We start from the raw sequence: 60948 nt of genomic DNA on the forward strand, positions 1-60948 counted from the left end.
TATATTTGAAGTGGTAATATACCCCAGCCAAAAAAATATGTCATTTTAAAAAAATAGCACTTTATTGAGTTTAATAATTTAAATATCTATCACATCATCTAATATTTTAACATTTCACTTCTGAAGCGCGCCACAAACCCACATTGTTTTAATTCTGTATCAACTGGTTCCTGGTACCAGTATCGTGGTGCAGCAATAAGAAGGAAACATACACTACCTCAGATAGCGCAGGAACCACCCATACACATAAGATTGTTTGACTGCCCACTCCCGCCTGCAGCAGAGGTAAAACCACCCGCTCCAGCAAGACTTACATTGGGTCCCGTGGGAGCCCAAACCCAATGCAGCCCTCTACCATGCACAGCTGCACCAGAATTTGCACTCTCTAGTATTAGTAAATCAACCCCAAACTTTGCATTGCTTTATGTGACCGAGCTGACGTACACTTTCTTTATCCTGAACTGATAACTGCAAAATGTTTTTGTTTTGTTTTTTTCCCCCCCTTTACAGACATGGGTATTTCTATACCAGTTATTGCCAAGTCTTTTACATAAAGTAAACTCTACTTGGCTATATCAAATCTTTAGGCAAACCAGTCCCTTAATGGTTACAATCACAGCAAACTGTATAAAAAAAAATAAACACACAACTGAAGTAATCAACTAATTTTATTGTGCCATGCTCTACTTCCACATTAAGCAGGTCAGAAGTATTCTCGTCTGAACAAGTAATTATGTACCAAAAGTGGACATTTAGAGACTGCATTTCTGACAGGACAAATTGAGATTGCTTTGTTTTTATCATGTGCATTGCGGCCCATTAGCCTGGAGGCCAGCCCAGCTGACGTCCGCCAAGAACATGCAGGTGAACGTGGTACACAGACTGGCCACCATCTGGTCCCTCATTGATGACCAGCCGAAAGCCTTTTTCCAAGCCCAGATCGGCAGCGCATTTCTTGCCAACAATCATCAGATGTCCTAGTAGCTGTGGAATGAGAGCAAAAGGATAAAAGGTTAACAATGTCTGCACTGTAATGTTTACACTGTAAAAATGATGCAAAAGTGACAACAGCCAACGTTATACAGAGGGCTTCTAATTCTATGATTATACACAATGAGTTTTCCCTTACAAATATAAGAATCAGAAGTGTGGACAAAGCAGTTGCTGTTCATAATTGTATCACTTTAGTCCCAGGGAACAATAAGTAGAATTAAAAGGCAAGTTTATATTAAAGACCACGATCAGTACACAGCACTAGCAGCCTGTAAGCATCACAACGTTTGCAATGGTGAACAGTCACGGGTCATCTTGATCATGTGGCAGTGAAAAACGTTTCTTTCTTCCGGCATGCCGTTCTGAAGGGAGGCAGCTCAGAAGAGATTTTCATTGGTCAGCAATGCGAGGCCATTGCAAGTATTAGGTTACTTCTTCACTAAAAACTAAACTTACTCTTTAAAGTCATAATCCACCTTTAGCAAAAATCGAAAAAGCACCCACACAAGCAAATATTAAAATGTGCATTTATTACATTTTTGCATTGAAGCCTGTAGAGCATTGGAACCACAACCAGTGTATGGTAGGTGTGATGCAAAGGCTCCTGAAAACTTTCTCCCAGGTCCATACAGAAGTAATCAATGAACTACAAGTGTGGTGACATCATTGTGTTCCACTGGGATTTATAGGTCTCTGTGCCACGGTGGCAGATAGGAGTCTTTCCAGCACCTCGAAACTCAAACCAAGGATGGGTTGAGGGTGGGGCTCACGACCGTATTTCATGTTGCATCCTAAAAAGAGGGTGTGCCATGAAACATGGACAAATTGGGCTACACTTTTTATGGTGCAGTGGGGAGGCGGCAAGGTTAATGGGAAAGCAGTGGATTAATTAGAGCAGGGCTGTCAAACTCCACTTCATCGAGGGCCACATCAGCATTATGATTGCCCCCAAAAGGCCAGTTTTATCTGTAATACTAGATGTCCAGAGTATCCCAACCCCCTTACATCAGATATAACAATAAATGTAAATGTGCATTACAAGGGGTGGCAGGCTAAATGCACAATATAGGGGCTGTGCCACATCCTCATGAGAAATGTCTGGAAGTGTATAGGGAAAAACATGGACTTTATAGGCAAATGCATAGAAAAAATACCAAAATGTATTAATACAGAAAGGACAATTTTGTAAAAAAAAAAAAAATAAATAAATCATGAATAATACATGAACACAATATAAAATCACGAGCCTTGATAACCACGGTCATAAAACCAATTCCCCTAAGAGGATAATGATAAATACCAGAAGCCCCTCAGGGGATATTGGCATGCCCGTGGCACTAGGTGGTGGTAGATCAGATGTCAAGAGTCTAGGGTCGGAGCTGGGAAGCAGAAAGTGCAGAGTCTGGAGGAGGCCCAAAGAAGGGCTGCAGCTCTAGCAAAGATGTGAGGGCCACATGAAATGGCGTGGAGGACCGGATTCGGCCCGCAGGCCTTGTGTTTGACACATTTGAATTAGAGGATATCTATACTAAAACTACAGTTCTTCTTTAAAGAAGGCCTTTAAACTGGGACAGAAGAGGTATTATCTCTAAACACTCAAAGGAGGTGGTCTTCTTTAAAGAATGTGTTACCTCCACATTTCATAATCCTGATTTGTGCCTGCTGTACCATGTATTTGTATGAGAAAGTATCCTGTTCACTTTGTATCAGGGTGGATTTGATTTAAAAACTAGTAAACAAGCGTGATTTAAATAAACTCGATTTAAATCATAACTTTTAAAGAGCAACTGTCCTCTCTGACCCGCTGTTTGTTTACTCACCGACAATTCCATTCACTGGGACAGCTGGCGATGCGACAGTGACACAAGGTGAGGGATGTGGTGGCAGCAGGAGAGTGGATGCCCGCTAACAGGTGCTGCCATGATGGATCTGAAATGACAGGTGCTCTTTAAGAGCCAGTTTACACTACTTGGTCACCTAACAAGTAGCGATCCATGCTGTGCAATGGAACCGTTCTAATCAGAGCAACTCAAGTCGCTCCGACTTAGAAAAAGGTTCCTGCACTACTTTTGGGTGAAGTCGGAGTGACTTGCATTGACTTCTATTATGAGAAGTAGTTTGCAAGCCGCGATGAAGTCGTGCTGCATGGGCGACTTTGAGTCACCGCGATGTGAACCGACTCTAAATGTAAGGACTCATTTTTGCAGGTAGTGTGAAATTGTGTAAATACATCAATGCAGTGCATGTTCGCTCAGCTTGTTTACCAAAAATGTAAATATTGCAGAATATACAGCCTCATGATACATAACTAAGCTCCATTTCATGCTGAATAAACTAAACATTACTAATGTATCTTAGATTTTTACTCCAAAAGCAAATAAAAAAAAAAAAAAAAAAAAAAACAAGATTTTTTAAAAATCATTGATTTTTATCCACCCTGCTTTGTATTGCTTCCTTTGTGTGGAAGTCTTGGTGTTCCAGCCAGTCCCTCTGCTTTCCTATTAAAAATGGACAACACTAGGCGTGAGTGCAGAGTGGTCAGTTTTCTGGTTGAGCTGGGAACTCAGCCTGCTTTCCTCCAATGATCAGATTTGTGCTCACACTCTACCCCCCCCCCCCCCCCCCGCACAAATTAATTCATGCCCAGGAGAGTTTAGAAAAAGTCCCAAGTGCATGAGACCTATATCAGACCTTTGAACCATAAAAGATTCCTGCAAATAAAAATTCCTAAAAACCCTTGATAGCACTATGTTTTTAAGATCTGCTTACAGGTGAAAGTCTATCTAAAAAAAATCGTAAAATCCACAATGCAACAAACGCTGTGCATAGTTTAAAATAATGCATTCCCAGCACTGAGGTCAAACTTCCAGTTCAATAAATCCCGTGTAATGCTAACTGACTGCTCTCTTCCTCGGTCATAAGACGGGTTAAGAGCGATCCTCCAGAGAAACCTTGCTGGGCGGATGATAAAATTAACTAGGGGTCATGAGCGGGAAGGACCTATAGAATGATGAATGTGCAATTTAATTTATTATGGCATGTTGAAAGATTGTCGCCATACTCTATGCTGTGTAAAATGTACCAGCTCAGCATGGAAAATCATGACGTATCTTTATTTCAGTTTTAAAAAGTCCCATGTGAAATTGCCCTAATGCATTAGGCATAAAATGGAACCTTTAGCCACTTCTATTAAAGATAAATGAGAAACACACCTGAATTAAATCTCATTTACATGACAGCAAATTACAGTTTTGCACGACTGATTTTTTTTTTTTCTCCTTGCCGTCATAAAACAGATGAGTGGTCAGGAACTCAATCTGTGAAAACATCATAAACCAGCATTTTCTAATTAAATCACAGAGCCTGTGTGAGTAATGGTAATTAGCCAAGTTGGCACTTTGGAAATGACTGTTCAGATAGATCTATCAAATAAAGTATGGAGGACAGAGAACATCTAATGGGCAACTGGCTGGTTTTAAAAAACCTGAAAAGACGACATGCTACATATGAAAGAAGACCACATGACCCAATTCTGGGCTAAAGAAATTATCCTAAATCTGAAAATGTTTAAATCGTTTTAAAACTGCAAAACGGTTTTCCTTACTAGTTATAAAAAACAGGATACAGCAGCCTTTAAATTCATTTTTCTGTTCCAGGCTCATTTTCCAGAGAATGGAAAGCAGAAAAAAAAAAGAAGGAAAGAGCTATTGCAATGTGCTTTGTTCTTTAGGCTACAGGAAGCAATGCAACGCCGCCACCTACTGCCAGAAACAAGGTAATAACGCCTTTGAATAAAATACATGCAGTAAGGGTAACTTGGGATGCACCAATTGAGTTAATTGGCATTTTGCCAATAGAAAAAAAAAAAAAAAAGGTGCCGATAATGGTGGCCAAACATTATCGGCAAAAAGTAGAAAACAAAAAATGCCAGTAATGGCTAAAAATAAATTCAAATTTATTTAAAATCGATGATATGGTAACCATACTAGATTACTCTTGCTCAGCCTGCGGCATGGATGGAGAAATCTCCACTGCCGCTATTGTGGTAAGACACCACCAAAAGCTGCCTGAATAAAGTGCCTCCCAATTCGAGAGTAGAATGAGAGCCTGGCCACAAACGCACACTGTCTTGTGTTTTGGGGCCATGCACACACCTCAAATTGGGAGCAGCTTCTGTGTTCCAACTGACAAGAATAGCACCACCTGCACCGGAATGCGCAGAACACCTGTGCAACCCCATCCCGGCAAACACGGGTGTAAACTGTATGCCCAAGGCCTAAATTTGGCTGATCCCTGTCGCCTATGGCCATCTTAAAGGCTAAAGTTAACTTTTCAAGAAAAAACATAATACATGCACATATTTTTGCAGAAAACCACATTTTTGTTTTTTTATTCTTTTCCCACAGGAGCCTGCAAAGCATTGCATCCGTAATCAGTGGATCAATGGTGCAACGTCAGTCCCTTGCAGACAAGTCCCACAGCATTCAGCCCACACATCTATACGGGCAGTCAGTTTGAAAGCTGCATGGATTGTAAATAAACTGCGAGGGCACTCATTGGCGAGCCTCTTTTAACACGCAATAACGTATCTACCAAGCACATTGAAAAGGCGTTCAAGTTACTCCTAAAACGCCTTGTGAGATTTTTTTTTCCCCCCCACTTTTGATGTTTCATAACAGTGTACTTAACATGCCAATAGTGTTTGAAGCACATTTACAGAGTGTTTGATAATACAAATAAGTTTGAAGACGGAATGACGAAACACGTCCGCGGCGTAATCACGTGGCCTCTGTAACTAAGTGACGAGTTGAGTGTGACAGCAGACTCGGAGGAACCAGGGAATCACAAGACTTGCAGGACATCAGCAAGGAGCGGAGAGATACTTCGTTCATGCCGATCACTGAGACTAGTTCATTGCTTGTACCTTGTGTTTACCATGCAAGTGCATTTTAATGGGTAAATGGGGGCATTAAAAGGTTTAAATATTATGCCATGTACCTCATCTCTTCATTGCATGCACTGTGGTTATGGATGAATTGATGGATGAGCTACCTATGTGGATGCAAGGTGGACTTATAATGCTGGGTAATAAATCCAATACAAAATGTTATCAAGGCGCATCTATGGCCATGATACGGTGAGTTCTCAATTTAAAGGGGAGAGGATCACATGATGTGTGGTGAAGGTACTGACAGGACTTAACCCAGTATTAAGCCAGTGATTTCCATCTCTGCCCATCCAGTTTGGCCATACTCTCACTACATCTATGGACTATGCATGAACTTTATCATTTTAATGAATTTTGTTCATTTTTCAGCGCCGCCTGAGCAGTTTGGCGATTTTATTATTCCAGCATTTTGTTTCCATATGTTTATTTAATGGCAGCAGCTAAACATTTATAGTTTTACTATAGGTGTAATTATTTAATCATTTTGGTGCTGGGGTAGTTTTTACTCTTTTGGATCACCTTTTTGTAGTTGCAAGTGTCAGTGACTGCCGAACTCCGAGGGTCAATTCACACTCTATGTGGCAACAGACATTTGACAGCATTGTAAAACGTCTGTCACCGCAGGGACACAAGGAAAACAATGGTTGCCTATGTCTCCCATTCACACTGCAACGTAGCCTAGCGCTGCAGCGTGCGGAGATAAAATGCACTGCAATAGTGGGCGGGGTGACACGCTGCCCGACAATGCGGTGCATTTTATCTCTGCACGCTGCAGAGCTAGGCTGCGTTGCAGTGTGAATGGGACACATAGGCAACCATTGTTTTCCTTGTGTCCCTGCGGTGACAGATGTTTTACAATGCTGTCAAATGTCTGTTACCACATCCATTGCAGTGAATGAAGTGCATGTTTTGTACGCTTCAAAAAATGCTGGCACAAGACAAAAAAGGAGCAGTGCAATGCAATTAATTGTGCATCACAATAGCCACTAGCGCAGCTTCTGTGCGATTTCAAGGAGGGTATATAGTGTGAACTAGCCTTGAGGCAGCATTTTTTCTGCCTCACCATGACAGGGAGCAATGCTATTGCTGCCATGTGTACACCTCCATCCTCGATCTTTAACCAATTTTGAGTTGCGTTGATAGGCATTCGGGCAGAGGTAGAAACATGACCCATGTTTTTACCGTCTGTGAACGAGGTCTAAAAAATAAACATATAATCTTTTCAGTTCTTCCTCCCCTCTCTGAATTTTGCATACCAGAATTTAAAGTCTGGGAAGATCTTCCCAGTCATGCATGCATGTTCCAAAATTAAATCAACATCAATAGAAAATTAATCTTCACTAAGTCTTCCCATTTAGAAAATTGGGTGCAGGACATTATGAAGGACAGGAATATAGAAGACAGGCTAAATGGCTCTGGGCAGGCCAAACAGATAAGATCTGCATTTCAGGTAAATATATGTCGTTACAGAACTTTTGGAGGAGGTTGGCCACAAAAGCATAAGCGCAGTAATCCTATAAGACCATTTTTCCAATTTGTATCCACCAGACTACCAGCATGATTTATATCTGTGTCTATTTCAAGGAGAAGCCAAACTGTTTTCCTAGCTGTTGGTTTCTGTTATGCCTGTGGATTGAACAGAATACATCAAAGTAAATCAGTCCCTCTGCTGTCTGCAAGGCCTAAAGCAATGTATTCTCAATGGACTGAAAGAGACTGGTTATTCATCAATATAAAAATGAGCTTTCACTTACAGCTTCATCAGCAGGATCCGCTTCAGATAAACGGCTAATAGCCTTCTTAGGCACCACTAGGAAATGTACTGGAGCTTGCGGAGAGATATCATGGAAGGCGATACACTGGAGAAGAACAAAAATAAAAAGATTAAATAGGAAAACTCACCCAGGGCACTTGGTGATATGTCTAGCTAAACCACAAACAGTAAACTTTAGACAGTACAGGAGGAAAGAAGGAATGGACAGGCCAAGAAAGTTCAAACGTGTTATCGTGCGCTATTGCAAACCATTTAACTCCTTCATGCCGAAGCCTTTTTCTGGCATTTGTTGCTGACAAGTTAAAATTTGTATTTTTTTCTAGAAAATTACTTAGATGCCCAAACGTTATATATACAGTGCCTTGCAAAAGTATTCACCACTCTTGGCTTTTTTTCATGTTTTGTTGCCTCACAACCTGGAATTAACATGGATTGTTTGAGGATTTGCATCAATTAATTTACAGAACGTGCCCACAACTTAAGATTTTTTTTTTTTTTTATTGTGAAACAACAAATAGGACAAAATAACAGAAAAAGTCAATGTGCATAACTTTTCACCCCCCTAAAGTCAATACTTTGTAGAGCCACCTTTTGCGGCAATAAAAGCTCCAAGTCGCTTTGGATAAGTCCCTATGAGCTTGCCACATCTTACCACTGGGATTTTTGCCCATTCCTCCTTGCAAAACTGCTCCAGCTCCTTCAAGTTGGATGGTTTGTGCTTGTGAACAGCAATCTAAGTCTGACCACAGATTTTCTATTGGATTGAGATCTGGGTTTTGACTAGGCCATTCCAACACATTTACATGTTGCCCCTTAAACCACTCAAGTGTTGCTTTAGCAGTGTGTTTGGGGTCATTGTCCTGCTGAAAGGTGAACCTCCGTCCTAGCCTCAAATCACGCACAGAGTGGTACAGGTTTTGCTCAAGAATATCCCTGTATTTAGCACCATCTTTCCCTCAACTCTGACCAGTTTCCCAGGCCCAGCTGCTGAAAAACATCCCCACAGCATGATGCTGCCACCACCATGTTTCACTGTGGGGATGGTGTTCTTTGGGTGATGTAATGTGTTGGGTTTGCATCAGACATAGCGTTTTCTTTGATGGCCAAAAAGTTCAATTTTAGTCTCATCAGACATTTTGGGAGTCTCCCACATCCCCTTTTGCAAAATCAAAACGTGCCTTTTTTTTTTTTTGCTGAAAGTAATGGCTTTCTTCTGGCCACTCTGCCATAAAGCCCAACTCTATGGAGCGTACGGCTTATTGTCATCCTATGTACAGATACTCCAGTCTCTGCTGTGGAACTCTGCAGCTCCTCCAGGGTTACCTTAGGTCTCTGTGCTGCCTCTCTGATTAATGCCCTCCTTGCCCGGTCTGTGAGTTTTGGTGGAGCGGCCGTCTCTTGGTAGGTTTGCTGTTGTGCCATGTTATTTCCATTTGATTATGATAGATTTGATGGTGCTCCAGGGGATCATCAAAAATTTGGATTTTTTTTTTTTTTTTTTTTTTTTTAAACCTAACCCTGACTTGTACTTCTCAACAACATTGTCCTTACTTGTCTGGAGAGTTACTTGGTCTTCATGGCAGTGTTTGGTTAGTGGTGCCTCTTGCTTAGGTGTTGCAGCTTCTAGAGCCTTTCAAAAAAGGTGTATATGTAATGACAGATCATGTGACACTTAGATTTGCACACAGATGGACATCATTTCACTAATTATGTGACTTCTGAAGGTAATTGGTTGCACCTGAGCTTTTTATGGGCTTCATAACAAAGGGGGTGAATACATATGCACAGGTTAATTTTCTGGTTTCTAAAAAATTGTTTTATGTATATATTTTTCTAATTTCACTTCAACTAAGGCCCCATTCACACTAGTGCGACTTGTCCCGCGATTTTGGACCGCAAAATCGCATGACAAGTCGTTTTCCATTATTTTCAATGAGCCCCATTCATATCAGTGCGTTTTGAAGTCGCACCGATTTCAAAGTAGTTCCTGCACTACTTTGCCACGATTTTAATGCGTTTTGAGGCATATAGCCTTGCCATTGCTTTCAAAATCGCGGCAAAAATCGCGCCGCGAAATGGCGGCAAAATTGCGTCGCAATAGTGTGAAAGGGGCCTTAATTGTGTTCTGATCCATCACATAAAATTCAGATTAACAAAACATTGAACTTAAGGCTGTAATGTTATTTTGCATATTGTAAAAGATGTTACGCCGAGGAAAAAAAGATACCCAACATGTCACACTTTAAAATTGCGCACACTCGTGGAATGGTGACAAACTACGGTACTTAAAAATCTCCATAGATGTCAATTTAAAATATTTTAACAGTTACAGAAGAGGTCTTGTGCTAGAATTATTACTCTCAGTTTAACAAAAATCGGGGCGATACCTCACAGGTGTGGTTTGAACACCGTTTACATATGCAGGCACCACAAGTTTGGCTTCTGGGTTTCTACATTGGCGATCTGATCAAAGCCGAATCCAGCTTTGTTCGGGTCTTCGCCCAGCTGGCGGAACACGTCCAATCCTGCTGCTTGTAAAAACAGCCAAAAAACAGCCAAGCGGCTGATTAGCCGCATCAGTTATTACAAGAAAGCCGACCCTCTGCTCTGCTCTAAAAAAAGAAACGGTACCGGGTGATGCCTCTAGCTGCAGGCATCACCCCAGTACAACCCCTTAAAGCCAATGCCACATATTTGCATTAAGTCAGTGGGAAGGGGTTAAGGTTTTAAAAAAAAAAAAAAACACTCAAGTTCTTAGTAAAACACCCCTTCCATGGGAATGAACAGTAAAGCATTAAACACACTGCAAAACTTGTACAATATATGTATAAAATGTACTGCACAAAATACAGATGTGTGAAAGTAGTCTTAACTTGCTGTCGATTATGTAACATATGTGCAGGGGCAAAGAGGGTGGGTTTCAATACACACACGTTGTACACATGCGCCCATGGGCAGAAGAGGTTTCTGTGCTGTAAGTGTGCTCAGGTGCTGGAGCTGTCAAAGATGGCAGTCACAGTGATCACAGGAATGGGTAGACCTTGCTGTCCCACAGAGCTGGACAGGAAGGGGTTAAACTATGTAAACCCTACCAATTTACCTCTTATTTACTCAGTCTGCTAAATAGGTTTCTGAAAGGGATTTATCAGATCTGTTTGGGCAAAAAAATAAAAAAAAAAATAGGTTGAGCCTGACAGAAGTTTTGTCAGCTAATACATTTCTGTGCTCTGCCTGTGTGCAAGGAGGAGTTGGCCCCATCCACACCTGTACAACTCCAAAGTTGCACTGACTTTGGGGTGCAACTTTGGATGGGTGCAACTCGGATACGACTTTGGCTTTGACCAGTGATAATGGGCAACTGTTAACATTCAGGTAGACTTTAATGCAACTTCTGAGGGTTAACATTGAAGTCTATGACCCTCAAGTCGCATGAAAATCAGGTTAAAGTGGCGCATGAACTACTTTGAAGTTGCTGCAACTAAGTGGCGCATATATAAATGGTTATCATTGTTAAACATGGGGAACAACTTGCCAGGCAACTTTGATGTCCAAAGTTGCCTGATGGGTCACACAAGTGTGAATGCAGCCTTATGGAATGCTTGTGATCCTTTAGCTCTTGTTAACACTAGTTGTGCTGTCTGAGGAGCAATTTGGGTTTGGGTCACTCTTCTGAGTGTATTTACAGGCTCCTGCTTTATCCCAGCACTAACGGTCTTGCATTGCATGCGTTTGCATGGTGCTCAAACTTAGCAGAATGCATAGCATTCAGTGGGCAGTGCTGCTCAATAAACGCAATGGCAGGAGTTATTTAGGGCTTTGGCACGCAAACACTGCTGGCTGATGCCTTTGCAGCATAGGAGGGAGCAGTTGAGGGGCAGTAAAACTGCAGCCTAATCATGGTTATACCCCACCCCAAAAACACTTGTGTAAATGATAAATTAAAGTGGTTTTAAAGGCAGAAGGTTTTTTTTTTTTTTTATCTTAAAAGGAACTTCCACTTTAAAAGAGGAAGTAAACCCTCCTCTGCAAGTTGTACCTATAGGTGATCCTATGATAAAGCTTACCTATAGGTACTGTAAATATCTCCTAAACATGTACCGTTTAGGAAATATTTACCTTACATGCAGCCAGTGACATCACTGGCGCATGCGCTCTGAAAAAACAGCCGCTGGTGCCGTTCCTTCAGAGTCCCGTGCCGTGACCGTCGGCTCCCGCGCCCGCGTGCACGGGAGTGACGTCACCGCGGCTCTAGCCAATCAGATGGCCGGATGCCGCGATCCCGGAAGACGGGAGACTGGACATGTCGCCCCTCATACAGGTAAGCGGGCGGCACGGCGGGGGCTCGTTCTAAGGTAAGTATTTCATAATGAGCTAGTATGCGATGCATACTAGCTCATTATGTGTTTCTCTTTCAGGTTACAAAAAAAAAAAAAAATATATATATATATATATATATATATATATATATATATATATATATATATATATGGGTTTACAACCTCTTTAAGGCCTCCTGACCCCCTGACATGCCACATATGCATGTCATTTTTTTGAGAAGGGGGGGTGCAGCAGGTACCTAGATTTGACAGGTATCTGCTCCCACTTCCACTCCCCCTCCCTCCCTGTATTCTTCTAGAACACATCATAGGTCCCAGAAGATTGCCCGCCCACTCAGGAAGCGCAGCGAGACTCGCGCATGCGCAATGTGCACCCGGTTGTGAACCTGCAAACTGTCACAGCGGGGTGCCCACACTAGATTTGCCGGCGCCGCAGGGAGAAGAGGGAGAGAACTGAGGCTCCCGCCAGCCGCATTGCTGGATAGTAAGATAGGCGAGCGTGTGTTTATTAAAAAAGTCAACAGCTTCACTTTTTGTAGCTGCTGACTTTTAATAAACGCAAACAGGTGGAACTCCGCTTTAATGCATTCTATGCATGAAGATCAAAAAAAACATCTATGTGCAATAGCAGCCCCCTAATATTTACCTGAGCACTATCTAGATCCAGCAATGTTACAGCAGTGTCTAGGTTGCCCGGGACTCCCCTCTCGATTGGCTGAGACAGCAGCACGGTGCTATTGGCTCCTGCTGCTGTCAGTCAGCCAAACATACGAGAAAGGGGGTGGGGCCGGGACATGGCTCTGTGCCTGAATGGGAACTCTGCTGCTTGCTATGGGGCCACCCAATAGGAGGGATCCCGAAGAGGGACTCAAGAGGAGGATCTGGGCTGCTCTGTGCAAAACCACTGCACAGAGTAGGTTAGGACTTTACAATCACTTTAAGCACTTTTAGAGCTCAAAAGAGAATGACAATTACTCCCCCAACTCCTCAAGAAAGCTTCTTCTTCCTGTAAAACTCACCAGTTTGTAGGAGGTGCTTGCTACAAATTCATATACACGGTATGTACACATGCATGCATCTTTCACCAAAGTTCCACCATTTGGCGCACTACTTACTTCCAGTTTTCTTAACTCTGACATGAAGTATTTTAAACCTGTCGCAGCCATAGCGACTTGTTAAGAAAGTGTCACCAGTTGATGTGAATGTGTTGCATGCGTGTGTTAGCCGATGCTCTCTGCGGTCCTATGAACACAGTAGCAGCGGCCTTGTATGCAAGCTGGGAGTGCACAACACTTATAGGCAAGTCTACCACCCCTAGTAGGGATCCATCTGGCCATTTCTTCACACTACCCGGATATAAGGCGTTAAAGATCTCAGCCATTATTTAAAGGCTCCATTTTGCCTCAAAACACGTATTTTCATTAAAAGTAACATTTGGCAGAAAGTCACCTATTTCTTTGGCAGAAATGTGAAATCATTGTTACTAGAACATTTATTTACAATTTTTAAGCGCTAATCATCTTTGCAGCAAAACCGCTGTGTATATCCTGTAATAGATTTCATGATAGAAGTGTAACCTTCACCCACAAACACTTCATCTGATGAACATGCAGGCTTCTCATGCTGTTTGGCGTCTTCGTTGCCAGCAGTATCTAGATGCCAGATGCTATCCTTCCTGTGCAGGTCAGAAAACGATAGCTAGAATTTAACAGGTTGCAATGGGCAACACATCCCTCATTTTATTTATTTCAGAAGCAACCATCTGGTTTTCCATGAACTAAATATAGGTCTCCCAGAGGAGCCTCCGACTTCAACTCAGCAGAACAGACCTCTACTGAGGATTCTCACATAACAGAATGTTATGCCATGATGAAAGATTATATAGAGCAAAGAAAAAAAAAAAAAAAAAAGAGTTCAAAGCAGCCAATCATAGGTGCTCAGGCACGAGAGGCATCTGGTATATTGCAACCACGATTGCCATCAAAATTAAAAAAAAGTTTTTAGGGGGTACAGTTTTTAAGTCTGCCAAAAAATCTCCTCCTTCCTCACATCAATTAAGTTTAATTTTGCAAACTACCTGCAAAGCATGCACAGTGCAGCTCATACTCTCAATGCCCAACGTGAACCTGGAAAGATATAAAGCCATCTACCCCGTGCAGGAACTACACCATCACTAACTGTCCAATGGCTGAAAACAAGAGGCATCAGGAAGAACTAGGAAAAATGGTGGAGAGCATGGCCTTGTCATCCCCAGCAGATGAGGGAAATCCGCCATAATGGAGGCCCCTCGAAATCCTTAGGGGGGAGGAGGCTTTACTAATGGAAGCATATAATGGAAAACTATACAGTGGGTGTTGACCTAACGCAGGGAGGTTAGGTGGTTCCATCAGGATTGGCTAAAAGGTCGTGAGGCAAAGGGGCAGAGCTTGAACTCCAGAAAAAGGTTTGGCTGAGACGTCCCACTGAACTGAGGAAATTCAGTCTTCAAAAGAGAAGTCCACCCTCCCGCTCTGCGATAATTTGTCACAGCTTTTTTGGTGGTTGGACCTTGCCAACAATTAACATTACTTTAATCGGTTGTGTCCTCATTTTGAATTTTGGATGAATCTAATGCCCATCTGGCACTGATAAGGACAGGCCTCTTAGACTATGCCAGGTTATGGTTTAAATGTGCTCACAGTGTAAGTGTGACTAACACTGGCTAGTTAAAGCATTTGTTACACCAACACTTCATATTCCCGATATGTGCCTGCTGTACCACGTATTTGTATGAGAAAGTATCCGGTTCACTTTGTATTGCTTCCTTTATGTGAAATCCCTGGTGTTCCTGCCAGTCCCTCTGCTTTCCTATTAAAAAATGTCCACACTAAGCAGGAGAACACAGAGTGGTCAGTTCTCTAGCTGTGCTGGGAACTCAGCCTGCTCGCCTTCAATGATCAGACTTGTCCTGACAGGCCCTTGCTGCACAGCCACTCACTTGCAAGCGCTCAGTATGCTGCCGATTCTCTCACCCCCCCCCCAGATTTCATGCAGCTGAGAACAAAGGGAATGAGATCGCAAAAAAAAAAAGGGGGATTTATAATGTGTACATTTTTTTTTTTTTTTTTTTATATCTATACAACAAATGTTTTCCCTTTCATTTCTATTTTATACTGAATGGGTTGTTTTATGAGGTGATCGGTTAAAATCACTTGGTATGAAATGTCAAAAAAGCCGCGAACCTCCCCCCCTTCTCAGTCTCGGTGTCACTCTTGGGCATAGAATGGTTTTTCGTGGGTCGTGACTCAAATATCCTGTTGCACATTATGGCAGAAACTCCTGCAGCCAATCCCAACATATTTTGGCTTTAAACACCAATTCCACCTTTTCCAAAAAAAAAAAAAAAAATTAGTAAATGCACCTTGAATAAAACATCCATGTATTAATTCATTTTGCATTGAGCCTGCAAGGGATAGCAAACCCGATGCAATGCACAGGCTCCTGCAGACTATTCCTCCAAGGTATGAACCTTCGGTTACGGAGGAGGGGGGACATCATCAATGGACTACAAGCGCGATAACATCAAACACTTATGCTCCATTGAGAACTACAAGTTCCTCTGCTGCGGTAGAAAATGGGACTTGTAATATTTCCATTTACAGATCTCTGAATGAATGACAGGGCTCTGCGGTCTCTCATGGAGCTTTAGTAAACGTTTCATAGCAGAAGGCATTGTGAAATTCAAGGCAGGGCTCCTCAGCCAGCCACTTCACCCTATGCACTGCAATTGCACAAAGTCCAAATCATCTCCGTCTGTTGTATATCAGCCATGTAAACACGAGGACAACTATAGCAGTTTCAGCAATGACAGCCTCAGTACAAATCCTGGGGACATTACACTTTCTGCACACATCTTTGTCCCTACAGCTGCAATGCACAGCACCAATGAATGCCCAACCCCAGACCAATATTTTTTCTCTTATGTTTTGGATAGACTGATAAATAGTAAGAACCTCGGTTTTAAAGTTTAGTTTATTTTTGTAAGATTATCAATGCTGACTTGGGTCTCTGCTGAGCAGATTCTTTTCAGACTATATCCCTGGAGACGAGCACTATACTTCAAAAAACACAAGCCCTCAGCAATACAAGCCAGCTACTACACTACTCTATCTAGGACCGGTGTAGTAATTAGCTTGCATTGCTGTAGGTTTGTGTTTTTCTGCAGGACCACGCTCCTTTCTGGAGGCCATCATTCACAACACATGGCGCGCTTCTACTCCACTCTCCCCTGGGTAGCTGGCAGTGGGTTGGCCACAGTCCAGTCTCTCTCTTTAGTACACAGAAATTATGCACTACAATATAGATGTCAGATGGAAATAGCTGAGGAGTTAGGGCCGGTTTCCACTAGTCCGACTTGCTGTGCGACTTGACACATGTCAAGTCGCACATCAAGTCAAAAGCCATTCGTTTCAATCGGGCCCGTTTTCACTGCCGCGACTTCAGTTGTGGCGACTTCAAAAGTAGTTCGTGCACTACTTTTGAGCCGACTCCAGTGCGACTTCCCTCTATAATGAGGGACAAGTCGCACTGAAAGCCGCAGTTTACTTTCACTACGAAGTCGCGCTAAAAGTAGCACAACTTCGTAGCCGCGGCAGTGGAAACGGAGACTTAGTGTTGTAATACAGACAGAGCTATAGTGTACGTTTCTACAGCATTCAGGGGAGGTGGGGGGAAGAGGTAGTAAAAGCTCTCCTGTGTGAACTGTCATACTCAGAGGAGGTGGCAAAGGAAGGCACAGAAATGCAGAATGAAGAGGAGGAAGTGACTTCAGTGCTGACTGTACTCTACCGCCCCCCCCTCTCCCCTCAAATGTACGCCCATAATTTGGGCTTCAGCCTAAGGTGGAGCTACAGCCAGCACCGACAAATAAAAATGCATTTTCATTTGAAAAGCCCTTCACGGATATATGTACAGGACCAAGTAATGTGTGCACTGGGGGATTTAACAAACATTTTTAAACCGCTAGAGAAGAGTTCCTCTCTAGAATTACACTAACCCCCGGATAAAAAAAAAAAAAAAAAAAACACAAGTATATATAACAAGTATATAATCTTTACTTAAAAGTTTCTTCTATTGCTCTAAGGCTCCTCCAAATTTCCAAATTCCTTTTTTTGCTGTTGTGATCTGCCTTCGTATTTTCATATTAGAAGGTGGCTATGATCATTCTCCACGGTCTTACCGTATGTAGGAACATAGCCACCTTGCTCGTTCATGAGATGAATTAGAAACTATAGGATTTGTATTGTGCATAGAACAGCCTGCATGAACACAACTACTGTGCACTGCTGGTTCCAAACAAACTCAAGTGGGGGGAGGGGCGGGGGGGCAAGAGCTCACGGAAGGATGTTAAAAATGAGGCAAAAAGCTATTTCATAAAAAATATGTGGGAACAGGGCACCCTCAAATTTGGGGGGGGGGGGTTCTAAGTGATTAACTATTTACTTTTTCTTTTACTAAATTGTTATTTATATCACATAGGAAACAAAATGTCCCAAACATGACATGAACTCTTTGCGATAGGTTCTCTTCATTGAGACATCAGGGGACTTTTAGCCTAAAGGAGAGCACTCCACACCCAGTTAGCTTCTTCCCTGGCCACAGCTCCCACAGAAAGTAACACCTGAAACCCAAAGTGATGTTCTTCTCCTTTCTCTCCACCAGGCGATACATGCCATGTGAGTCCTGGGCCCTTGGGGGGGGGGGGGGGGGAAGAGTAAAGCCCAGTAAGCATGGCAGTGAAGGGGGATCTGCTAGGAACTCTTCCAGGGGGCAGCTGCCTGATCTCTTTTATCAGAAAGGCTGTGTGCATTATGTAGGGGCTGTGCAATGTGTTACAGTGCATCCCGTTTTTTAGTCTCACCCCCATTTTTTTTTTTTTTTTGTTGTGGTGCGTGGTGTTGTAATAGGAGCATGTCTGCAACCCACCCCAACTGAGTGTATGGTGTGACCAGAGCACAGACAACACATGCAAGTGCTCTTACATTGAGACTGCTATAATCTATGCATTTTTTGGATTTGGTATTCACAAATGGGGATTCGGTATATGATGTCATTGTAGGCGAAACCTTGGGATCTAGTGATCACCATTCAGTGTGGTTTAATATAAGAACTGTGAAAGAGTCACACCACACAAAAACAAAAGTTTTAGATTTTAGAAAAACAGACTTTTCAAAAATGAAATTAGTCATAAATGAGTCCTCATCAGACTGGAACGGATTACATGGAGTCCAGGAGAAATGGGACTACTTAAAAGGTGCATTATTGAAGGCAACAGAAAATTGCATTAGACTTGTCAGTAAAAGCAAAAAAAGGAAGAGACCACTGTGGTACTCAGCAGAAGTGGCCCAAATCATTAAAAATAAAAAGCTAGCATTTTGTAATTATAAAAAAACCCAGAGCAATGAAGATAAGGAAATCTACAAGATTAGGCAGAAAGAGGCCAAGCAAGTTATAAGAACTTCTAAAGCGCAGGCAGAAGAAAAACTAGCTCAGTCTATGAAAAAGGGGGATAAGACATTCTTCAGATATATAAATGAAAAAAGGAAATTAAAACAAGGAATAACTAAATTAAAAACAAAGGACGGAAAGTATGTAGAAGAGAACAAAGGGCTAGCCGACTGCCTTAATGAATACTTCTGTTCAGTTTTTACAGAAGAAAAAGAAGAAGGACCTCCACTTGAAAGGATGACTAATGAATCGTTTGATGCATGTGTCTTTACAGAGGAAGACGTTCTAAGATTGCTGTCTAAAGTGAAGACAAATAAGTCACAGGGTCCTGATGAGATACACCCAAAATTATTAAAAGAGCTTAGTGGTGAGCTGGCAAAACCATTAACAGATTTATTTAACCAATCATTAGTAACAGGAGTCGTCCCGGAAGATTGGAAATTGGCAAATGTCGTGCCCATTCACAAGAAAGGTAGTAGGGAGGAATCGAGCAACTATAGACCAGTGAGTCTGACATCAATAGTAGGCAAATTAATGGAAACCCTATTAAAGGATAGGATTGTGGAACATCTTAAATCCCATGGATTGCAAGATGAAAAACAACATGGGTTTACTTCAGGGAGATCATGTCAAACAAATCTTATAGATTTTTTTGACTGGGTGACTAAAATAATAGACGGTGGAGGTGCAGTAGACATTGCATATCTAGATTTTAGTAAGGCTTTTGACACTGTCCCACATAGAAGACTTATCAATAAACTGCAGTCATTGAGCATGGACTCCCATATTGTTGAGTGGATTAGGCAGTGGCTGAGTGACAGACAACAGAGGGTTGTAGTCAATGGAGAACATTCAGAACAAGGTCATGCCTCGATGGTAAGGTTTGTCTTTTTGCTGATGACACAAAGATATGTAACAGGGTTGATGTTCCTGGAGGGAAACGCCAAATGGAAAAGGATTTAGGAAAACTAGAAGAATGGTCAGAACTCTGGCAACTGAAATTTAATGTGGATAAGTGCAAGATAATGCACCTGGGGCGTAAAAACCCAAGGGCAGAATATAGAATATTTGACACAGTCCTGACCTCAGTATCTGAGGAAAGGGATTTAGGAGTAATTATTTCAGAAGACTTAAAGGTGGGAAGACAATGTAATAGAGCAGCACGAAATGCCAGCAGAATGCTTGGATGTATAGGGAGAGGTATAAGCAGTAGAAAGAGAGAAATGCTTATGCCGCTGTACAGAACACTGGTGAGACCTCACTTGGAGTATTGTGCGCAGTACTGGAGGCCATATCTCCAGAAGGATATAGATACTCTAGAGAGAGTTCAGAGAAGAGCTACTAAACTAGTACATGGATTGCAGGAAAAAACTTACCAGGAAAGGTTAAAGGACATTAACATGTATAGCTTGGAAGAAGAGACAGAGGGGATATGATAGAAACTTTTAAATACATAAAGGGAATCAACTTGGTAAAGGAGGAGGAGAGCATATTTAAAAGAAGAAAAACTACCACAAGAGGACACAGTTTTAAATTAGAGGGGCAAAGGTTTAAAAGTAATATGAGGAAGTATTACTTTACTGAGAGAGTAGTGGATGCATGGAATAACCTTCCTGCAGAAGTGGTAGCTGCAAATACAGTGAAGGAGTTTAAGCATGCATGGGATAGGCATAAGGCTATCCTTCATATAAGATAGGGCCAGGGACTATTCATAGGATTCAGATATATTGGGCAGACTAGATGGGCCAAATGGTTCTTATCTGCCGACACATTCTATGTTTCTATATGTTTCTATGCAGCTCAACAGACAGCCAGGGGAATTCATAAAAAAGTGTCTAATTCAGGGTTTCACAACCAGTGTGCCGCGGCACACAGGTGTGCCGTGAAGAGTCCCCAGGTGTGCCGTGGCAAAATGACCCCAATTTGCAGCAATCTTATAAAAAAAAAAAAATAAAAATAAGTTTTCCATATGGTTATGCCAGAAGGGACGGCTAAATTCCCTTCCCGCTGCCAAATGCGCTCGGGAAGCTGTGGGGGCCTCCCGACCGCGTCGTGCCAACCAATGACGTCATCAATTGCTATGGGAGGATTGGCATACGAAGTGCTTGCTGGGGAGGTGAGAGCCACGGGTCCCGGGAGCTGCTGTTGGCTGGTGCGCTTTTTGAGTTACAGCAGTGTGTGAGAAGAGGAATAACAGGGAGGAGGCTCTTCAGTGACTCCTCTGGCTTTGTGAGTTACATGAATTACATTGATTGATATACATAAGATATGTGGGTTTTAAATACTGTATTATTGATAATGGAAACTGCACTTATTTTTTATGTTGTATTCCGCTTGCACATCTGCTTCAGTTTGGCCGCAGCGCAGGTGCAAGTGGAATACAACATAAAAAAAGACGTGCAGTTTCCGTTAATAATAATACAGTATTTAAAACCCACATATCGTATGTAATTTTATATTACATTTTTGGTGCATTTTCTGAAAGCACACCAAAAATGAGGGACATAATAGAAGTCTATAGGAAACGCACTTGAAAACCGCGGGTATCCTGCGCTGCGGCCAAACTGAAGCAGATGTGCAAGCGGAATACAACATAAAAAAAAGAAGTGCAGTTTCCATTAACAATAATCCTGCAAGAATAGAGCGGTTGTGTAGATAGTCCCAGGCTCAAGTATCCCATTGACGTAAGTAACAATTTAATTCTTCGGACATTTTTATTGGTGTGCCTCGAGATTCTGCCAGATTGTAAAGGGTGCCTTGGTTGAAAAAAGGTTGAAAAACACTGGTCTAATTCACTCTTTAAAATTTTGACGGGTCTCCATATGACGAAAAATAGTCCTATATTGAACTATCTACAGCGCTTGCTAATATTTGTAAATATTCAAGTGTTGCAAAATACTGTGCAAACAATATATAACAAGGTAAGCCTCGGTTCACACTGGGGCGACCTGTGAGGCGACCTGGTCGCCTCACAGGTCGCCGCAGGTCGCCTCCCATAGGGAAGCTGCGGACCCGTTCTGATAGGAGCGACACAAGTCGCTCCGACTCAGAAAAAGGGTCCGGAGCTTCTTTGGGGCGACCAGGAGGCGACCGCCATAGACTTCAATGTTACGAAGTCCGTGGCGGCCGCTCCGAGGTAGCGGCGCGCTGCTCGCACCGCGACCTCGGAGGTCGCGGTGCGAAGTAGCGTCGCCCCAGTGTGAATGGGGGCTAATCCTAATGTTTTGATAAAAATATATAAATATTGTAAATAAATAAAACGTGATAAAAAGAATCAAAACGTGACATAAAAAGCATATAGCATTTTTTTAAAAGTTCATCACGTGATATAAATTAATAAGTGATAGTTCCAATTTTGTTGTTTTCTTCAGTTGTAAAAACGATTTCTTCAAGTATCTGGATAATGAAATGCATGGCGGGTCATGGTACCTGCCGTGCATGTATGGGGCCGTGGCAAGACAAAAAAAAAAAATTGTATAGAATATAACTATTTCTATTGGATAAATTATAAAAGTAAGGATTGGTCAGTTAAGGCTGAAATTTAATTGGTAGAAAATATACTTTAGTGATTGGAGGAATTTGAATAATTTCAATACATTGAAGTGACAGTTATCCCTATATAAGAGAGTGTAACAACTGTCAAAAATCAGTCAACAGGAGAGGACCAAGAAATTCGACCCTCCCTCCCTTCCAATGTTCCCAGTGTTGTGAGTGGGTTTGTTTTTATTGTATGGTGTTATACAATGGGTAGTCCGAGTTTTTTGACTGGACTACAGTTCTTGTTACGTTAATGCGTATGGTTAGTTCGAGCTTCTGGGCTGAACTAAAATATGGTTATTACATATAGTTAATAAAGGGCCACGGCCTATCATACCATTGCAAGTCCAGTACTGTTTTTGTCTTTATTTAAATTATAAAGTAATATATTGTTTAAGTTGTTCTGCATGTGGCACCATAAGTTGAAGGTGCTCAGTAGAGCTGCACGATTAATCGTATGAAAATCGCGAGCTCGATTCACCCCCCTGACGATCTAAACCTGAGATATGCTCGATTCTTTGCATAGCTGCATAGCAGAGAGAACAGCTGTGGAAAAAAAAAAAAAGCCTCCGGCAAACGCCTATCAGCAGAAGTCTCCCAGTAACTATAAACAAAATGATTACATTGTATATTTTCCTTCCCTCTGCCAGGGAGAAAGGAAGTTTAACCTCTTAAAGACTAGACCTTTTTCTGACACTTGTTGCTTGCAAGTTAAAATCAGGTTTTTTTGCTAGAAAAAGTACTTAGAACCCCCAAACATTTTATATATTTTTTTAGCAGAGACCATACAGAATAAAATGGCGATTGTTGTAATATTTTATGTCACACTGTATTTGCGCAGCAGTCTTTCAAACGCAATTAATAGACTTTAATGAATAAAAAAAAAAAAAAAAAAAAACGTAACAGTAAAGTTATCCCAATTTTTTTTTGTTACACAGAGAATCGTGATCTTTATTCCAAGCTAAAAAATTGTGATTCTCATTTTGGCCAGAATTGTGCAGCTCTAGTGCTCAGTGATAATTTCCACAATTATATGGTGACTTTTCTTAAAAGTGCAGGTGCTGGTTTCCTTTATCCTGTGATATATTTAGAAGGTGGGTGACTTACCAGATGTAATGGGTCTCATATATCGTACGATATTGAGACCAATCACGCTTGTAGGCCCTCAGGGCCACGGTAGGTCACCTTGTGGTGCCTCCTGGATGTGTAGGTGATGGTTCCCTCCTCACCGCTCCATAGGTCAGCATACAATATAGGTAAAAGCTCCAGATAGCGTAATAAAAGTTTTAAAAGGGTTTTATTCCCATGAAGAGCAAGGTTCCAATTAAATTGAGCAGCAATGATCATCAAAAACGGTTTAAAATTCCCGTGACTGTAGTGTACAACTGTGCAGAGTGGCGAGCGGAGGGGATTCCGGCTTGCGCTCCAGTGTACGTCACGTAGTGTAAATATTTATACAATATTTATATATTTTTATCAAAACATTGGGATCACCTTGTTATATATTGTTTGCACAGTATTTTGCAACACTTGAATATTTACAAATATTAGCAAGCGCTGTAGATAGTTCAATATAGGACTATTTTTCTTCATACCAATTTTTTTTTCTACTGCTGCTGCTTATTCACTATTTTTACACTATAATTTTTATCAGTTTATTTTAAAAACACCAGGCGTGGGGAGTGCACTTTAAGTGTTCCTTTACATATACAGTGTCTCCATATGGCAAATGTCAGTGCAGATGACAGATCCATGTACCTGTGTAGACCAATACATGAATCGGGGGAATGCACCACATGTGGAGGCGCACTAAGAACAAAGGGTCCATACAGACACTCCACCCTCAGTGCATCTGCCCTTTCTCACAGTCTGTCCAGTAGGGGGGGGATGTTTTGTAATGGGAGGGGGGGGGGGAATGCAGACACCAGACTCCAACCACTCTAGCTTCACTGGTTAGCATCCTTAACCAGTGACAGGGAGAGGATACGCTCCACTTCAGGATTTTTGTTGACAGCAACTGAAGGTCCTTGCTTCTCATGACCCAGTTTGTTCAAGTAAGCCACGGCAGTGGCGTTGTCTGATAAATTCTGCAAATGGGATCCCTGGAGGTTTGGAGAGAAGGCAGCCAATGCTAAGGCAACTGCCTTTTAACTCTCTTCACTTTAAGACTTTGAGGACTTCATTGCCTCAGCTCGGGACCAAACCCCTTGTGCCAGTGCCGCCCCCTCCCCCCCCCCCATCCCCACACGCTGGCATCTGCTGTCATTCTTCTTTCGACACCTCCTGATCGACAATTTTTCTGGTAACCCAGAAAACTGTACTAGCTGAGCTGGACTGAAGTTTGACTTTTGAAGGTTCACAATCCAACCCAGGGTTTCAAGGGGACTGTGGGCCTTGCCTAGGTCTTCTTGCAATCTTTCCCTGGAAGGGGCAAAGAAGAGGAGGTTGTCCAGATACGGGATTACTGAGACTCCTTGAAGGCGGAGAATAGCAAGGACTTCTGCCATTACCTTTGTAAAAATCTGTGGGACGGATGAAAGGCAGAAAGGGAGGGCTTTGAATTGTAGATTCAGGACTTCCTTCCCCCATATCCACTGCCAACCTCAGGAATTTTTGGGACTAAGGGGCTATAGTTATATGTAAGCATCAAGTCGATCGATGCCATAACGCATCCTTTAGGCAAAAGATTCCTGACAGTGAAGATCGAGTCCATTCGAAATCATCTGCATAGGACTGACCTGTTCAGCGGCTTTAAGTTGAGAATGAGACGAAAACTTCAGGATGGCTTCCTTTTGGGAAAGATATGGGAATAGGATACCTGATGTTCCTCTGGTGATACCTGACTCACAACCTCATGTCGCATCAGGTCCTTTAGCAGGGCCTTCATAGCCAGGGCTTTTGTTGTGTCTTTAGGAAGGTTTGTGACAAAATAACTTTCTGGAGGAGGACTCGAACATTTTTTGGCATTCCTAGGACAGCAAGGCTAGAATATATTGATTTTCTGTCATGCTTGCCCAGTGGAGGAGGAATTTTTTTAAGTTTTCCTCCCACTGGTATTGATTCGTCATTGCATATTGTTGACGTAAGAGGATGGAAAAGGACGCTTCCTCTGCGCCAAACAATTACTTCTTTTGCCCTGGGGCTTGTTATCTTGCTCCTGAGCCCTTTGAGGTAGAAAAAGCTGTTCAGCTGGCTGTTTTTTCTTCTGAACAGGGAATGCTCACTTTTTGTCAGCTGTCCTGTCTAGAACCGAGTCTAAATCAGGACCAAATAGTAGACCCCTCAAAAAGGAATACCACAAAGCTGAAAGTGAAAGATTTTTCAAGCTTATATTAGCTTGTCAAATACAAACCTGATTCCAAAAAAGTTAGTAAACTGTACAAATTGTGAATAAAAACAGAATGCGATGTGGAAGTTTCAAATTTCAATATTTTATGCAGAACACAACATAGATGACATATCAAATGTTTAAACTGGGAAAATGTATAATTTTAAGGGAAAAATAAGTTGATTTTGAATTTCATGGCATCAACACATCTCAAAAAAGTTGGGACAATGCCATGTTTACCACTGTGTGGCATCCCCTCTTCTTTTTATACCAGTCTGCAAACGTCTGGGGACTGAGGAGACAAGTTGCCCAAGTTTAGGAATAGGAATTTTGTCCCATTCTTGTCTAATATAGGCTTCTAGTTGCTCAACTGTCTTAGGTCTTCTTTGTCGCATATTCCTCTTTATGATGCGCCAAGTGTTTTCTATGGGTGAAAGATCTGGACTGCAGTCTGGCCTCTTCAGTACCCAGATCCTCCTTCTATGCAGCCATGATGTTATAATTGATGCAGTATGTGGTCTGGCATTGTCATGTTGGAAAACGCAAGGTCTTCCCTGAAAGAGACGACGTCTGGATGGGAGCATATGTTGTTCTAGAACTTGGATATACCTTTCAGCATTGATGGTGCCTTTCTAGATGTGTAAGCTGCCCATGCCACATGCACTCATGCGACCCCATACCATCAGAGATGTGGGCTTCTGAGCTGAGTGCTGATAACAACTTGGGTTGTCCTTGTCCTCTTTAGTCCGGATGACATGGCGTCCCAGTTTTCCAAAAAGAACTTCAAATTTTGATTCATCTGACCACAGAACAGTTTTCCACCTTGCCACAGTCCATTTTAAATGAGCCTTGGCCCAGAGAAAACGCCTGCGCTTCTGGATCATGTTTAGATATGGCTTAATTTTGGGCCTATAGAGTTTTAGCCGGCAACGGCGAATGGCGCGGTGGATTGTGTTCACCGACAATGTTTTCTGGAAGTATTCCTGAGCCCAGGGCTTGACAAATTTTCCTGAAATCTAGGAGCCAGCTAAAAAAGTTAGGAGCCAGTTTTTTTTTTTTTTAAACTAACAACCAAGCTTTATTTAATAAAACGGATACTAAATTTACACATAAATACGACTAGAACCCCACTCTCCTCTAGCACAATTGGATGAAAACAGACTGTCTGTCTCTTTCCATCCGATGCCATCTGATCCGATCCATCCGTCTGCTTTTGGTGGACAGGATCAGATGGCGGCAGATTACTGCTCCATAGAGGAGAATCAAGGGTCCGATCAGGTCTGCCTGAAAAACTGACAGGCGGACCTGATCAGACAGCCTGTGTGAAAGGGGCCTTCGGCTGTGGCATGGCGACGAGAAAAAAAAAAAAGGAGAGAGATATATAGATATATATATATATATATATATATATATATATATATATATATATAGATATATATTTATATATATTTTTTTTTTTAATAATTGGAAAAAAAAGAATTTTTTTTTATTTTTTTAATAATTAAAAAAAAAGAAAAAAATATATATATTTTTTTTACATTTAAAAAATAAATTAAATAAATAATAATAACCACACTCCCTGTCAAAGGTAACTAACTGGACAGGGAGATGGTAATGAATGAATTGAGAACAAAAAGGCAGTGGAAACAGTCATTACTCCCGGCCTCCACAAGAGGGCGCCAGTTCCCCATTGGAAGCCTGTCATCTCAAGTAGGCCGAAAAGCCGGGGCCTCGATTTTCGGACGGCCCGGAAGTCCGTGCACTCCGTGCGCGGAAGTCCGGGCAAAAATGACAGGACACCTTCTGCAGGGCACCCCCAGGCGCCAGGTCGCTAATTCTAGTCGCAAATGCGACCTGGCGCCCGGGGATTGTCGAGCCCTGCCTGAGCCCATGTTGTGATTTCCATTACAGTAGCATTCCTGTATGTGATGCAGTGCTGTCTAAGGGCCCGAACATCACGGGCATTCAGTATGGTTTTCCAGCCTTGACCCTTACGCACGTCCCATCCTCTCATGTATTTGCTCCTTGATGGCTGTGCCATTATACAAATTTACATCCATACTTATATATTTGTTTATAGATACGACGCTGCTTCTGCTCCTGAGGAAGTGGTCTGTTATCATGAAACGCGTAAAGCTTTCCAAGATGCAGCTATGTTTTATATTCTAGTTACAGTTTTTCATTATATTTTATATTCCTTATTAACATTTACTGTATTACATGTAATATCACCATTCATTGGGTGCTGAAGTGTGTTGCTGTAAATGTCCTTTAGCCATGTACATATATGAATTACAATATTCTTATAGATCTATGTATATTATTGCTATTACTTATGTAATTTTGTAATAAACATGTAACCATTTTGATCTACTCCATCAATTGCCTCATGTAAAGTCCCAAATATCCCCTACATGAACATATATGAATTGAACCATTCACTATACAGTAAAACCTTGGATTGCGAGCATAATTCGTTCCGGAAGCATGCTTGTAATCCAAAGCACTCTTATATCAAAGCGAATTTCCCCATAAGAAATAATGGAAACTCAAATGATTCGTTCCACAACCATTTATTCATAAGTCCTTCAGTTTATAGTCCATATAAAAAGATTATAGCATTGCGATAGGTTGCATAAAATGTCCATCCACAAATAGCCACTTCCATAAGGGGATAAGAAGCAAAATCCAGCAGGAGCTACAGAGTATCAAAGAGAAGAGAGGCGCCTCTAAGTGTAGCAATATGGTTCCATTTAATGAAGGTACAACAAGTAGCAACTCACATGGTTGATGAATAAAACAGGCACATCTAAGTATGCAGGCATCCAGGGTAAAGCTGTCCACATAGACTATTTTCTGCACCACCAGCTGGCAGTCTGTAATCCTGACCGGGAAGACCACCCTGCAGTAAAGAGATCTGAAAGCGAGGGGCAGCATGGAAGGGATGACGTAGATGGCGGTGCGGAGGATGGTCCTATGTGGACAGCTTTACCCCGGATGCCTGAATCCTTAGATGTGCCTGTTCCAATCATCAACCATGTGAATTGCTAAAAGTTGTACCTTCATTAAATGTAACCATATTGCTACACTTAGAGGCGCCTCTCTTCTCTTTTATACTCAGCTGTGACTTGAGGCTACTTGTATATCAAGACATCGCTTGTATATCAAGTCAAAATTTATTTGAAAATTTTGCTTGTCTTGCAAAGCGCTCTTAAACCAAGTTACTCTCAAACCAAGGTTTTACTGTATATCCATGCATGTAGTTGCCATCACCAATGCCAGTATATTTTTATCCATTGTTTCAATCGTATTCTACGTTCTGCTACCTGTCCTATATCAAGCCCCATATATTCTTCCACCCCCCCCCCCCCCCCCATTATCTCTGAATCTTTGGATGATATTATGCACTGTAGATGATGATAACTTCAAACTCTTTGCAATTTTTCTCTGAGGAACTCCTTTCTGATATTGCTCCACTATTGTTTGCCGCAGCATTGGGGGAATTGGGGATCCTCTGCCCATCTTGACTTCTGAGAGACACTGCCACTCTGAGAGGCTCTTTTTATACCCAATCATGTTGCCAATTGACCTAATAAGTTGCAAATTGGTCCTCCAGTTGTTCCTTATATGTACATTTAACTTTTCCGGCCTCTTATTGCTACCTGTCCCAACTTTTTTGGAATGTGTAGCTCTCATGAAATCCAAAATGAGCCAATATTTGGCATGACATTTCACAATGTCTCACTTTCAACATTTGATATGTTATCTATATTATATTGTAAATAAAATATAAGTTTATGAGATTTGTGAATTAGTCCATTCCTTTTTTACTCACAATTTGTAAAGTGTCCCAACTTTTTTGGAATTGGGGTGTAGATCTATTGTTTGTATTGTCATTACAATGCTGATGTTATAAAATGAAAGTGTATGCTGTGACTATAGATATCCTTTATTTTTTTCTTGGATTTGGATGGACTAACAACTTTTAATACTAGCAGAACATGCACCATGCAGAAAGGACTAGGTCCGCACGATGCTCTACATGATTGTAAAGTTTTAAAGTGCTTCTGAAGCTAAAACTTTTTTTTACCTTATCTGCATTAAAGGAGGGCTTTAATCAGAACATTAAAGGGGTTGTAAACCCTCAGGTGTTTTTAAAAAAAAAAAAAAAAAAAAAAAACAGTTATGTTTACCTGCTCTGTGCAATCCTTTTGCACTGAGTAGTCCAGATCCTTTTCTTCTGGGGTCCCCTTCCTGCGCTCCAAGCCCCTCCTCTTCATCGGGTGCCTCCAAGGAAACCACTTTCTCTGGGTCCACCCGTGCAGGTTCACTCACAAATCCCACTGCTGTGTTCATTGACACAGATAGCAGGACTCCGCCCTGCCCCTGTGTCACTGGATTTGATTGACAGCAGCGGGAGCCAATGCCTCCTGCTGCTATCAATCTGTCCAATGAGGTAGCAGACAGTAGCTGGAGCGCCTGTGCATCGCTGGATTGGATGGGCTCAGGTAAGATTAAAAAGGAGGGGGGGGGTCTAGGGGAGGCTGCAGCAAAGAAGGTTTTTCACCTTAATTCATAGAATGCAATAAGGTGACAAACCTTGAGGCCTTACAACCACGTTCTTCTTAAAATCCTGTAAGGAGGAAGCAGGGCTGAGCCACACTGCATAGGTCTATAGACACACACTGCCCAGCTTGGGAGTGAGCCCACATAGCAAGCGGTTTGCTATTGGGGGGGGGGGGGGGGGGCAGACACAGAAGAGGACATTGGGGTTCGCTCTGTGCAGTACCAATGCACAGAGCAGGTGAGTATAACAAGCTTATTATTTTAAAGGAGAAATACAGTCAAAGCTCCTGTGACCTGTTTTCAGCAAACAGCAGGCTGAAGACCACTGACGTCACAGAGCTAGTCCAGGCTTGGGCAAGATCACGGCACTGGGGTTGGGATCCGCCCACATGCCTGGACCGGTGTTCTGTTGAAATAGCCAACTCGTCAAAATCTCCAACTACGTAATTTCCGGTGACTCTCCAGCAGCAGATTTGGAAGAGTTGGCTCTACTGCCCAAGCGCACCCTAACACACTGGCGGCAGCAGCAGATATCTTGTTACACCCAGCCAAATCTTGAATTTCAGACTTATTATAGCAAGAACGTCAGCATATATGCTTATATACAGTGTTTTAAAACCCATAAAACTTTTTTGAGGTTTCATTCTGAAAGCCTGCAGTAAGAAGGTGGCGACGGCCATCTTGGTACACCCCGCACTGCTCAGCTGCAAACTTCTAGGCTTTAAAATTAAACATCAAAACAGTCTCACGGGTTTCAAAATATTGTACATATGAATATACACTCACTTTATTTGCTATAAGGAGTCTGAAATTTAAGACTTGGCTGAGTGTAACAAGATGTTGGCTGTCGCCAGTCTGTTACTCTGTAGAGTGCGCACACGTGCATGGGCAGTAGAGCCAACCCGTTGAAATCTGCTGCTGGAGAGACACCGGAAGAGACGTAGTTGGAGATTGACGAGTTGGCTATTTTGACAGAACACGGGCACCCAGCTCAGTAAGCCGAAGAGAGCCTGAGCTGGCCGCTCCCGCTTCCTTCCTAGCCCGACACTCCAGTGAGCGCAAGGGGGGGGGGGGGGGGACAGAGAAGAGAGCCAGTGACCGACAGTCAGCTCTGAGAACTGAGCTATCTGTGGTGTTAGATCGCTCGGTTCTCAGTGTTAAAGCCTACGGGGGACAGATGCAGCAGCCACCTAGGGAAGTATAAATGTGCAAAAAAAAAAAAAAAAACTTCTCTTTTAATAAAGAAATTACCTTTACAGTAACTTTAAAACAAATGTGTCAACATCTCCTGGAACTCACTGGGTCAGTGACAGTCAGGCAGCTAGTATTTTCAGAAGATCATCAGCCCCCATCTTCCTCTGCATGGGGGCTGATGCGGCCACATGGCTGGCAGAGGCCCAGGCACACGGCTGGCAGAGGAGCGCGCACCCTGCAGCTGGCAGAGGCCCGGTCACGCGGACGCCAGGGGAGCCCGCACCCTCCGGTCACGCGGACGCCTGGGGAGCGCGCGCACCCTCGGCTCACGCGGACGCCTGGGGAGCGCGCGCACCCTCGGCTCACGCGGACGCCGGGGGAGCGCGCGCACCCTCGGCTCACGCGGACGCCGGGGGAGCGCGCGCACCCTCGGCTCACGCGGACGCCGGGGGAGCGCGCGCACCCTCGGCTCACGCGGACGCCGGGGGAGCGCGCGCACCCTCGGCTCACGCGGACGCCGGGGGAGCGCGCGCACCCTCGGCTCACGCGGACGCCGGGGGAGCGCGCGCACCCTCGGCTCACGCGGACGCCGGGGGAGCGCGCGCACCCTCGGCTCACGCGGACGCCGGGGGAGCGCGCGCACCCTCGGCTCACGCGGACGCCGGGGGAGCGCGCGCACCCTCGGCTCACGCGGACGCCGGGGGAGCGCGCGCACCCTCGGCTCACGCGGACGCCGGGGGAGCGCGCGCATCCTCGGCTCACGCGGACGCCGGGGGAGCGCGCGCACCCTCGGCTCACGCGGACGCCGGGGGAGCGCGCGCACCCTCGGCTCACGCGGACGCCGGGGGAGCGCGCACCCTCGGCTCACGCGGACGCCGGGGGAGCGCGCACCCTCGGCTCACGCGGACGCCGGGGGAGCGCGCGCACCCTCGGCTCACGCGGACGCCGGGGGAGCGCGCACCCTCGGGTCACGCGGACGCCGGGGGAGCGCGCACCCTTTGGGTCACGCGGACGCCGGGGGAGCGCACACCCTCGGGTCACGCGGACGCCAGGGGAGCGCGCACCCTCGGGTCACGTGGCTGGCAGGATGACTCATCAGGAGTCTCCACCAATCAGAGTGCAGCAGCTGTCAGAATCTCCACATGTCATCAATCAGATAGCTGTCACCCACACACAGGCGGCTCCACGTGTCCTGTCCACCTACTTGCTCATCTTCATAGAAGACTTTGGCCGGAATCTCTTTGCGGATGATCTTCCCGAAGATAGTGTCTCCCCCCGGCTGGGCACTCTGAGCCTTGCTGATCTCATCCGCCATAGCTGCAGCCCGCGGCGCTGACAAGCAAAGCGTTAGGGGGCGGAGAAAATAGTCTGACAACCGCCGTCAGGCCATCTACGGGATGTCGCTTTCTAGTGAGGTCAGGCCATAGATCTCGCTCGCGGCCATTTTGTATTTGGGCAAATTTTCCAATTCGCATTAGCGAAACTTGTTGCAAGACTAAATGCAGATATAGTACACAGTGCTGTCATTTTGTAATCATTAAATAACGCGCTTTCTGCATATTCTCTGTAGAAGAATTGATGAACAACGCAGGACAAGGGTAAGGTGATGGGACACCTGCCCGATTCAATCATGGCCTGAAAGGCTTCTACCAATGCGAATTGCGGAGGTGTGACTGCGAGCCTCTTCTGTGATTGGTTAGGCTGGCCCAATGCTGGTGATAGCTGATCCTTGCTGGGAATGAAGCAGGATTGGAAGGGAATATGAAGGTGAGTGTGGTGTCTGTATTGGACAGGTCGGTTACGTTGGAGGCATCCTGGTGTATTTCAGTGTATGTACAGCCTGAATCTTTACTTTAGTTTTAGATCAGGTAGTGCAGGGAGAAAACACCTCTTGGGTTTCTGCACCTCACTGTGGAGCTTTAATTTCACTTCCTGTGCCAGGGACACAACAGGAAGTGAGAGGCATTCTCATTTTAGATAGTTGTCAACATGACTAGTGTCTCTATCTTCTTCCTGTGACACCCTAATTTTTTTGAATAACCTCTCATCTCCCCTCCCAGTGATAATGGTATTAAAAGGAAGCTCCACCCCAAAAGGGGAAGCTCCGCCTGTTTGCTTCCCTTCTCCTCTGCTGCGCATTAGGCAACTTTTATGGTGGGCAGCAGATACCTGTCAAAATCATGTACCCCCTCCCTTTTCCGGGTGAGATCATTGCAATCATTGTACAGCAATTTTCAAAAATTTCCGGCCCCTCCTCCTCACCAAGCCCCCACCGCTGCCTTCTGGGAAAAACACAGGTCCCAGAAGACAGCGGGACCATTCAGAAAGTGCAGTAGGAAACAGGCTGTGATGCCACAAGGCTTCACTTCCTGTTTCCCTTAGTGAAGATGCCGGCGTCTGCACCCGGAGCTGATGGACGTATCGGCTTGGAGTGCCAACATTGCGGGCTCCTTGGACAGGTAAGTGTCCTTCTATTCTAGATTGTAAGCTCTAGTGAGCATGGCCCTCTAGTTCCTCCTGTATTGAATTGTATTGTAACTGTATTGTCTTCCCTCACACTGTAAAGCGCTGCGCAAACTGTTGGCACTATATAAATCCTGTATAATAATAATATTAAAAGTTAGCAGCTACAGTATCTTATGTTTCTTCTTCTTTTTTTTTTTTTTTTTAAGGGCTGAAACTCCACTTTAAGGACAAACTGAGGGGGGCATAGAGATCAATAAATATGTAATAGGGGTCTTCTCTATCCAAAACTATGCCACCCACTTAAAGCAATGTTCCAGCCTCCCCCTCCAAAAATTAAAAGTCAGCAGCTACACATACTGTAGCTGCTGACTTTTAATATTAGGACACTTACCTGTCCTGGAGTCCAGCGATGTCGGCACCGCAGTCGATGTTTTAATCGGCTGTCGGGTGCTGCCGCCACCATTGCCAGTTCCGGGAACCCGGCAGTGAAGCCTTGCGGCTTCACGGGCGGGTCCCTACTTCACATGCGCAAAGCTCACTGCGCATTCGGATTGGTTTGGAGGAGGGGGCCAAACTTCCGAGGGACATTGCCGTGGCGCCGTCTCCCGGAAGTGGGGAAGGGTACCTGTCAAAAACAGGTACCCGCCCCTCCCCCCTGAAAGGTGCCAAATGTGGCACTGGAGGGGGAGAGGAAGCAAATGAGCGGAAGTTCCACTTTTGGGTGGAACTCCGCTTTAAGCACCAGCCTGTAACCCCCTTCATTAACAGGTCATTTTTAAGCTCTGTGATCGTTTGACTGATAATTACTTTGTCATGCAACACTGTACCCACATGAGTTTTATATAATTTTTTTTTTTTTTTTTTAAACAAACACCGCTTTCTTTTGGCAGTATTTATTACCACGTGGGTTTTTTATTTTTTAATACTAGAAGGGAAAAAGTTCAAAGAGTTTGAAGAAAAAAAAACGTTTCCCTTACTTTCTGCTGAAGTGATTGTAAAGTCATTTTTTTAAAAAAAAATAATAAAAGTGTTATCCTTCCCTAAAATTGCACAGAGTTGCTCTGAATCTCCTCTTCTCACTTCCCGCTAAGGATTGGCTCAGGCGTGTTCGGATCCTATTCCCAACCCACCTGAGCAATCCCGCCAGGAAGCCGTCATTGCACACCACCAATCATAGGCAGTGAGTCATTTCCCGGCCTGCAGCTGCACATACACACGCTGCCTATGATTGGCGGTGTGCAGTGAGGGCTCACTGGTGGGATTGCTCAGGTGGGTTGGGAATAGGATCCGAACACGCCTGAGCCCATCCCTACTTCCTGTATCCATTGACACACACAAGGAGTCTCAGCTCCGTCCCCACTCCCTCATCATAGGATTTGGCTGACAGCAGCGGGAGCCAATGACTCTCACTGCCTCAACAAAGTCTGTAAAAGTAGAGGAGCTGCTACAGACAGACAACTGAGAGCAAGGCTTGGAATAATGCTCTGAATAAAGACAATAAAGCTTCCCTTCTGGAGTGGATAGAAAGGTATAATATTAATCTTGTACAGGTTAAAGGTCAGAGGGAATATGGTGTCCTTCCTGCAGACTGGGTTAGAAAAGCTCCTCCACTTGGGACAGAAATATTTATCAACAATATCCCTCAAGAAATCTGTGAAGATAAATTATAGTGGTTCTAAAGGCTGAATGTTTTTACCTTCATGCATTCTATGTATATTGGAAAGAAACCTTCAGTGTGCAGCTCCCCCCTCAGCCCCCCCCCCCCCAATACTTGCCTAAGCCTAATCTCGATCCAGCGATGTGCACAAGACCTGAGGCTCTCCCAGATCTCTCCATCCTGATTGGCTGAGATGCGGAAGCCATTGGCTTCCGCTGCTGTCAATCACAGCCAGTGAGGCGGGGCTGAGCTGATTTTCTGTGTCTTATGGACGCAGAGAGCCAGCTTAGGAGCGAGCACGCATGAGTGCCCCCACAGCAAGCGGTTTGCTATGGGAGCACTCGGAGAGGAGCCCAGAGCGTCAGCGGGGAACCTGAGAAGAGAAGGATCAGAGCTGCTCTGTGCAAAACCGCTACACAGAGTAGGTAAGTATGACATGTTTGTTTTTTTTTTTTGTTTAAATATTTACTTTACAATCCACTTTAATTTCACTTTTTCTGACTAGAACTTTGTATGAGTTTTGTTGATGACTTGTCTAGTGGACAGATTACACGAGTTAAAGCTGGCTAATGAGATTTGGACACCCCTGGGTCTTTCAGGGGAACTGGTGCCAAAATGTCTGGATGGGCACTGACCTGAGTCACCAAGGCTTGTCTACGTGACTAGTTGGTAATTTAGCTTACTCTTTAATTAGATCACTGTTAGCCGTTGACTGTTCCTTAGATTAACTAATGATATTACTGTTTACAGTTTGAATTGTTTAGGATAATGTGATCAAACTCTTACCTGATCTTGTGTGGTATATATTCTGCGTTTACAATAAGTCAGTTCTAGTTTGCACCTGTTGTCTAGTTCACGGGTGCAATTCTCAGCTATAATACCTGGTACCAGAGTGGAGGAAGCTGTATCTTCTGCAGCTGCGCTGGGGTAAAGGGTGGCTTGTGCCGCTGGGGTAAAGGGTGGCGTGTGTGGCTGGGCTGGGGTGGGGTAAAGGGTGGCTTGTGCGGCTGGGGTAAAGGGTGGTGCGTTCGGCTGGGCTGGGGTAAAGGGTGGTTTGTGCAGCTGGGCTGGGGTAAAGGGTGGCTTGTGCGGCTGCGCTGGGGTAATGGGTGGCTTGTGTGGCTGGGCTGGGGTAAAGGGTGGCTTGTGCGGCTGGGGTAAAGGGTGGCTTGTGCGGCTGGGCTGGGGTTAAAGGGTGGCTTGTGCGGCTGGGCTGGGGTTAAAGGGTGGCTTGTGCGGCTGCGTTGGGGTAAAGGGTAGTACAAAAGATTGTGAGCATGGGTATGCTTCCACGTACCCCTCACAAGATGACTCAGATCTCCTTAGATTAAAGCCTAGGAGGCTGAAAGGGTTAACCCCTGAAGGGGACAAAGTGTATTGTGACCTTTCTGTTAATTCAAGGGTCATGTCCTGGAGGTGAGCGGCCACTACTCTCTGTTGGTGGAGGTATGAGTGAACCCTATAGTCCTGTCTATAGCTATTTCATCATTTGGATGCACTGTGGTGTTTGTTTTAGACTGTGTTTATCATCACAAGAATTTCATTTATGAACTTTGCTTACTTTTCTTTTTTTTTATGTATCCACATATCATTTATTGCGGATTGCAAATTATCACATATGTAACACATATGTATAAAGGGTTGCACTGCACCAATTTCCGGCTGTGTTGGGTGTTGGGTAGAAGGTGTTGTGAGATCTCCTTGTAGTGTTTCAGCTGGCAACCCCCCTCTGTAATTTAATCACATCATTTTGATTTAGTGTTTTTTATGTTTTGTCATATTCACATACACTATTAATTTATGGTGACTGCGCCGATTGATCTTTTAGCCTAAGTATAAAAGAGGGGGGGGGGGGGGGCATACCATTACCTAAAATTTTTTACCCTAATGCTGGAAATGCATTGAAGTGGTTGTAAACCTCAGACATGAAATATGAACAAAGCATATCCCTTTATATTGTGTACTTGTCTCAATTTAGAGCATGAAGTCTCATTTCTGTCTGCTTCCTTCCTCTGCTACAAGCATGAGTCACTTCTGACATGTTTTTTCTGACACCGAGAGAAAAATGGTGACAGGGGAGGGACCTCAAGTTAACTAACAGCTTGAACTTTGTTTCTGTGTGTCGTGTGAAGAGAGGGGAAGGGGGGTGTTGTCCCTCCCCTCCAATCAGCTCTCCTCACTGATGTAACTTCAGCTCTCTGCCCCCTGCTTTTCAGAGCTGAGAAATATTTTTTAAATGTTGCACTTTGAATGGATGCTGGGGAAATACAGTTGCAGATAGACAGGTACAACTTATGTAGGAGGATTTGAATCATATCAGTGTATCACCTAAGGTTAGTCCCCTTACTGGGTATATTAAGGGTTTACAACCACATTTAAGGTAAGTAAATGTTTAGCCTTTAAAGTGGTTGTAAACCCACTCTGATCACTTTTACCTATATGTACTGTAAATATCTCCTAAACTTTCACCGTTTAGGAAATATTTACATTTCATGCAGCCGATGACATCATCGGCGCATGCGCTCTGAAGAAACGGCTGCCTGTGCCGTGTCTTCAGAGCCCTGTGCCGTAACCGGCGGCTCCCACACCCATGCGCGGAAGTGACGTCATGCGGCTCCTGGCCAGTAGCATAGCCGGAGTCCGCAGTCCAGGAAGGAAGACGGCAGAAGATGGATGGGGACGACGAGGGCTTAGTTTGGAGGTAAGTGTCACATAATGTGCTAGGATGTGATGCATACTAGCACATTATGCATTTACTTTGCAGGGAAGAAAAACATTTTTTAAAAAAGGAAGAGTTTACTTCCTCTTTGAAACCACTTTTAAATAGAAATCCCAGAATAGTATGAACCCCCCCCCCCCCCAATGATTCCTTTATTAGGTAGACACCCCCAAGTGATCCCATTTTTTGCCACAACTTTTTGGAAATAAAAAAAACTGCTGGTACTGAGGGGATAACAACCAATTCTTGGTAAAGGTGCATTTGATTTGTTAATGTAAAGGTTATACGCAGTGGCAGGAGGCAGAAAAGGAGTAAATTGACTGGTCTACATTAGCAGGATGGAGGTGAAGGGGGTCGATGATCAGAGGGGCAGGATAAGGGAGAAGAAGAGTTCATATACAGGTCACTAGGGGCAGTATTGGAGAGAGTGTTGGAGTAGAGGTGGGGGAATAGAAAAGGGTTGGAAAGATTCCTATGTCACAGCAGCAGAATAAATGGATCAGTAGCTGCTGATCTGTTCATTCTGTGCCCGTTTACAATTACGGGATCTTTCTCCTTCCCCTTATAAGAGGAAAGGGAGGGACAAGCACTGTAAATAGTACCATGTGATTGCTGGGGTGACCAATCGGTACACAGCGATCGCCCAGCAGATCAGCCACCCGATGACTTAGTAGTTTTACTTACAGTTCACACCACAAAAACGCAAACTCCAAAATCCTTACCTCTGCTTCGATGCCTGTGAGGTCCCTCGCCACCATCTTCTCCCCAGCTTCTTCTGGGTGCTGTTGTTCGGCCTTCTTGATTGGCCGGTCCTGGGTGACATCACTCTCATGCATGCATGTCTTCCCCCATGCAGCTACTTCTTCATCCGTTACAGCCAGTGACACTGCCCAACACTTCTAGGTATGGCAGAGCATGTGATCTGCTCCCTGTGACAGTGCTTGGGACTAGTAGCTAATCTGTAGGCTTGAGCACTGTCACAACTCCATGGAACTAACACCACTGCTGTTTTCAGCGATGGAGGAAAGACCAGCAAGGGAGCGCTGATAGCCACAATTTACTAGCTGCCAAGCACCAGTGTTAAGAAGCAATAGTCGTTGATTATAAAAAGTGCAAACTTGACAGCTTCTTGATGCTTACTTAAAGTGATTCTAAAAGCAGAAGGTTTTTTTTTTATTTGAATGCATTCTATGCATTAAGATAAAAAACATTCAATGTGCAGCAGCCCCCTAAGCGCCCATTCAGACTGGCGCGACACGACTTGCTGGGGCGACCTGTGTGCACCGCGACCTCGGCGCGACTTGCAGGGACTTCATATAATTGAAGTCAATGCAAGTCGCCTCCAGGTCACCCCAAAGTAGTACAGGACCCTTTTTCTAAGTCGGAGCGACTTGTGTCGCTCCTATTAGAAGGGGTCCTGTACTATTCAATGGCGAGCGACCGACCGCGACTTGTCAGGCGACCAAGTCGCCTGACAAGTCTCGCTAGTGTGAATGGACCCTAATACTTACCTAAGACCCATCTCGATCCAGCGATGCCCAGAGTGGCTGGGCCTCTCCCTCCTAAATGGCTCCCGCTGCTGTCAATCAAAGTCAGTTAGCCAATCAGGAGAGAGAGGGGGAGGGCCAAACCACGCCTCCGTGTCTGAATGGACATACGGAACTGCAGCTCAGCTCAGGTGCCCCCATAGCAAGCTGCTTGCAGTGTGGGCACTCAACAGGAGGGAGGGGCCAAGAGACCCAAGAAGAGGACAATCTGGGCTGCTCTGTGCAAATCCACCAGACAAAGCAGGTAAGTATAACGTTTGTTATTTTTAATGAAAAAAAAAAAATGGTACTTTAGTATCACTCTAACCGTTTGTATGTTTACTTCATTCCACCCATCCTTGCCATTGCTAAAAAGATACATGCACTAACAAGTCTTTATGGAAAAAGAAAATGCAGTGCTATAAGCCACATTCAGTATTACAAGTATAAGGTTAGGTTGTCTATGCCAGGACAGAGCTATACATACTGTTTCAGTATAGCAAAGAGAGTGAAAGTCTGGCACTGATCCAACTTGAGATAAAATCGTATAACCTTTATTAGTGATTCGTCAAGATGTAAAAGAATCCATTAAACAGCAAGATTGATGTGTGTCAGCCCTAACCTTTGGGCCTTAGTCATAATAGCATTGATTTACTAAAACTGGAGAGTGCAAAATCTGGTGCAGCTCTGCATAAAAACCAATCAGCTTCCAGATTTTTTTGTCAAAGCCTAACTGAATAAGCTGAAGTTAGAAGCTGATTGGCTACCATACACAACTGCACCAGATTTTGCACTCTCAAGTTTTAGTAAATCAAACCCGTTATGACTAAGGCCCAAAGGTTATGGCTGTGACGCATCAATCTTGCCGTTTTTAAGGATTCTTTTATGTCTTGATGGATCACTAATAAAGTCTGTAATATTTTATCTCAAGTTGGATCAGTGCTGAACTTTCACTCTTTTTGCAGAGTCTTTGTTTTCTGTTACTGTTTCTCAGGAGAAATTTAAAACCATTGGCTGATTCTGTCTGAAATACCAGTTTGGTTAGACATCTACTGCAATACGTTGTTTTTTTACTTTGCTGTACACTTATAGGCTCTGAGGCTTTTCAAAGCATTGCATAGAACAAGACAACAAGTTTTCCAGAATGACAATAGAGCATTAGAAGGTAAGTAAATAAATATATGAATGGTTCAGCTACAGAGTTGTATACTAAATGTTATATGACTGTTTTTTAGCATGTATCATTTGTCTTTACTTCAGCTGCAAGGCAAAGGATCAATGCAGAGTTTCGGAAAAACAAAAATGAGACTTCTCCTGAAAAGATATCAGAGGTAAGGAAAAATGTTGGTAAACTAGGATGCATATGGAGTCCATGGATTCTTAAAGAGAACCTGTGCTTTGTTCATGTAGGGCAAGGCAGTAGGTTCTTAGAGGCCTTTTTCCTGTAATCTGTAAATAGTTTTGACATGCTGTATAAGTGTGTGCTCTATATTGGACAAATTACAGATTTACAGTTTTACTTCTTTCTGTTTTAAGACTGTAACTGGTCAAACTAGAAAAAAATATTTTTAATTTGTTGATAGAACAAATATAAATTAAATAATTTGCTATTATACTGTACATTCGTACTGCTTAATGAAGCCATCATCTGTTCCCAAAAAATAGTTCTATGTATGTATTTACAGTGGCAGTCATTGTCGAATAGTTAGGCCCATAGCCATTATGCAAAGATTGCTTTGGCCCATTAGTAGTTTACAGGTGCGGATAGCCACTTGGATAAACAATGGTAGGCCTTTTTTCTTTTTCCTGGGTATGGGAGCATAGCATCATGTCACGATTCAGTGTATTTTTAATATTTAGGCCTCATTCACAAGGGGATACTGTTCTGTACACCCATGCAAAGGGCTGTCTTTACCTGCATGGGAGGCACAGGTGTTCCATGCAGCCGTGTGCAGGCAGCCTGGTGTAATTAATGACAAATGGACAGCTGCACGGATCTTCATTCGCATCCCTATGGTCCCTTTCACACAGGCAGACCGTTCAGATCGGCCTGTCAGTTTTTTTGGCGGATCTGAACGATCACCCCATGCATCTCTATGGGGCATTGGATGTCAGCAGAGACATGTCCGCTGACATCCGATCCATCAAATCTGGACGGATGGAGACCCTATTTTCCATCCGTCCAGCGGATCGGATGAGAACGGAGCGACGGTCCGTTCCCGTTCGATTTCCCCATAGAAATGCATGGGGTCCTAACAGCTGTGTCTCCACACACAACGCGGAGAACAGCTGTCATCCTCCATCCCCCGCTGAGATAAACGGGTCGGTCTGACGGATGGACTGTGTGAAAGAGCCCTTAGTGTACTTCCTTGAGGGGCCAATGCACGGATCAGAACACACCGATACTATGTTCTGATCCATGCTTTGGTCCCACATAAATGTACACTTGAGGGTGTGCTTGGAGAGCTGTGCACCTGTCAGCCTGTCTTTATTTTGAACTCCTGTGCCTCCCATGCAGGTAAAGACAGCCCTTTGCACAGATTTACGAAACAGTACATTTTTGTGAATGGGACCTTACAAGAATAAAGTACATATAAGCAAATGTTAGTGGTAAATTTTGCATATAAAATTAAATGTAGGTTACTGTTGGAGAACTATATTTCTGGTATAGAGGTGTTGACTGGAATATTGTCTTCTTTTTTATTTTACAGCTAATGAAAATAGGACAAGATGTTGAAATTCTGCTCCGAACAACCGTTATTCAAGGTGTTCATTCGGATTCAGATCGAATAGGTAAGAACAAGCCACTTTTTTGCCCCTTTACAAACATAAGTCTGTGGGCTAAGACTATTAATATTCAGCAGTGATATTAGAGGACATAGGAGCAGAGGATGAGGTAAGGGTCCAGAAAGTGAAAAGAGGCACAATGATTAGGAAGATGTGGCACAGTTCTCAAAGTGATCCTGAAGGCAGAAAGTTTTTATCTTAAGATAATAAGATAGAAAATCTTCTGTGTGCAGTGGCCCACTAATACTTACCTGAGCCCCATCTCAATCCAGCGATGTGCACGACAGCCTCGGCTATCTGGGACTCTCCCTCCTGATTTGGCAGTGCCATTGGCTCCTGCTGCTGTTAATCAAAGTTAGTTAGCCAATCAAGAGAGAGGGGAGGGGGGGGGGGCGAGTCACAGCTCCATGTTTGAATGGACTTTACTATCACATAAGGATGCCAAGAAGCAGTAGATGGAAGCTGGCCATGCATGTATAATCTGGTCACTGAAAGATTGTAGTACAAATATGTGCATTTCAATATTTTGACCTTGGGAAGGGGGGCACCTGAACCAATTTCTTGATCTAAAAAGCTGTGGGGGTGGGAGTCATTTGCAATCAGGTATAATAAAATTTATCCTAGCCACCTGTGCCGATGAACTAGGGCTATTTCAGATCAGATAAGCAATCCTTTTACGTCTAAAGAAACGTTAAAGCTGGACTCCAGGCAAAATGCTTAATAGACCATTACCATTCACATGTATGGCATTTGTGAACACAGCTGTGGATTGCACAGGTATCAGAGTTAACAGGATTGTATCATCTCTGAGCCAGCATCCAAGTCCAAGAGTTAGATGCTGACCCTTGGGGATGGCTTTATCCTTAGGGAGATAAATGTAAGTAAATACATTTTCAGGGAAAGTACTGTGATCTCTGTGAGAGCTAATAAATACCTGTAAAGTGGTATACTTGCACATTAACTGACATATAAAAGATCTAATGCTAGGTCTTCTTTATAAATATAAACTATTGGAAGGTTTTTGAAAACAGCAATTATAGATGTTTTATTATTATTTTTTTTAATCAACCAATTTATATTGAATTTTTTTTTTTTTTAGCATTTAATATACAAAACCACAATACCAAAGAAAAGAAAGAGAAGCAGAAAAAAACAGCATGTTCAATAAACCTATCTCACTAATACATGTAAGATAATTAACAAAGTACAGTAACTCACAAAAGTGAGTACACCCCTCACATTTTTGTAAATATTTTATTATATCTTTTCATGTGACAACATTGAAGAAATTACACTTTGCTACAATGTAAAGTCGTGAGTGTACAGCTTTTATTACAGTATAAATTTGCTGTCCCCTCAAACTAATTCAACACACAGCCATTAATGTCTAAACCGCTGGCAACAAAAGTGAGTATGCCCTTAAGTGACAATGTCTTAATTAGGCCCAATTAGCCATTTTTCCTCCCCGGTGTCATGTGACTTGTTAGTGTTACAAGGTCTCAGGTGTGTTAAATGTGGTGTTATCGCTCTCACTCTCTCATATTGGTCACTGGAAATTCAACATGGCACCTCATGCAAAGAACTCTCTGAGGATATGAAAAAAAAGAATTGTTGATCTACATAAGGATGGCCTAGGCTATAAGAAGATTGCCAAGACCCTGAAACTGATCTGCAGCACAGTGGCCAAGACCATACAGCGGTTTAACAGGACAGGTTCCACTCAGAACAGGCCTCGCCATGGTCGACCAAAGAAGTTGAGTGCACGTGCTCAGAGTCATATCCAGAGGTTTTCTTTGGGAAATAGATGTATGAGTGCTTCCAGCATTGCTGCAGAGGTTGAAGGGGTGGGGGTCAGCCAGTCAGTGCTCAGAACAAACGCCTCACACTGCATCAAATTGGTCTGCATGACTGTTGTCCCAGAAGGAAGCATCTTCTAAAGATGATGCACAAGAAAGCCCGCAAACAGTTTGCTGAAGACAAGCAGACTAAGGATATGGATTACTGGAATCATGTCCTGTGGTCTGATGAGACCAAGATAAACGTATTTGGTTCAGATGGTGTCAAGCATGTGTGGCAGCAACCAGGTGAGGAGTACAAAGACAAGTGTGTCTTGCCTACAGTCAAGCATGGTGGTGGGAGTGTCATGGTCTGGGGCTGCATGCGTGCTGCCGGCACTGGGGAGCTACAGTTCATTGAGAGAACCATGAATGCCAACATGTACTGTGACATAATGAAGCAGAGTATGATCCCCTCCCTTTGAAGACTGGCTTCAGGGCAGTATTACAACATAACGACCCCAAACACACCTCCAGGATGAACACTGCCTTGCTAAAGAAGCTGAGGGTAAAGGTGATGGACTGGCCAAGCATGTCTCCAGACCTAAACCCTTTTGAGCATTTGTGGAGGAGCGCAAGGTGTCTAGCATCCACCAGCTCCGTGATGTCATCATGGAGGAGTAGAAGAGGACTCCAGTTGCAACCTGTGAAGCTCTGGTGAACTCCATGCCCAAGAGGGTTAGGGCAGTGCTAGAAAATAATGGTGGCCACACAAAATTTTGACACTTTGGGCCCAATTTGGACATTTCACTTAGGGGTATACCCACTTTTGTTGCCAGCGGTTTAGACATTAATGGCTGTCTGTTGAGGTATTTTGAGGGGACAGTAAATTTACACTGTTATACAAGTTTTACACTCACTACTTTACATTGTAGCCAAGTGTCATTTCTTCAGTGTTGTCACAGGAAAAGATATAATAAAATATTTACAAAAATGAGAGGGGCGTGCTCACTTTTGTGAGATACTGTATGTCAGTTCAGCTCCATATGCTAGTACACGAAATCAAGCCGCATATCGTAGCATTACATAAAAATAAACAGTAAAAACGAGCTCCAAAAACACATCTGCATGAGTAGTAACACAAATATGTCATAAAATTAGGTAACTGAATAAACCGGCTATAGATAAACAGCAGGCCAGGGGGACCGTATTTTATAGAATTTTTGTACACAACCCCTATGTTGGTATGCAAATTTTTCTCTTTCAAGAGTTTTTTGAACCATATTATGCCATTGAAGAAATGTTGATGGGATAGGAGACAACCATTTTTGAGCTATTAGATTTTCTAGAAAAAGTAAACGTATGGCCATTGGGGACAACGAGATGTTTTCTTTTAAAAATGAGAATTTATAAAAATATGATGTAAGATATAAAATATCTGTTTTTAAGCTTCCAAGACAATCAAACTGAAAACCATTAGTTTCCCTTTAAAATAAATACACTCTTCATTAGTTGTAATTCGTAGTTTTTACATTAGTTTCTGCAGGCAATAAACTTAAATGAATGCAGCAGGCAGAAGGGCTAGTCCCTGATCTAAGCTACCTACCTGTGGGATTTCAAAGGCTATTTAACATTTTTTGCTCATTCTTTTTAAAAATTCTACATAGAAAATCACCCTTGATTGCCTTTTTTGGTTAAAAAATTATTCTTTTTTTTTTTATATCTTTTCTTTCCATTTTTAGTTCTGCAGCCACGACATGATGTCCTTCTAGACAATGTACCATATTGTGACACACCAAAGAAATAATGACCTGCTGTTTTATTTGATTTACCGTATATATTTTTTTGCACTGAGGTTCACACATATCTTGATTAAGCACCTCACCCTTTTATTTCAGTTTTTTAGACAGTTATTGTCATTGTCACCATTTGCTTGTAAAATGATACTATTTTGTGATTTAAATTATTTTTCATCTTGTGTTTTCTGTCTTTTTTTTTTTTTTTTTTTAGTATGTTACTATATGGTCTCTCACACTGGCAGCGAAATTGTACTTTTACAGACATACAGCATATATTTTTTATGCCTCTAAACAGAGTTCTATGTTACCCTGTGTGGGTAACCATCAGGCTTTCAGATTTGTATTTTTAGGAGCATCGTTTTGAGGCACTAAAAAATAAAAAATGCACCAAAGCTACATTTGAAGAGGAGTAACAAGCATAATTTTCCTATACATCAACATGCGCGTATGAGCTTAAATCTATTCCAATGGCCAAAATAAATATTCTGGCCAGTAGAATGCATTTATACTCCATGCCATATGCGTATAAATGCATGTACACACATAACATTAGAGGCATTTTTTTCTGCCAAGATCTGGCAGAAAAAATACAGCATATTTGGAGCATAAATTCATATGCCTGGATACATGAGACCTTTATTTATCTACGTTTTGAGAGCCTTTTGAGAATGGCTATTTATAATTAAGACCTACATTCTCTGTGAATGATCCTACTAAAAATGAAAAATTTTATCAAATACTCACCAAAATTTTACTTTTCTGGTGCCTAGCTATGATAAGATACCAGTGATAGAGCTCGGCCTCTGACCCTTCCTTCGGGACCAGTGTATAGCATAAAAGGCACCAGAAAAATAAATTTACAGTAAGTATTTGATATAATTTTACTTTTTCATCCATGGCAGCATACCCATAATAAATAACTAGCTAACACAAGTGGGATGATGCTGAAAATACATTTTTAATTTGAGAAGTTAAAGTGGAGTTCCGGCCTATTTTGCAACTTTAGTGATTCCTGGAGTGCTCGCTATGCTGATCAACAATTGGGCATTTTCAATTTTTTTCGGGGGTCCCTTACCTTATTTTCAGGGCATTTTTGATTGTACTTTCTTCTTCTCCCCCTCTGTGGCCACGGCCACCAACATCACTTCTGCCTTTGCATTGCATCCTGGGAGCTGTTTGTCATCACTCCCAGGAGGCTGGAATCAGGAAGAACTCCCAGAACACTCCCTGGAATCAGGAAGAAGGACACAGCAGATTACACTGCGGCTTCAGATGCCCACGTCTAAGATGGCCGCGCCCAGACAGTGTTTTTAAAAGTAAGATTTTGACTAAAATCCAATACTGTACACCTTGTAAGTATGAGAATAGCGGTTCTGTAAAGGGCGATGGATTAGTATTATAGGGGTATTTTTAGTTAAAAAAGGTATTTGAGGCCGGAACTCCGCTTTAAGTGCTGTGTGGATAGTCTTTCTCTGAAGCTCTACAGTTGTTGAGACACCTGAATCCACTTGGTAGTACTTTAGGAAGGTGTGCTGTGACAACTAGCTTTATGTGCTACAAACTGTTTTGAAAGAGATTCTGGCTCACGTCGCCCAAGATATCGCTACTGTTTTCATGGAGTGAGCCTTTAGCACTGGAGGAGGTTCCATGTCCTTCACCCTGTTTGCTCTTTGTATTAGCTTCATGATTCAGGATGCAAGCATTCTAGAGGATGCTTCTTTTTCACTGTTTTTTCCCCAAGGGAATGACGAATGGCTTATCCAATGCTCTAAAGGGTTATGTGGCTGCCAGGTAAGTAGTTAAAACTTTGGAAATGTCCAGCTTGTGTAAGGAGCTTGTTTGAGAATATGTAAAGGTTGTTCGGGCCCAGGAGTTGGCTAGGTGAAAAGATTATTAAACCTTGGGGACAAAGCCTTCATAGGGGCGCAACTCTACTCTGGGGGAAAAAGGAAATGTATGCTTCATCTGCTCTTAAGTCCTGCAACTCTGTAACCCTTCTGCCTGATATTATAGCTATCAGGCTATTTTGAGTGTTATTTTTCAAAATGTCCTGCTAAAACCTTTAGGATTGTGGTGAGGTCCCATCGAGGAAAGCGACATCTGTTGGAAATGCAGATCTTCAGAACACCCTTGAAAAACTGTATCACAGGGGGGTTCTCTGTCCAACTCATGCTTGTTACTGTTGAAATTGTGCCTACGTGAACTTTGAGAGAACTCTGATTGAACTCTGTCCCAGATCCAGGCCAGTTTTGTGAAAGCTAAATGTTAGCAAACTAAAATAAGAGACCGGATCTAAATTGTTTTATACTGAAAAATAAATACATTTCTTCCGTATCCTTGTATATACTGTATGTTATTTGTGGAACACTTCCGCTGAGCAGCCTAGGGTCTCGAAAATCCTCCTATCAAACACCTTGTTTGAAGGTTCAGGTTGTGGGGATCCATCTGGGTGGATTCTTCCTGTGTTAGGAGACTAGGAAAGGGAAGAATCGGCATTGGTGGACAAGTATTGAGGTGCATGGCTAGAGGAAACCACAGTCTTCTTGGCCAATAAGGCAGAACTGCTATGACCGTTGCTGTCTCCCTCAGAAGTCTCATGAGAAATTTCAAGATAAGCCGCCAAGGCGGGAGAGTGTAGACCAAACTGCCATTCCACGTACATGAGAGCATCCACTCCCTCTGCCAGGTGATGATAGAGGTGCGAGATGAATCTTAGCAGCCTGCTGTTGCTCACTGTAGAAAATACATCTATTTCAGGAAGGCCCCAGAGATCCACAAACCTGATTAAAGATGTGAGGGTGAAGGAACCATTGGTTGTCCAGAAAGTTCTGAAACAATCTGCCGCTCAATGTACCATACTGCCGTTGTGTTCGTCTGAACACCGGGCAGTCTGCTCTGATAGGAAAATGCAATCTCTGTCAGGAAGGCTGCACACATTTCCAGCTCATTGGATATGATTACTGTGGTGGAGAATCTCCATCGCTCTTGTATTCTGGACCCTCCTTAGTGTGCTCCCCAGTCCTTCATGCTGGCATCTAAAGTAAGTATGAACCATGAGATAGGACCCAACGAGTGGGATTTTGATGGAACTTCCTCCTTTGTCCACCAGGGGAGACTCCTGCACATGGTAGCAAAAATTTTGATAACTTCAGTAAGTAAAGTTTCCTTCATAGTGTCAGAAATCCTGTTTGAAAATATCTGAGATGCCAGTGGGACCACGGTATTAGGGGAATACATTCAGACATTGTGCCCATCAGGCTCAAACATTGGGAAGCTGACAAACCGGTAGATATCATTACTCTGCACATCTTCATTTTTATGTTTGTTACCTTTTGGGGTGGTGGGTATACTGACCCTCTTGACCATTGAGGTAATGATACACTCGGAGACCTCTCTCTCTCCGGTTATTCTTCTTTGTTTATACAGGGAGTGCAGAATTATTAGGCAAATTAGTATTTTTGAGGATTAATTTTATTATTGAACAACAACCATGTTCTCAATGAACCCAAAAAACTCATTAATATCAAAGCTGACTATTTTTGGAAGTAGTTTTTAGTTTGTTTTTAGTTTTAGCTATTTTAGGGGGATATCTGTGTGTGCAGGTGACTATTACTGTGCATAATTATTAGGCAACTTAACAAAAATCAAATATACAGTATACCCATTTCAATTATTTTTTTTACCAGTGAAACCAATATAACATCTCAACATTCACAAATATACATTTCTGACATTCAAAAACAAAAACAAATCAGTGACCAATATAGCCACCTTTCTTTACTAGGACACTCAAAAGCCTAAAAAATAACACTAAAAGTGTTAATCTCCTCTAGGAAGAAGGGGGGGGGGGGATTTTTAAGGCAATAATTCATGAAAAAACAATATATAAAATGTGATAATTTATTGATTTAAAAAGACAAATCATAACATGAATACATAGATACACAGATTCCATGGCCGAACGTGGAAAACCACAACAGGCCATAGATCACAAAACCATGTGACATATATCCTATTGAACAATACAGAAATGGGAAAATGTAAGAAAGCAAGGGATGTGGTACCCCTCCCGCACCAGGGTGGGCCCCTAGGCGAGGGAGAGCGTTCATCCAACGCGTTTCGAGTGAATAACTGAACTTTTAGTTCCAATCTTCGTCAGGGATATGTGAACTAGTCCCTTTATTTTCTTACCTAAAGAAAAAATGCCAACAAACAAATACAAAAAAAGGGAAAACAGTGTGAAAATACATTAGAGGCATGAATACGTCACCCACCCAACACCTGAGTCCATGATCATGGATGTAATAGTTGAAGAGAAAGGACATATAATATATATATAGAGATACCCACCAATGCCTCCTCGTGGCAACAAATGTTGCAGTTGCTAAAAGAATCCAAGCTTCAGCGAAAAAGTAATAACATATTACTGTTGATCCACAGAGGAACCAGAGTGGCTCAAGGGTTGTCCCGAGTGTAAGGCTTGGCACCCATAGTCTGCCCATCCAGTAGGCCCACGGGGTCTATATCAACAGAAAGGAGTACCCCTTAATATATGGTGCCTAAAAATGATAGGAAATATACATTATTGGGAGCAAAAACAAACCAAAATAAACCAAAAACAAAATGTGGGATGATGCCAATAATATAGTAGCCCAAAAACCCCAGCTAAATAAGCTAAAGTGGAGGGAAAAAGGAGGGCTGAACCAAAAGGAGGGGATTTGCCTATAGATTTAGCCAGCAAACCTTATGCCTAGCTGAGAGTAAAAACAAACCCCCCAACAGTCAGATAATTATTACTTACAGGCATCCAAGAGTAGGGGTCTCAAATAGATAGAGATAGGGCACCGAACAAGTCCCAATGAAGGTACACAAAGGCCAAACCGGTACAAGTGTATGGCAGCTCCCAGGTCCCCAGCTACCTCCTGCAACATGGAGGAGCATGGGGATAAGGCACCGTGGTGAGCCTTGGCGTCCTCTATTTCAAGGAGAGGCGTGGTAAATGCCCACGCCCTCCTTGCATTCCCGCGGGTTCGCGCTACCGGAAGTAGCTGCGTTCCCGCGTGTGGACCGGAAATGGCGCGCATGGCGCACCGGAAGTGACGCGATCGTCAACCTACGCTTTCAGAGGGAAACGAAAATTGAGGACTAAATTACCACTGACACAGATAGGAACACCGCACACAGTGGTAGAGGATACCTCAACCCCACTAGGCAGTGTACTTAGGCCCCCCACTGGAATACATCCAGGTGTGGGGGCTCACATGTGCCGGACCAGAGGGGCAGAGAAATAGAGGCCAAGCCAACACTGTAGAACCTAAATATAGTTATAACAATGTACTATGGACAAGAAATAAAAAAAAAAATGTATTATAAAATAGTACATATAAAACTTGGATCCCACAGAGGAGGAGGAATAAAAAAAGGGGGATAAAAGGAAAAAAAAACCCCCAGGGGAGAGTGAGCATCCCTTAGAGACACGGCCGTCGTATATGGTGAACACCCATGAGTCATGGTATCAAAATGCCGATGGTAACGCAACATATATACATGCTACAATGTATTGAAACAGATATAACCTGCAAAAACACAATATATTTCCAAAAAGATTTTTATAAAAAACCCATAATAACAATCATGCAGACAACAATTATTGACCACATCAAAAATTATTAGGGCACCAAAAAATATGTATATACATATTATCGCTCTGTAGTTTGAAAAGAATATCACACAGTGAGAGAAGAGGGTAGAAATAAAATAAAAAAAAAAAAAAAAACCCTTTAAATGAAAATATACATGGAGGAGATGGAATGGGCTGAGAGAGGTTCAATCGGTCCTGCCTGAGCTGAACCCCTGTAAAAAGGGTCTGAAGCTCTCTAATTCATTTAGGCCCGGGCGTGTAGTAGCATCCAAAGTCTGGATCCAGCGTGCCTCCCTCTGGAGCAGCTGCTTATTCCAATCGCCGCCCCTTGGTGGAATGTGAATGCGGTCCAAGACGGTAAAATTGACTTGAGGCATGCGATACTGGTGATCCCATGCCACATGTCTGCCCAGGGGCAGATATAGGTCACCAATACGCATGCCTGCTAGATGTTTGGTGCAGCGAGCCTGAAACTCCTGCTTGGTCTTACCGACATAAAATGAACCGCACTCACACTCCACCAAGTAGACGACCCCCTTGGTCTTGCAATTCGCAAAATGGCACAGTTGGAATCTGTCACCATTTGGGAGGATGAAAGAACGTCTCCTCTGCACAAAGGGGCAGAAGGAGCAGGAACCACAGGGGAAAGTACCCCATGTGCGACAGGGGTCGTGTCTGCGATCCCCCTTGTATTCGCTCTGGACTAGTTTTTGACCAATCGACCCCGCTCTTCTGTATGTAACCGACGGTTTGTGGGAAATGAATTTAGACAATAGGGAGTCATCTGTTAAGATGTCCCAATGCTTAGTGAGAACTTAAAGTATGGTCTTGTGTTCTTTCGAATAGCGTGTAATCACACGAACTATACGATCTTCTTGTTGCTTTTTGGACTTAAAAATGAAATCCCTGCGATCCAAGTCCTTGACCTTATTAAAAGATTTTCGCAGGCAAGACTTGCTATAGCCTCTTGCTAGAAAGCGCTCAGTCAGGCCGCCAGCCTCCACCCGGAAGTCGTCAAGGGTCGAACAGTTCCGCCGGGCCCTGAGGAACTGGCTGTGGGGAATCGACCTCTTGAGCGACTCCGGGTGGAAGCTGGCAGCGTGTAGAACGCTGTTGCCAGCTGTCTTTTTCCGAAAAAGTTTGCTGTGCAATAGACCATCTTCCCCCTTAAAGATTGTGACGTCCAAGAAATCAATCTGTCTCTCACTGGCCACCATGGTGAAAAACAGATTGAAGACATTCCGATTCAAACAATCCAAAAAGGTCTCCAAAAGGTCCAGGGAGTCATCCCAGACTAGAAAGACGTCGTCTATGTACCTCTGCCACATAAGTATGTGGCAGGTGTACATAGACAAAGCCTCGTCTGAGAAGACCGCCCGCTCCCACTCCCCCAGATACAGGTTGGCTTAAGTGGGGGCACAGCAGGTCCCCATCGCTACCCCCTGTACTTGGAGGTAGTGGGAGCCCTGGAAAACAAAAATGTTATTGTGGAGGATAAATTCTAACATAGAAAGGACAAACTGGTCAAACGCCCAGTTGTCCATGCCCTTCTGGGCCAAAATATTGCTAATGGCCTGTATACCCAAATTATGCGGGATACTGTTGTATAAACACTCCACATCGATAGATGCAAGTAAAGCTGATTCAGGGACCTGCACGTTCTCCAGAATCTGCAAAAGGTGCAGGGTGTCCCTGGTATATGAAGTAAGGTCTAGGACATATGGACGAAGGTAGGCATCAATGACTCTACTGATGCCCTCCGAGATGCTACCGTTACCCGAGATGATCGGCCTCCCTGGTGGGTCGTCCAGATTCTTATGCACCTTTGGGAGCGCGTACATGGTGGGAATCCTGGGATGGCGAGTACGGGCAAAATCCCAAATTTATTTGGTGATAGTGCCAGCCATCCTGGCTTCATCCAAAAGGCGATAAAAAGAATCATTGGACTTACCCACCAGGGAGGCGGACACCCGACGGTACCATCTCGGATCTTGAAGAATTTTGAGACACATAGAGACGTACTTCTCATTGTCCATCAGGACAATATTGCCCCCCTTGTCGGAGGGCTTGATGGTGATGCTTGTATTGTCCTGAAGGGCCCTGAGAGCCGTCTGTACTGTAGTTGGATCGCAGGGATTTCATTTTTAAGTCCAAAAAGCAACAAGAAGATCGTATAGTTCGTGTGATTACACGCTATTCGAAAGAACACAAGACCATACTTAAAGTTCTCACTAAACATTGGGACATCTTAACAGATGACTCCCTATTGTCTAAATTCATTTCCCACAAACCGTCGGTTACATACAGAAGAGCGGGGTCGATTGGTCAAAAACTAGTCCAGAGCGAATACAAGGGGGATCGCAGACACGACCCCTGTCGCACATGGGGTACTTTCCCCTGTGGTTCCTGCTCCTTCTGCCCCTTTGTGCAGAGGAGACGTTCTTTCATCCTCCCAAATGGTGACAGATTCCAACTGTGCCATTTTGCGAATTGCAAGACCAAGGGGGTCGTCTACTTGGTGGAGTGTGAGTGCGGTTCATTTTATGTCGGTAAGACCAAGCAGGAGTTTCAGGCTCGCTGCACCAAACATCTAGCAGGCATGCGTATTGGTGACCTATATCTGCCCCTGGGCAGACATGTGGCATGGGATCACCAGTATCGCATGCCTCAAGTCAATTTTACCGTCTTGGACCGCATTCACATTCCACCAAGGGGCGGCGATTGGAATAAGCAGCTGCTCCAGAGGGAGGCACGCTGGATCCAGACTTTGGATGCTACTACACGCCCGGGCCTAAATGAATTAGAGAGCTTTAGACCCTTTTTACAGGGGTTCAGCTCAGGCAGGACCGATTGAACCTCTCTCAGCCCATTCCATCTCCTCCATGTATATTTTCATTTAAAGGGTTTGTTTTATTTATTTATTTTTTATTTATTTTTTTTTATTTCTACCCTCTTCTCTCACTGTGTGATATTCTTTTCAAACTACAGAGCGATAATATGTATATACATATTTTTTGGTGCCCTAATAATTTTTGATGTGGTCAATAAGATAGGGCCAGGGACTATTCATAGGATTCAGATATATTGGGCAGACTAGATGGGCCAAATGGTTCTTATCTGCCGACACATTCTATGTTTCTATGTTTCAATAATTGTTGTCTGCATGATTGTTATTATGGGTTTTTCATAAAAATCTTTTTGGAAATATATTGTGTTTTTGCAGGTTATATCTGTTTCAATACATTGTAGCATGTATATATGTTGCGTTACCATCGGCATTTTGATACCATGACTCATGGGTGTTCACCATATACGACGGGCGTGTTTCTAGCCTGTCTGTAAGGAATGCTCACTCTCCCCTGTGGGGGGGGTTTCCATTTATCCCCCTTTTTTTATTCCTCCTCCTCTGTGGGATCCAAGTTTTATATGTACTATTTTATAATACATTTTTTTTTTTTATTTCTTGTCCATAGTACATTGTTATAACTATATTTAGGTTCTACAGTGTTGGCTTGGCCTCTATTTCTCTGCCCCTCTGGTCCGGCACATGTGGGCCCCCACACCTGGATGTATTCCAGTGGGGGGCCTAAGTACACTGCCTAGTGGGGTTGAGGTATCCTCTACCACTGTGTGCAGTGTTCCTATCTGTGTCGGTGGTAATTTAGTCCTCTATTTTCGTTCCCCTCTGAAACCGGAAGTTGACGATCGCGTCACTTCCGGTGCGCCGTGCGCGCCATTTCCGGTCCACACGCGGGAACGCAGCTACTTCCGGTAGCGCGAACCCGCGGAAATGCAAGGAGGGCGTGGGCATTTACCACGCCTCTCCTTGAAATAGAGAACGCCAAGGCTCACCACGGTGCCTTATCCCCATGCTCCTCCATGTTGCAGGAGGTAGCTGGGGACCTGGGAGCTGCCATACACTTGTACCGGTTTGGCCTTTGTGTACCTTCATTGGGACTTGTTCAGTGCCCTATCTCTATCTATTTGAGACCCCTACTCTTGGATGCCTGTAAGTAATAATTATCTGACTGTTGGGGGGTTTGTTTTTACTCTCAGCTAGGCATAAGGTTTGCTGGCTGAATCTATAGGCAAATCCCCTCCTTTTGGTTCAGCCCTCCTTTTTCCCTCCACTTTAGCTTATTTAGCTGGGGTTTTTGGGCTACTATATTATTGGCATCATCCCACATTTTGTTTTTGGTTTATTTTGGTTTGTTTTTGCTCCCAATAATGTATATTTCCTATCATTTTTAGGCACCATATATTAAGGGGTACTCCTTTCTGTTTATATAGACCCCGTGGGCCTACTGGATGGGCAGACTATGGGTGCCAAGCCTTACACTCGGGACAACCCTTGAGCCACTCTGGTTCCTCTGTGGATCAACAGTAATATGTTATTACTTTTTCGCTGAAGCTTGGATTCTTTTAGCAACTGCAACATTTGTTGCCACGAGGAGGCATTGGTGGGTATCTCTATATATATTATATGTCCTTTCTCTTCAACTATTACATCCATGATCATGGACTCAGGTGTTGGGTGGGTGACGTATTCATGCCTCTAATGTATTTTCACACTGTTTTCCCTTTTTTTGTATTTGTTTGTTGGCATTTTTTCTTTAGGTAAGAAAATAAAGGGACTAGTTCACATATCCCTGACGAAGATTGGAACTAAAAGTTCAGTTATTCACTCGAAACGCGTTGTATGAACGCTCTCCCTCGCCTAGGGGCACACCCTGGTGCGGGAGGGGTACAACATCCCTTGCTTTCTTACACTTTCCCATTTCTGTATTGTTCAATAGGATATATGTCACATGGTTTTGTGATCTATGGCCTGTTGTGGTTTTCCACGTTCGGCCATGGAATCTGTGTATCTATGTATTCATGTTATGATTTGTCTTTTTAAATCAATAAATTATCACATTTTATATATTGTTTTTTCATGAATTATTGCCTTAAAAATCCCCCCCTTCTTCCTAGAGGAGATTAACACTTTTAGTGTTATTTTTTATGCATTGATTAAATGAGATGATGGCAATTGCAGGTTACTAATCATCTGGGACCATTTTCTGGGACACTCAAAAGCCTGCCATCCATGGATTCTGTCAGTGTTTTGATCTGTTCACCATCAACATTGCGTGCAGCAGCAACCACAGCCTCCCAGACACTGTTCAGAGAGGTGTACTGTTTTCCCTCCTTGTAAATCTCACATTTGATGATGGACCACAGGTTCTCAATGGGGTTCAGATCAGGTGAACAAGGAGGCCATGTCATTAGCTTTTCTTCTTTTATACCCTTTCTTGCCAGCCACGCTGTGGAGTACTTGGACGCATGTGATGGAGCATTGTCCTGCATGAAAATCATGTTTTTCTTGAAGGATGCAGACTTCTTCCTGTACCACTGCTTGAAGAAGGTGTCTTCCAGAAACTGGCAGTAGGACTGGGAGTTGAGCTTGACTCCATCCTCAACCCGAAAAGGCCCCACAAGCTCATCTTTGATGATACCAGCCCAAACCAGTACTCCACCTCCACCTTTCTGGCGTCTGAGTCGGACTGGAGCTCTCTGCCCTTTACCAATCCAGCCATGGGCCCATCCATCTGGCCCATCAAGACTCACTCTCATTTCATCAGTCCATAAAACCTTTGAAAAATCAGTCCTGAGATATTTCTTGGCCCAGTCTTGACGTTTCAGCTTGTGTGTCTTGTTCAGTTGTGGTCGTCTTTCAGCCTTTCTTACCTTGGCCATGTCTCTGAGTATTGCACACCTTGTGCTTTTGGGCACTCCAGTGATGTTGCAGCTCTGAAATATGGCCAAACTGGTGGCAAGTGGCATCTTGGCAGCTGCACGCTTGACTTTTCTCAGTTCATGGGCTGTTATTTTGCGCCTTGGTTTTTCCACACGCTTCTTGCGACCCTGTTGACTATTTTGAATGAAATGCTTGATTGTTCGATGATCACGCTTCAGAAGCTTTGCAATTTTAAGAGTGCTGCATCCCTCTGAAAGATATCTCACTATTTTTGACTTTTCTGAGCCTGTCAAGTCCTTCTTTTGACCCATTTTGCCCAAGGAAAGGAAGTTGCCTAATAATTATGCACACCTGATATAGGGTGTTGATGTCATTAGACCTCACCCCTTCTCATTACAGAGATGCAAATCACCTAATATGCTTAATTGGTAGTAGGCTTTCAAGCCTATACAGCTTGGAGTAAGACAACATGCAAGAGGATAATGTGGTCAAAATACTCATTTGCCTAATAATTCTGCACTCCCTGTATTCTTGATATTGATATTTGAATATGATATATTTAATTTTTCTGAAATGCAGGAATGATGGAAATATGTAGATAGGCATCCCAAAGTCAATCAGTAGCATCCTGATTCTCGGTTGCACCGTTTGTATGATTGTTTGCAACGTCTCCATTTTGAAACTTTTGAGACAAAGGAAGCGGTTTGTTTTTTTTCCAAATCAATCACAGGGCGCCACCCTCTATTTCTTTTCTGAAGGGGGTACTGGGATAACTGTTGTTTTGTTAGAGACAATAGGAACTGGCCTAGAATCTTTGCCTTTTGGGTGAGCTTGGGGTCTCTGTAGGAGTGTATGAATTGTGGGGTGGAGAACATGCAAAAGTCCAAAATTGACCGAATCTGATTGTAGACACCAGATTGATGTGACACGCTTTAACCTGGCGCTTTAACCAGGAGTGTCTGGGCGGGCAGCACATCAGAGATTTTGTAGAATCTTATGGGGCAGAAAGGGATTTCCGCTAATCAGCTGTCATGTACCTGGTAAGAGGCCAAGGTGCTTAGAGGGCTTCTCTTGAGGCTGAGTGCAGGGCACCCCTGAAGGTGGTGACAGGGATTGCTATGCCCAAAGAAGCAGGGGTTGCCAGCTGCAACTAGCTTAAGTGATGAGATTTCTGCTGGATGGCTGCATGATGAGCAGAATGCGCTGCTGGGCAGGAGTCCCTCAGATGTACCAGATGAGACTTGGCAGAAGGGAGAGCCAGAAGGAGGGTCAGAAGCCAGGCCAGTAGTCATACACGGGATATCAGCCAGGGGTAAGACAGCAAGCAGAGTTAGGAATTAGCCAGAGTCATACACTGGGAATCAAGCAGCAGTGGAGTCAGAAGAACAAGTCAAAGTTCATACAGATTAGCAGGCAGAAACAGATGAAGAAACAAAAGATGAATGCTGGTGGTGCCCTTGTCTTTTCTTTTTTGCTATTCATTGGTCCTAATTAAAAGGTCAGAGGCAGAGCGCTATCATGGATATGCTGCCATGGAGGCACCAGGAAAAAATTACCAGTTTCTTGCAGCCTGCACAATGACTCTACAATCACTGCATGGGTTTGATTCTACAGACCTTGAAACTTTTAAAACGGCAGTAGTTTTAGATGAAAGTGGTTTAAAAGTGCCCAATTTTTGATCAATTGTTGATGTCAAAGATTGCCTATTGCAAATCAACAGGTCACATTCCTAAAAATTTAACAAGCACTGGCCAGCAAATATGAAGATGTGAGTAAACAAGTCTGTAATGTGGTCGCACACATTTGGGATTGGGTGACTAAGCACATACAGTAGCATACTCAGTCACTTTCCACTTCGCCTCATTCTTAAAGTAGAGTTAAAGACAAAACTTTTTTTTGCCATTTTGGATAAAGTAAAGGAGTGTTATAACCCTGTCAGTTTTTTTCTTTTTTTGCTGTCTGTGAGTTCTATAACCAAAACAGGAAGTGAGAAGAAATCCCTTCAAATGTGAAAATCCCAGGATATCAGCAGAACTAGTGTCCCCATTGGAAGATTTATCCTCTCTTCCTTTGCTGGTGTTAACTCTAAAGTATAGTTAAATGCAAACTTTTTTTTTTTTTTAGTTTTCGACAGAATGGAGGAATTAAAACACCTGTCACTTGTTACCCCTTTCTGTGCTCCCCGTTAGGGAGATTCACCCTCTCTATTTGTCCTGTTTACCATTATCATTGAAATTGAAAGTAAAAGAAAATCCCAACTTTTGGGTTGTCCCCAGTAAAGTCAATAGAGACACTGGTTCTGATGGTTTGGAGGTCCCCAAGGAATTCTCTAATTTACGGGAATTTCCTGTTTGGCTATGGGACAGGAAGTGAAGGGAAATCTCCCCAATGGGACAGATGGTGAAAAAAAAAAACCCTCCCTTGCTCCCAAAAAAAGTTTTGCTTATAGTTCTACTTTAAAGCGGTAGTATACTCCGCTATTTGCCTTTTACCTACAGGTAAGTCTATAATAAGGCTTACTTGTAGGTACAATTAATATCTCCTAAACCTGCACGGTTTAGGAGATATTCACCCTGCATGCAGCCACTGACGTCAGCGGCGCATGCGCTCTGAAGGTCCGACGGACCTTCAGAGCTCCTTGCCGGAAAGTGAAACTCCCGCGCGCATGTGTCATCGCGGCTCCGGCCACTCAGCGCCGGAGCCCCAGAACAAGGAAGAGACACAGAGGGAGCTTGTCAGCGCCCTCAGCGTTGTCCAGACGACCGTGTTGGGGCTTCGTTCTCAGGTAAGTATTTCATAATGAGCTAGTATGCGATGCATACTAGCTCATTATGCCTTTGTTTCGCAGGGTTCTTTTTTTTTTTTCATGAGTATACAACCGCTTTAAATCTGGGATTTTCTTTTATGTTTACTTTTGATGACAACGGTAAACAGAACAGAGAGGGTGAATCTAAGGGTACACAGACAGCAATAAAAGCCAATAGGTGTTCTAATCCATTTCCACTCTAACCAAACTTAAAAAAAAAAAGTTTTGCCTTTAGTTATACTTTAATAGCACTTCAAACTGCTAGACACAAACACAAAAGCAGACCCATATCAATCTAACCCAACCACCGTAACAGGGCATCAAAATGGAGGAAGCTACTTTGCATAAGTTGCAAAATCTTTAAAATAAGCCCAGTTGAATGTCACCAACAACTATAAATTATGCAACATAAATAACATAAACAAGGTGAAAGCCTTTCCTTTGAAGTACTTAAAGTCATTGCATCAGGTTCTTCACATTTTAGACTCTTCTACTCTTCCATAGGCAAAACATACTGGCACCATGTGAAAACAGAATTAAAAGGAAATTTCCACAGTGCAGGCCCTGCACTGTGGAAATTTCCTTTTAATTGCAGGGAGGTGGTATGATGTATTGTATTCTTCAGCCCTACCACTGAACCTAATGCCCCGTACACACGTGCAGATTATCTGAAGACTTTAGTCTTCAGATTTACCTTTTCTATGTAGTGCAAGGGCCTGCCGGATTGCATACAAATTGAAAGTGTTTAGGTTTGACCTCATATTATATGGTTTTGGTAAGTCTGCAGACAAAAGTCTTCAGATAATCTGCACGTGTGTAAGATGTTTATCTGGAAAAAGTCTGCCTGTCCTGCTCCAGACACCCAGGTA

General features: G+C 43.3%; 2 protein-coding genes across 2 annotated transcripts; one reads left to right on the forward strand and one right to left on the reverse strand.

Moving 5' to 3' along the window:
* Positions 1-650: 650 nt before the first annotated feature.
* On the reverse strand, positions 651-32548 carry HINT1 (histidine triad nucleotide binding protein 1). Its single transcript, XM_082243471.1, has 3 exons — positions 32368-32548; positions 7696-7800; positions 651-984 (listed from the first exon to the last, which is right to left on the reverse strand). Exons 1-3 carry the CDS (start codon positions 32476-32478, stop codon positions 820-822), a joined length of 381 nt encoding a protein of 126 aa, XP_082099597.1. The 5' UTR covers positions 32479-32548; the 3' UTR covers positions 651-819.
* Positions 32549-32877: 329 nt separating this feature from the next.
* Positions 32878-45916, forward strand: LYRM7 (LYR motif containing 7). The gene is made up of 5 exons (XM_082274513.1): positions 32878-32930; positions 40624-40696; positions 40792-40862; positions 42243-42324; positions 45836-45916. Exons 1-5 carry the CDS (start codon positions 32925-32927, stop codon positions 45898-45900), a joined length of 297 nt encoding a protein of 98 aa, XP_082130639.1. The 5' UTR covers positions 32878-32924; the 3' UTR covers positions 45901-45916.
* The last annotated feature ends 15032 nt before the right edge of the window (positions 45917-60948 follow it).

The sequence above is a fragment of the Pelophylax lessonae genome (genome assembly GCF_965119305.1).
Source record: "Pelophylax lessonae genome assembly, chromosome: 1".
Lineage (NCBI taxonomy): Eukaryota > Metazoa > Chordata > Amphibia > Anura > Ranidae > Pelophylax > Pelophylax lessonae.

What these genes read in the sequence shown, in the direction of transcription:
- HINT1 (XM_082243471.1), bottom strand. Translation starts at nt 32,478, where the DNA reads ATGGCGGATGAGATCAGCAAGGCTCAGAGTGCCCAGCCGGGGGGAGAC. An exon ending in TCTTCTATGAAGATGAGCAA is followed by an intron (nt 7,801 to 32,367) that starts GTAGGTGGACAG and finishes GTTCTTCTCCAG; the next exon opens with TGTATCGCCTTCCATGATAT. An exon ending in CGGATCCTGCTGATGAAGCT is followed by an intron (nt 985 to 7,695) that starts GTAAGTGAAAGC and finishes CTCATTCCACAG; the next exon opens with CTACTAGGACATCTGATGAT.
- LYRM7 (XM_082274513.1), top strand. An exon ending in TGACAATAGAGCATTAGAAG is followed by an intron (nt 40,697 to 40,791) that starts GTAAGTAAATAA and finishes TCTTTACTTCAG; the next exon opens with CTGCAAGGCAAAGGATCAAT. An exon ending in CTCCTGAAAAGATATCAGAG is followed by an intron (nt 40,863 to 42,242) that starts GTAAGGAAAAAT and finishes TTTATTTTACAG; the next exon opens with CTAATGAAAATAGGACAAGA.